We start from the raw sequence: 72,089 nt of genomic DNA on the forward strand, positions 1-72,089 counted from the left end.
AGATAAATACATACACAAGTATAAAAACCAGAATTATCACAATTTTGGTACATAACTCAACTTTTTATTCTTTCACAAGATATAAAAGACCAAAGTACAAACACGATTAAAAATCTAAGTTAATGGATACACAATATATAAGGATGTACTTTGTCACATTAATAACATAATGTTATTATGTGGGGGCTGGAGCTCTAAAGTAAGGAGTGGAGCTTTTGTCTTGACTGAAGTTTAGTTGTTATCAGTTTAAAATCACAAAGAAAATATCTGTAAAATATACACAAAAGGAAATGTCAAGGAATCAAAAAAGTGTTATTATGAAAATGAAACAAACACAAAGATAAGCTTTAAGTGAGGAAATGAGGGGCCCAAAAGTTATAAGACATACAGAAAACAAATAACAAAATGGTAATAGGAAATCCTTCCCATGAATTATTATTTTAAATGTAAATGTTTTAAAACCCCCAGTCAAAATGAAGAGTGGTAGAATGAATAAAAACAACAGGATTTAGACTTCAGTTTTCCAGGCTGGCATATGAGAAGCTGGAAGTTCACACTCTACCCTAACAGCAAGTAAAAGGCTGAACCAATTGAGAAGTCAGCAACTCTTCTTAGATTCATAAGAGAAGTAAGATCACAGGGCAAACTTCTGCCCCCTGAACTGGAGAAACCAGTAAGTGGAGACAGAAAAATTATAATTTGCCTGAGCAGAAATCTCCATGAGAAGGAATGCCAGGATAAGACAATACAAACTATAATCTATGAGTTGCTGGAGAGGGAAATGTATAGCCACAAACCATTACATTAAAAAAGAAAAACCAAAATTTACACTTTTATACAGACAAATCATGCTTAAGGGTAAACAGTGAAAGTTCTTCTAAGATCAGGACCACAATCCCTGATTTCACCACTTCATTCAACACTGGAAGTTCTAGCCAGATCAGTTAGAAATGGAAAAGAAATAAAAGGCATCCAAGTTAGAAAGGAAAATGTAAAAGCATCTCTGTTCTCAGATGACATAATCTTATATGTAGAAAACCTTGAATATTCTGCCAAAAAAAGTTTAGAAATAATAAACGCATTTGATAAAAATTCAATATACAAAATCAATAAGTAAACATTAGTTGCATTTTTGTACATTAAAACAAACATTCCAAAAGGAAAATTAAGGAAATAATGCAATTTACAATAAAATATAATACCCAAGTAGTGCGGTAAAATAAATGGTGGTAACAGTTTGGAGATGGGATCAAAAAGTATAAAATATTTAGGAATGAACTTAACCAAGGAAGTGGAAGATCTGCACACTGAAATCTGTAAAACTTTGCTAAGAGAAATTAAAGAAGATACCAATAAACAGGAGGACATCCCAAGTCATGGATTGGAAGAGTTGATATTGTTAAGGTATCTATATGACCCCTCTCTGAGGAAGATCTACAAATGGCCAATTAACACACAAAAAGGTGCTCAACTTCTCTAATCAAAACCATAGTGGGAGAACTTCACACCCATTACAATGGCTATTGTTTTTTTTAAAAGGGGGGAGAGAATGGGGGAAGGAAAGAGAGGAGAGGGGAAGAACAAGTAGAGTCCAGCAATTAGGGAAACACAAGGAATATCATTCACACAAACACGACGTTTATGTATGAAACAACAAGGAGATATAAGAAATTTAAGACTTATGGTAAAGTGGATGGTGATCATAATTTGGAGATAGGATGCTCTGTGAATGTCATGTAACAGAAACTATTTTAAACCATCTAAAACCCTTGGATGTGTAGATAGAAGCACCAAAAATAAGAAAAGATAACTGCTTAAGAACAATAATGACAATTTAATAACTAGGGAAATCTAGAACTTTCTTTTTCTACACAAAGATAAACATGTGTGAAGGGGAAGCATATGCATCAGAAATATCTTGTCCTGACTTTAGAGAAGAGTGATGTCTAAAAAGACCATATGCAAATTTGCAATCACTTGAATGTATTATTTCTTTGTAGTTTTTTTTTAGTTTATTTATTTTGAAGAGCGTGGGAGGGGCAGAGAGAGAGAGAGAGAGAGAGAGAGAGAGAGAGAGAGAGGGAGAGAATCTCAAGCAGGCTCTGTGCTAACAGAGAATTGTGATCATCTGATCCCAGGAATTGTGTCATCATGACCTGAGCTGAAACCAAAAGTCAGACACTTAACCGACTGAGCCACCCAAGTTCCCTGAATGTACTATTTCTTGTGTTTATATTTTGTGTGTATGCATATGCATATATATTTTGATGATAAGGTATACCTGTGAATTTTTGCGTGTTTCTCTTATGTCTGCTTCTTTTATACTCCCTCCTGCCTGCAGCACGGTATCAGTCCATTCCAAGGAGACTTTGAGATCACAGTCCATGGCCAGAGAGGGATTATGATTTGTTTATTTGCAGAGCTGTCCCTCAGGAGATGAAGGGCCAGAAATATCAAACTCCATTCTCTAAGGTGGCCTCAATAGGGAATCTAGTTCCCATTCCTGCTGGAGATAGGTTATATTTGACCCCCAAAACGAAGAAAGTCTAATCAGAATCTCTTTGCTCATAGGTAAGGGGGAAAGGCTTTGATTAATTTTTGTGAGGGAATATTGTGCATCCACCAGGACTCTGCTCCATAGGCTACAGGCCAAGAGTGAGGTCTTACATGACAATTTCTAGTACATTCTTTACTCAGTACTGAGTAATAGGAAATGTGGAGATTGTTTTAAGTATTTAGTACTCCCTATTCTTGCTAATAATTGCAGGATAGTGAAGACAATAGCCTTTCATGGCAGTAGAAAAATTCAAATTAGGATAGGACCATAGCTGAAAGTAAGCTCAAAAAACAAACACCAAAAGGAGGCAGCAAGGAATTAAGAGTCCTGGAAGAAGGACTTAGTAACCCAAGTTACTTCCTACTGTCAGAAGACCTCAATTAGCCAATTTGTCAGTATTACCCTAAATTTAGAGAGGGACTGAACTTTTTCATCATTCTTTCCTGCATTCCCTCTTTCCTACTTTCCATCAAGCTTCCCGTGTTTCTTTCCTCTTTCTTCTTTTCCCTCATGCCTTATTGATTGCTTCCTTCAAGTTTTTACCTCTTTCCTTGTTTTGTTTGATTTTCTCTGTTCAAAATGAATTATCAGAGGATGGGGTAAAATGCCCTGAATATTTCTCAGAGTAAGGTTAAAACTTTATTAATTATTCCTGACTTGGGCGAGCTATGTCCATGATCAGCTTTTCCCTCAAACACCTTTATTTCAATTTATCTGACCAGTATTTCTCTTGGATGTCCCCCTTGTACACAACAGTACAAAACCTTTGTTGCCTTATGCTTCACTATGACCTAAGCAACAAAGGGATTCACATTGTTCTAGTAAGAAATGTAGACCCCAAGGTCTAAAGATTCTCTGCTTGTTGAATGACTGTGCCTGTCTCTGTTGAAGTTTGTTTAATGATGTTTATCCATAAGTATTTATTGCATACTTTAGTGAGTGAAGAATACCTGTTGGCTCAGAAGCTGACTTTTTGAATTTGAATTCATGTGAAAATTTGTGTCAAATAAAACATACTGAAGGCATTTGGCATATAAGGTATCATTTTATCTGTATAGCTTTTATATCTGTGTTTCTATATTTCAGTGTGGCCATATGTATGTATCTGCATATTTTTGTCTTTGCCTTAATTTCTTATGTTTGTCTTCAACATCTTCAATCTTGGAAGTCATTACATTATGTATTAATCCATAAACCATTTTTACTCTTGAAAAAAAGTACCAGAATATAGAGTGTTTGGGTTCAGAACTTCATAAGATGTTATATTATCTCTAAGCATTGACTATGCTCATCATAATCATAAGTGATCTTTCCCTTGACTTCAACTGTGTCCAGTACCTGGAATCTTCCTTTTGGTTAATCCAGTATGTACAGACAGGTAAGAAACAATACCACTGCCTTCCCTTGCACTGTAATAAAACAAAAAAATAATTTGAAATAATTTAAAACCATTCTTGTGCTTTTTTTCTTCTAGGAATGGGCCATACATATCTCCTACTCCAGCTAAATCCAGAATGCCACATCAAAATATAACCATGTTCCATCCATCCACATTTTTTCTTTTAGGCATCCCAGGGCTTGAGACTGCGCATGCCTGGATTTCATTGCCCTTCTGTTGCATTTACCTCATGGCTCTTATTGGCAATGTCACAATCTTGATAGTCCTATGGACAGAAAAAACCCTGCGAGATCCAATGTTCTTCTTCCTTGCCATTCTATCTGCCATAGACCTGGCCCTCTCCACAACCTCAGTACCACGTATGTTGGGTATCTTTTGATTTAACACTCATGAAATTGGCTTTGGAACTTGAGTGGCCCAGATGTTTCTCATACATACCTTCACAGGAATGGAGTCTGCTGTTCTGCTGGCAATGGCCTTTGACCGCTATGTAGCCATCTGTGACCCACTCCACTATATGACCATTCTGACAGTCTGGGTGCTGTCAGGAATGGACTTGGTGTTGCAATGAGTGCAGTCGTGCTCACACTGCCCATGATCTACCTAATCCACCGCCTACCTTTTTGCAATGCCCGCATTATTGCTCATACCTACTGTGAGCATATGGGCATTGCCAAGTTGGCTTGTGCCAACATTCAGATCAATGCTATCTATGGTCTCTTTGTGGCTTCCTTCCTTGTTCTTGTTTTGGTAATGGTTGGAATCTCCTATGGCTACATCCTCCATGCTGTATTCCGCCTGAAGTCACGAGAAGCCCGTCACAAGACCCTGAGCACTTGTAGTTCCCATGCTGCAGTCATGTTTGTTTTCTACACACCCTCTCTCTTTTCCTTCCTCACTCACCGATTTGGCCAAAAAATACCCCCTTATGTCCACATTCTTGTTGCCAATATCTATGTGGTCCTTCCACCTGCCCTCAACCCTATCATCTATGGGGTAAGGACGAAGCACATCAGAGACTGTGTGATCCAAGTATTTACTAGCAAGTAAGGAATACTATACTCATTAATCTTTAGGGATAAAGAGCTGCATACAATGAACATATTAACCCCACCTCCATATTAATACTTGACAAACAGTTGCCAGTTTGTTTGTCTATGTGAGGAAATGCTAACTGATGCCTCAAAATGATATGACATAATCAGATAATCCAAGCTTTGGTAACTAATTTCTAATTTAAGTCTGTCATTAAGTTCTCATTGGTTCTGCTGAAGGGTTGCAGCCTCTGGCTTTGGTAGTTCAGTATTCTGAGGAAAAGAGAGATCAGGAGACTTGCAGATGGTTCCTTATAATTTAATGCCTGAAGTTTCTTTGATTAAACCTGGTGTTCATTTGACATAAAAGAATTCTGTGTGAAATGTTTACTGGTAAGTTTAAGCCTATTCCAGGTAAATTCATTTTTAATTTACAAGTAAATTTAGTACAAGTAAATTTACAAGTAAATAAGAATTAAATAAATAGCCTTGAGGGTACAATTTTTATTCCTAATAAAGAAAAACATGTTGTAAATTCAAATCTGCCTTCATCAGTTGGAGTCATTTTAACTTTTGGCAGTCATCTGAGCAGGGATCTCAGGAGCCTTCACTCTTTACCAACACCATTGTGTGGTGAGCATGATGGGTTTCTAATAGAAGTGAATGTCAAACCGTGGTAGATAAAAAACCTGAAATAAATTTTTAGAGTCATCTTTGATTAGTGTCTTGCTGGAATTTTTGGCAGAGTTTAGGGTAAACCTACCCTTTCTCTTCCATTGAAGACTGGTAAGCAGGAATCAGTTTGTTTTCCTTTTTGCTACTGTGGTACTAATCTAAGTAGATGATATAAGGTATCTTGAAATAATTACCAAGGAACTAGCTATCTCAACGATCTGTTTGAACTCCTATTTTAGAGAACACTACATTTTCAGTCTCCAAGTGAATAAAAATTATAGATACAATGTGATTTACATGACTGCAGGTTCCATGTAGTTTATCCATTATTAAAATTCAAAAGTGGGAATCCGTTATCTAATAGCTGATTAATGGGGAATCTTTAACTACCCATTTTCTTAAATATTTTAAAAGTTTCATTGTCCCCAGTTCTTCCCAAATACTTTGACAAAAGCATTTAATATATTTTTCAATGTGTTTCCAAGAGTAATTAATATTCATGTTTTTGTTATGTGGATTTTGCTTTAAGTAAAATGAATTTATAATAATTTAAGAAAAATGAGTTTATAATAATATGTGAAGGTAAAATACACATAATATGGGGTAATTATTTACATTATTAGGTGATTTATTTCAATTTTTAAACTTTATAATTCAGTATAGTACAGTCTCCAAAATATTCTCTTAGAAGCATTTACACCTCCTTTCTGGTACTTTTGCAAGTTTCATCTCTACCCAAATATAAAGCCTTTTGAAAATTAACACATCAAGCAAATTGAAGCTCTTATTATAAAGATTTGTATTGGTCTGACTATGGAATATATTTCTCATCTCCAGCTCCCAATTTATTTTTATTTGCATTCAAAGCAGACAAAAATGGCTCAGTAAAAAATACTGAGAACATAGTACAATGCTTTCTTATGCTTAATAAATTCAGCTATGCAGACTCTATAAAGCCCTACCAGAGTTCATTTAGGAGGAGGAATGAAAGATCCCAGCATCTTCTAAGAGCAGACATTTAGAAGACAACACCAACACGTGACAGACTTAAGCTTTTGATAACACAGAAAACAGTGTAAGAGTAAAATATACAGAGAGCATAAGTAAAATTGGTTTTCAAGAATGTTGTTGTCAGGTAAAAACTATAAACACACAAAAAACCCCCCAATATATAGCACAAATGAATAAAATAATAATTTAAAAGTGTGTCTTTAAAAGTAGAGTGGTTTCAGTTAATTTTTTAAATTAAGTCAAAAAAGAAGTAGAAATTGTATCTGATATTGTTTTTTGTCTCAACTATTTCCTTAGACATATATTTATTAAGAAAAATACATGATAGACATTATGTGAATCTAATCACATAATACAGTTATTTAAAAAACCTTGGGTATGCAGCCAAAGAATTAGATTTTTCCTTCCTGACCCATTGAAGGACATTCATAATATTTTTAAAAATTTTCTTTTTACATTTTATTTATTTTTGAGAGACAGAGACAGATACAGAACATGAACAGGGGAGGGGCAGAGAGAGAGAAAGAGACACAGAATCTGAAACAGGCTCCAGGCTCTAAACTGTCAGCACAAAGACCTGACATGGGGCTGGAACCCACAGACTATGGACTGTGAGATCATGACCTGAGCTGAAGTCAGATACTTAACCGACTGAGCCACCCACATGCCCCTGGACATTTGTAATTGAAATGATGGCATGTTGTGCCTTTTCATTTTCTCAAGACTTCATGAAAGAGTTGTTAAGAACACAAGGTTCTTGGGTGCTTGGGTGGCTCAGTTAGTTAAGTGTCTGACTCTTTTTTTTAAGTATTATTTTTATTATTTTTTAATGTTTATTTATTTTTGAGAGAGACACACACAGAGTGTGAGTAGGGGAGGGTCAGAGAGAGAGAGAGAGACACACACACACAGAATCAGAAGTAGGCTCCAGGCTCCCAGCTGTCAGCACAGAGCCTGATGCGGGGCTCGAAACCACGAACTGTGAGATCATGACCAGAACCGAAGTCGGACACCCAACCAACTGAGCCACCCAGGTGCCCCATGTGTCTGACTCTTGATCTCAGGTCAGGTCTTGATCTCATGGTAGCAAGTTCAAGCTCAGCATTAGAAGCCCAGTGTGGAGCCTTTTGGTTTTAAACAAAACAAACCAAACAAACAAACAAACAAAAACAAACACAACCATAAAGAGTCCACACAATTACATGCAAGGTTCTTGACACGCATCCAGCTGAGAAAGTGTTTTATGAGGTTATAAATGTCCAGCTAGCTGAAGAGGATCAAAGTTTTGAAGAGAACATCTGAACTCAGCAGTGTTAAACTTCAGGGCTCTCGATGACAGACAGCCAGAGTCTCATAGTGCTGAGAAGTGAAGCTATCCATCTCTTTTTAGAAAAGAAAAACAACATTCCATCAGCATGTTCAGATACATGATTACTCTCACTTTTTTATTGGCTAGAAGAATGGATCTAATTAATGAGTACATAAGCACTGAAAAATATATGGGAAATTCTAAATTTAGAATGCTATATGTCCATATATGACCTACTAATGGCATACTTGTTTTAAGTGTTAAAAACACTTAAAATAATGTAAGTGTATGGGAGATCACATTTCTACCATTAACTTTTATATTTATTTGGGCAAATGACATTACCTCTGCAAGTCATACAAATTTCATAGCCCTACTTTATTCAATCCTTTTATAATGCTGTTGAAGATTCTTTTGTTCAGGTTTGCATCATGAGTTAACTATAGGAATACCTAATACATAGCAAACAAGGCATTCAAAATTTCTGAATAAAGAATGTTTCATACATGGACTGAGTCACTATTTTTTTCCACATAAAATAATGCTCTTTGGAATTTATGAATGTGGATAAATATGTTTATCAGTGAAGTTATCATTTAAAACAGTGTATTTGACATATAAAATCACAAGAAAAAATGCATTATTTCATAGAATGTGTCTTTCCATGCATGATGATTTTGCTATCTGGTAAAGATATGTACACTTTGTAGGTCCCATCATAAAGCCTCACATATAGGAAAGAGTTTTCTGCTTTTCCCATGTATATTTGGCTTGATTCATTTGTAACTCCTTAACTTTAATTCCTCTCATGCTTACGAGTTGTATCAGGTCTTGACTCCAAATCTTGCATATGTAGAGAAGCTACTACAACTACAATGAATAATTATAGCACCACCATCCACCATTAAGGCTTGATGACAAATTATAAAATTTTAATAAATATGCCACCGAGAAGAGGAATAGTGAATAACTTTGTTGTTGGATTATTTCCTTTTTCCCCAATCACTTTGCGAAAAGTGCATAGGTCCTTTGGGGGAAAGCTGGAAGAAAGATTAACACAATGTTTTTGGCAGTGCTTTTGGTCTCCTCAAGGAGACTTTACCACCCCTTCTTCCAAGGGGTCCCGAGTCTTTTAACAGTCTTAGATCTGTGGGCGCCTGCATGGCTCAGTTGGTTAAGCGTCCAACTCTTGATTTTGGCTTAGATCATGGTCTCATGGTCATGAGATGGAGTCTGTGTTAGGCTCCCTGATAAGGGTTGAGCCTACTTGGGATTCTCTCTCTCCCTCTTTCTCTGCCCCCCCTCACCAACTGCTCATGCACATTTGCTCTCTCTCTGTCTCTAAATGGATAAAGAAATAAATAAACAGTTTTAAAAAACAGTTTTAGGTCTGAGAACTGAATGAAACATTCTCTGTGTTCATGACTCAAATTAGGCTTTTATTCATGTGACCTAGTTATTTCTTTCAAGGCAGATTTACAAACTAGCAGGTCATGTATGCAGCACTTGAGCTAGGAATTAAAACCTCCAAGATCATACTTCCCATTTTACTTCCAGTACAATTAATAGCAACCAGTCAAACTCATTAACAAAATCATACATGGATTTTGTCAGGTTAAGAAAAATAGTATCAATTATATGCTTCACCCAGAAAATTGCTTCTTATATATATATATTTGATTAAGAGAATCCAACGGTGATATTTTGTGTATTTCTTTTTTTAAATTTTTCTTTAATGTTTTTTGTTTATTTTTGAGAGACAGAGAGAGACAGTATGAGCAGGAGAGAGTCAGAGAGAGTGGGGGATACAGAATCCAAAACAGGCTCCAGGCTCTGAGCTAGCTGTCAGCACAGAGCTCAACATGGGGCTCGAACTCATGAACCGTGACATCATAACCTGAGCCAAAGCCGGACGCTTAGCTGACTGAACCACCCAGGTGCCCCTATTTTGTGTATTTCTACTGCCACATCATGCTGTGGACTTCTCTTCTCTATTGGATAGAGTCACTAAGGCCTTTAAATCTAATCATATAAAAAACCAATTCAAGAAACCTTGGGACCAATTTAAAAGTGTCATCCTTAAGATTATTTTCCTCAAGACCCACTCTCAGTATCACAATCTATATTAGGATTCTCCAAAGAAACAGAATAGAAAATATATGTGAATATAATAGGACTATCTATCTATCTATCTATCTATCTATCTATCTATCTATCATCTATCTATCTATTTATCTATCTCTCTACCTATCATTTATTACCATCTATCCTGAGAGAAACTGGCTTATGTGATTGTGGAGACTGGCAAGACTGAGATATACATGCAGGCTAGCAGGCTGGAGACCAAGGGAAGAGTTGAAGTTGCAGTGTCAAGTCCAAGGCAGCCTGGATATAGAATCCCTTCTTCTTGGAGGAACCTCAGTTTTTATCTCTGAAGGCCTTCCATTGATTGGGCGAGGCCTTCCCACATTATAAAGGATAATCTGCTTTACCAAACATCTACTGATTTGCTAATACATCTAAAAAATGTTTTCACAGCATCATCCTCTGGTCTGATGACCAAATATCTGGGTACACAGTCTAGCCAAGTTGATACATAATAATAACCACCACAAAGAGTAAACATGGCAAACGTGGCTCTTATCTTCATGGAGCATAATAATAGCAGAAGGGATGAGAGTGAAGGGACCTAAGTCTATATACACAGATGAGAAAAATGAATTAAATTAAATGAATGAATTAAAGGAATACAGAGTTGTCCTCCAAACAATAACTTAGGGAAACCCTTAAGTAGGGGAAATATAAAAGAACAGAACACATTGATTTCTCAGAAGACAGAAAGTAAAATGTTAATTAGTGGGGGAGACTGATCCCCCACTAGATCACTAGAAAATATGAAGCCTAATACAATCAATATTTCATTAAATACTATAAACATAGACTGAAAGTTTGAAGGATTTTTTTACCTTGTACTTCTATGAAGAACGTTAGTTTTTAAGTTTTTAGATATAATTTACATACAATTTATCATTACACAACATTTAACTGTTTGTTATTTTTACTACAGTTTTTACTATATTTACAGAGTTTTGCAGCCATCTCCCAAATTTAAATTCATCATTACGAATGGAAACCATTTGCCTTTTGGCATGCATTGCTCATTTTCCATGGTTACCATACTTCCAAACATTCAGCATATGGACTAACTTCCTACAATTTGAGGAAAATAAAAGCCATCTGCTTGGAGTCTCAACCGACCACCAAATTCATACATGGATTTTATCTTTAGCCATCATTACCTAATTCTTCCCTCCTTCTTGTTATAATGTGCTGGAGTGCTGCTCCAGCAGGTACAAGGTTCCCCTGAAGGATGGACATTGTTGGCGAGAGAGAGTGAGAGAGCCTTGAGTTTCTGTCTGATCACCAGGCAGGCATCTCTGCTCTATTTGATTCTCTAGCTTTATTTATGGTGAAAGGTACAAGGACCAGAAAGAGCAGTAAATGATTTCTCATAGATAATTTTCAGAATCTTCTAGGACATGGGTTTTTACAGAAGTTACAATTCTAGTATTAGTGACTGTCATAAAAAACTTAGCTACAGGCACTCATGTTGTTATATGGGAAGGACAGGTATTTTTTACAAAACCTCAGGTCTAGCCTTAAGGAAGCGACCTTTAACCAAGAGGCAAACAGCATTGTTTAGTAAAGGTCAGGTTTTTTTTTTTATTAATAAGGGTCATTAGGCTGTTTATAACTCTAAGAGAAAGCTCAGAAAAACAGGATTCTCAAAAGACATAATGCCTGCTCTCACATTCCCAAAGATGCTTGATACATTTTATTGTGGTAGTGACTTTTACAAAGGGGTCCAGGCCCCACACTGAGAGACAGAAGCTGAAAGACCTGGACAGGAGGTAGAATGGTAAGGAAGATAAACAAAGACATCAGAGAAAACAAAAAACTAACATCAAACACCTAACAGGAGATTGAAACCCAACAGGGTGTCAGTTTACTGGGCTATAGAGTGGTGAACTGATCTGGCTCTGTGGGAGACCTGGAGGGGCCTTACCAGACAAAGAAGATGGGATCTCAGAGACTGTTCACTTATAAGTTCAGGGTTCATGCCCAGGTTGGGTTCTGGGCTGACAGCTCAGAGCCTGGAGCATCCTTCAAATTCTGTGTCTCCCCCTCTCTCTCTCTGCCTCTCCCCTGTCTGGTCTCTCTATATCTCTCAAAAATAAATAAACATTTAAAAGATAAATAAATAAACCAAAAATGGGCAAAGGACCTGAAGAGTCATTTTTCCAAACAAGACATACAAATGGCCAACAGAAACATCACCCATCACCAGTGAAATACAAACCAGAATTATGATGACATATTACCATTACACCTGTTAGCATGGCTAGTATCAAAAAGGTGTGAGATAACAAATATTGGCAAGGATGTAGAAAAAAGGAAACTATTTTGCTCTGTTGGTGGAAATGTAAATCAGTATAGCCACTGTTGAAAACAATACAGAGTTTGCAGTACATTAAAAATAGAACTACCTTTTGATCCAGCAATCCCACTCATAGGTATATGTTCAAAGGAACCAAAAGTAGTATCTCCAAGGAATCTTGATTCCTAGTGAAACTGACAGGAAAAAAGAAAAGAACGGAGACTGCTAGAAGTATTTTCTTCTCCAGTCAAATAGATTATTGTACATTCACTGAGGTTGGACAGCGGGCTAACAGCTTAACAGTACTGAACATAAATCAGCTAGCGGTGTTCTCACGTGAAACTGCACTGTCTCAGCCCGTTGAGCCACATACAGAGAAAAAAAAATGTCTATGTGCAAATTATGCTGAGATTTTGGTCACTTTGATCTAAAATGCTGTTCTCTGGGAGTCTGTGAGAGGAGAGCTGTTTGTCAGCCTCATATTACAACCAGTGAAAATTACTGACTTTCTATGGCAAAGGAATGCACTACTAAAACTCTAAAGTTAGAAGAACAGCCTACATTTTAAAAAATGTTCAGCCAGCTGGAAGGGAAAACAGATTATGGATAATATTCCTTGAAACTTAGTATCTGGGAGTTTTGAGTAGATCACTAATGACACTGCATAAACACTGTCATCTCAGTGAATCTGAAAGGCTATCTATCAGGAGATAGAGGCGAAAATTGTAAATTATCTGATATGTCAAATAACAGAGAACACTTGGAAAATTTTGTTCCTGAAAAAGAATGTATTTAAATTTCATTAAAATTTGAAAGTTAGTATAAAATTTGGGGATTTAGAAGACTGACAGTAATAATAGTAGCGGTGGTCATGGTATAACTATATTTATAAGCACAATACAATTGTATTGTATAACTCCTAATAAACTCAGAATCAACGTGCTCTAAATGTGATCCAAGAACAGATATTCTTCAATTCTCACTCCTTGAGATTCCTTTCTCTAGAAACCATGGCACTTTCTGACTCTGTTTTCCAGGTTGGAAACCAATTGGCCAACTGGGAATGAAAAGATTGATCATACTCTAGGGACATCAAAATGATAATGATGCTCTGTGATCAACCCACACACAGGACTATCCAGTTACTCTCCATTAATATGTGCTGGAAATTCTAATGGAAACAAATTGATGCAACCAGTCCATTCACATGCCAGGTCAACATTTAACTCATTTCAGGTAAGTTTTTAACCTACACACTAGGAACTGGCAGCTGATAAGGGGTGATGATGATGGCAATTTCTTTTAGTAAAAAATGATAGAAAAAGGGTTTTTTAAATCTGGCTTTATTCAATAATTTCTCTGTCCACATTTCCCCCGTGGTTAAAATAATGTATTAAAAAGGATGATAGGCTAGACTAACATAATTTATAGTTAAAAGATTTTCATAGGTTAGTAAGTGATATTTTGTATGTATGAATCCCAGGCAATCAAAGACATAAGCAAGGTTATTCCCAAGCTTTCTGGGCCTAATTGGCTAGCTCCTTATTAATTCTAATGTGTCCTGGTTTATTGAAAATGAAAAAGGATATTTTAGAAGTAACCTGCCATATGGTGGGTATATAAGTAATGTAGAAAGTGGAGGAAAGATAGGAGAATTATATGTCTTGAAAATATTTAGTATCTTATCCCAGCAGCTCAGGCTTCTCTGCAGGTCAAAGGACATCCTAACTTCCTTTTTACCCTCGTGCCTCTTGGAGATCACCTATTATCACCTTTTCTTCTTCTTCTGTTCAGTAAGTAGGAATGAGACAACTCCTTATGAGAGCAGAATTACTTTTTAATAGCTAAGTGTAATCAAGCTCATGCTGTGATGTCTTTCATAGAAATTGGATTTAATGAAATTCTAGAAGCATTTGTTTTCCCACTTCTGTTCCATTACTCAAATCCAGTGAAGGAGGAGTAATTATTACAAATATTCTTTCCCTTAGATCGTATGACTTTTTTTTGAGAGACAGAGACAGGCAGCGTGAGCAGGGGTGGGGGGCAGAGAGAGAGGGAGACACAGAATCCGAAGCAGGCTCCAGGCTCTGAGCCAGCTGTCAGCACAGAGCCTGATGCAGTGCTGAAATCCACAAACCAGGAGATCATGACCTGAGCCGAAGCCGGATGCTTAACCGATTGAGCCACCCAGGAATCCCATTATATGACTTTTTTAAACTGCAAAAACAAGTCTATAAACTATTAGGATATCATTTTATTATTTCAACTGTGCCTATTTGATGACTACTTGAAGGAATGGGCAATCTTATATAGGAGGTGATCAGGAAAGTAATCAGGCTCCAGAAATTTCCTCTTTTCATGGAGTTTTCTTCATTTCTATCATGAAAACAATTTTACTCCTCTGTGTTTTATCTCTCTTCAACATCCCACAGCCTGTCTCCTGCCTTGACAAATACACTAGGCATTTTATAAACCACCATGTGTTGAGTATTTGAGTTCTTCCAGACACTGGCATGTTCTCTATATGAGCTCATTTAACACAGAGTCAAGCAAGGATAATGCCCTTAATTTACAGATGAGCAAACTGTGAGTCCTACGTATGGCTCTTCAGCAAAAGGCCACTAAGGGTGAGGGATTGAGAATCAGTAGAGAAGTCATCTTTCTGATTTCCAGGTCCTTGATTTTAACTACTTGCTGAATACTAGGTGTAAGGTAAAACATACACATTGTTTTTCTCCCTACATTCACACCAGCACTTCTCACACTAGATATGCATGGATGTGATGGTGGTGGTAGGGGGTTCCACATAAGCATTTCCCAATTTTTTGCAAACACCAACTGTGTGTCCTAATATTCATTTCAATTTTGACACTATCTACCTGAAATTCTCATTGGATCTCTCAGGTTAAGGACTCCATCCCATAAGACTGTAACCCACCTCAGAGTCTAGCTAACTGCCAGTAGTGGGTCCTCAAGTTACCTGAAAGTAGTGGAGTCTCAGCTTATACTTATGTCCAGTGTGGCTACAAAATAAGGGGTTCCCACAACTTCCTTCTTGAGTTGGAAGTTTGTTAGAATGGCTTGCATAACTCAGAAAAACGGTTTGCTTAATAGCCAGATGGGAGAGAAGCACAGGACAAGGTATGGGAAGGAGTATAAAGCTGGCATAACTTGTCCAGGCAGCTATGCTCTCATCAATTCTACATGTTCAGCAAATGGGAAACTCCCAACCCTCATACTTTAGGGATTTTTATGGAAGCCTCAAACATGTGCAATTGATTAAATCTAGGTCACTGGTGTTTAAGTCCATCTCCAGCCCTTCTCTTTCTGTAGAAGTTGGGGATAGGACTGAAAGTTCCAACCCTCTAATCACAAGATCCTATCACCTGGCAACCAGGGGTTTTATAAAAGCCTCCTCATTAACATAAACTCAGGTGTGGTTAAAAGGTGCTTATAAGGAATAATAAAAGACATACTTCTTATTCTTGATCTGGAGCTATTTCAAGAACTGAGGACAATTATTATAACAAAAGATGTTGTAAGATGTTATAATATGCTCTTATTGCTTAGAAAATTACAAGAGTTTTGGGAGCCCTATGCCAGGAAAGAGGATGGCAACAAAATATATATTTATTATAAATCACAAGATCATGCTAGGCAAGTAATATGGTAAAGTAATATGATAAAGTAATATGATAAGTATGTGGGGTTCAGTACAATATTTATATTTGCCTTCTATCAGTTGCTGGATGCTTTTTTTTTTTTTAATGTTTATTTATTTATTTGTGAGAGAGCCTGCAAGTGGAGGAGGGGCAGAGATGAAGGAGACAGACAATCCTAAGCAGGCTCCAGGCTCCAAGCTGCCAACACAGAGCCCAAGTAGAAGTTGACCTTAAGCTGAAATCAGATTCTTAACTGACTGAGCCACCCAGGTGACCCAGTTACTGAATGTTTTTTAAGGAAATACTGGTATTTCTAACTTAGGAATTCCTTTTCTCTTTCAGCTTCTATCATTTCTGCATTTCTGGCAACTTATACACATAAGTTATTAGCAACAAGGTATACAGATTTCACTATTTCCCCTTCCACATACCCCCAGATACCACATAGAGCTATCAAAGGAAATTATTTTCTACAATGCTTATTGCCTTAATCTGTATTTATGACTATTGTGACTACAGTCCAGTCATTTGTATTGTTGCAGAATCACAGCAAAGAGATGTCAGCATCCTTCCATCATTTTTTAAAAGGATTATTACACCAAAAACTCCTTTTTACACCCCCACATAAGTATTCAATGTGGCCATGACACAGTACTTACATGACATTTTTCAAGGAATTGGCTTTCAGAGAACAACAGAAATAGAGACTTCTGCTTCGTAAAAGATTCCCTTTTCCTCCCTGTATGGTGGTTTGGATTTGAGAAAATCTCTTCATGAGAACAACTGAGATCAGTGTTTAGGCAAGGACAGATTGGGCAAGTGTGAAATGGTTAAAATACTAGAGACAGATTAATGAAACCAAGACTAAAGAGAGAAAAATGATTTAATTAAATTGATTTGAATTCCCCTGAAAGGAAAATGAGTCAAAATCTGGAAAGACTGTAGAACTAAAGAGGAATTAAGAGCTGGGCATCATAGTTAAAGGTGCTTCAGGATTCAAACCACAGCTAATCACTCACACTATAGTGTAAAGGTATTAAAAAGCAAAAGTAGGAAGTCTACCACAGGAAATAGGATATGCAAGCTTACCCAGAGCTCAAGAAGTTTAGTGATCCAGTGATTTTTAACAGGGAAGAAAACATAATTACATTAACTTAGCTTCAGAGTATGTTTCAAGTAGTCAGATTCAGCTTTTTTTTTTAATTAATGTTTACTAATTTTGAGAGAGAGTACGTGGAGTAAGTGCAGAGAGAGGGGGGCACAGAGGATATGAAATGGGCTATGTGCTGACAGCAGAGTCCTTGATACAGGATTTGAGCTCATGAACCATGTGTCTGTGACCTGAGCCAAAGTCAGAAACTTAACTGACTGAGCCACTCAGGCACGCCTGCTTTTTTTTTTTTTTTTTAATACACTATCCTATTTTAAATTGTCCATTCTTCTTGAATTTGGTACCTCTGAATTATTTTTCATTTATTTCCTTCTCTTTCTTCTTCCTCTTCCTTTTCCTAAGCCCCCATAAAACCAGCCTATTTCACACTCCCTAGTCCACAAATCTATCCTAAACAAGTGAGCCTTAATTATTTTAGAGAACTAATTTCATCTGGCTGTATCTGAAAGATGAATACCCTCTTCAAATTTTTTCTAAGGACCATATTTAAAGCCTAGAAAAACAGTAGTTTGTCCAATTTTGATAAATGAATGAATTAATATAACAAAGATAAACTCTTCTTCTAACAAACCCCTTTGAGAACCAATGCTAATGATTCTGATATAAATAACTCCCTCTCTGGCACCAGGAGCAATATGGTTAATATTGAAAGTTCTCAAAGGATTATCTATTAACATACACACAGTGACAGAAACAAGATTTCTTCTAGGACATCAAGACTGCCAAGAGAATTTCCAACTGCAGTGAAACTGGGTTGGCATCTAGGTAGATAGAGAAGGAACACCTAATGGTGGCTTTTCAGGCAAACTAGGCTAGAGCTCATGACAAATGGCAAAAATCAGTATTTTCCATCTCATGGTTTCTATTCCACAAAAATTAAGGTAGGGCTACTGAAATGTTCCCATTGTTTAGTTCAAGTTAAGGTTTGCAGGATTGTTTGCTTCTACCACTTTGACATGTATTATTATAGAACTTCATCAGAACATTCTGGCCACACTGCCACCCACAGATCTGAACTTAACTTGTTCAATGCTCAATCTGGTTGAACAATAATGGTTGAATATAGTGAGAGATGAAGCCTTTTCATTTCTCATCTAAGTTTCCTTCTGCAGGTGTCAGAATCAGCAGCAAGAAGACAAATACCAACATCTATGGCATCCATCAATACATCATATTTGAACCCCTCAACTGTAATCTTGATTGGAATTCCCGGACTAGAACATGTGCAGTTTTGGATTGGGTTTCCCTTCTTTGTTGTGTGCCTAGTGGCTCTTCTGGGAAATATTATTTTACTGATCATCATTCCTACAGAACGCAGCTTGCATCAGCCCATGTATATCTTCCTGGCGGTGCTGGCAGCCACTGACCTAGGACTCTGTGCAGCCATTGTTCCCAAGATGTTGGCCATCTTCTGGTTCAGATCTTGCTCCATGGCCTTTGACACCTGCCTGATTCAGCTGTTCTTCATTCATGCCTTGCAGTGCATGGAGTCTGGCATCCTGTTAGCCATGGCCTTTGACCGCTACATTGCCATCTGTGATCCACTAAGACATACATCCATCCTCACACCTTCCATCCTGAGTCGGATGATAGTAATAGTGGCAATCCGGGCTACAGTGCTGGTTGGTCTGTTACCCATTCTAATCAAAAGATTGCATATTTTTCATTCCATTCTGATCACCCACTCCTACTGTGAGCACATGGCTGTGGTCAAGCTGGCAGCAGAAGACATCCAGGTCAATAAAGCATGTGGTCTTTTTGTGGGTTTTACCATACTGGGATTTGACATGATTTTTATCCTCATTTCCTATATCCTTATTTTCCAGGCGGTTTTTCGCTTACACCAAAAGGAGGCACGGCTCAAAGCATTTAACACATGCACAGCCCATATTTTTGTTTTCCTGGAGTTTTATATTCTTGCCTTCTTCTCCTTCTTCAGTCACCGTTTTGGACATGTTGCTCCCCCTACCCACATTCTGCTGTCTACCATCTACCTCCTTGTGCCACCTGCACTCAACCCTATTGTCTATGGTGTAAAAAATAAGGTAATTTGTAAGCGTGTGGCACGGATTTTTCTTCTGAGTCATGGATCCCATCAGTGATCTAGCAAATGTTTGTGGTCAGGTAGAGAATATTTTGATTTCTTAGAAATGGAGAGGGTTTGGACTCTGTGTGTTCACTGCTGGGGATTCACATCATTAGGCTCTATCTTAAAGGCTTTTAGTTCCAAAACCACAGCTAGGTTGACATAGAAAGTATCCAGATTAACAATGGTTCTTTCTACCTGTAATGCATTTGGCTTCTAATCTAATCTTTATCATGTCCTTCCTTTCACTTTGTTTGGGTTTATTTTGCAGTTCTGTTTACTTCTTCGTAAGGAAGTTTTGATTATTGGTTTTCAAACTTTCTTTTTTGGAATTTATGCATTTTCAAGTAGGGATTTATTTTAACCATTGCTTTTTTGCATACCACACATTTTGATATTCTGTGTTTTCATTTATTCAATTACAAATAAAATTAATATTTATTGTGACTTATGTTATCCTTTGAAATATGCAATATACTCATACATGTAAGGTCATTTGTTTTTTGAAGATGTCTAAGTTATGTAATATGGATTAGACAGTCTTCCTGAAATGCAGAGCTGAAGCAAAGTAAATAATTGTATCAGAAAATAAACTTTGACATCTACCTCATTTCACCTAGCAAATTGAACTTAAGGTGAATCATTGACTTAAGCATTGAGGAAAAAACTACAAAGCTCTGGTCTATACACCAGACCTCATTAGAGAAGGAACAGCCTTGGATCACTGAGAGACAGAAAAGTGGCTATGATGCTGCTCCAGTGGAACTTGCCACAAATTCACCTTGTAAAATGCCAGGTTTTATGAGGAAACTGCTGGCTGCTGGGTGCTGCCTGCTTCATTTACTGCAGAATTTGGGCCCTGGAAGAGTTGCAAGAGCTGTAAGAGCCTACTGTAGACTAGAAATGGCAAACAAACTGCACTGAATCTCTGGAGTGACCATGTAGGAACCAGGAAGCAAAACCCTCTCCTCCTCAGCTCCTTACCAGTGCCTTCCACTGAGAAAGTGTAGTATTGTACCAGCTTCAAAAGAAGGCCAAGGTATATTTTCACAGAAAAGGCAAAAAGTGAATTTGGAGCTGAGAGGCAGTGGATTGTTAACTGCCACAAACTTCATGGCAAATAATAAAGTTGTTGGCACATGTACTGGGAACACAATATGCAAGCAGGACAAGTCAGCCATTTATCCTCAGTGAGTACAGTGCTCACAGCAGTACTCACCTATATAGCTGGCAATCAAATATTCTCTTCAACATCTACTAAATAAAAAAAAAACAGAGTAAGAAAGCACAGACCAACTGTTAATACTCAGCTCTCTTGAAATCAAAGGTGAAGGTATTTTTAAGAGCTGGACTGGAAGGGTCTATAAGGTCAGCTGTGTTTTCTAGTTGGTTGTCCACTGTGAAAGTTAAATGGGTGGGCTGATGGGAATGATACTCCTATTTTGCTCATGACTGGATATTTATTTTATATTTATTTTTAAAAATATTTATTTATTTTAGGGTGATTGCAAGCAAGGCAGGGACAATAAGAGGGAGGCAGAAGATCCAAAGTAGGCTCTGAACTGATAGGCTGATAGCAGTGAGCTTGATGTGAGACTTCGAACCCAGAGATCATGACTTGAGCTGAAGTCAGATGCTCAACCAACTGAGCTACCCAGGTGCCCCTGGAAAATTATTTGTTAATTTTTTAATTTTTAAATGCTTTTATTTTTAAGAGACAGAGACAGAGCACGAACGTGGACCAATGCGGGACTAGTACTCACGAACGGGGAGATCATGACCTGAGCCAAAGTCTGACGTTTAACTGATTGAGCCACCTATGTTCTGGGTATGTTAATAGGAACCCAACACGTTATAAGTCTAATTACATGAAATAGAAGTTGGGGTTTTTATTTTTTACTTTGCTTTTCTGTTTGGAGTGTAATTGTAACTACTGTAGTGTAAATGATGGAAAATAATTGCATATGTTAAAAAAATTTAAAAAAATAAAAAAATATAGAACATCAAAAAAAAAAAGATGTAACCAGAAACAAAAGTTCATATCAATATATACAGAGAAAGAATCTTTAAAAGTTCTACATGTGATCTTCATTTAAGAAATAAATATCCAGGAGTACTTGGGTGGCTCAGTTGGTTAAGCGTTGCACTTCACCTCAGGTCATGATCTTGTAGTTTGTGAGTTCTAGTCTCAGATTGGGCAATCTGCTGACAGCTTGGAGCCTGCTCTGTGCTGACAGCTAGCTCAGAGCCTGGAGCCTGCTTCAGATTCTGTATCTTCTTCTCTCTCTCTGCCCCTCCCTCTCTCATGCTCTGTCTCTATCTCCAAAATAAATACCCATTAAAAAATAATACAAAGTAAAAAATATATATTCAGAACAAGTATTTCTGGTCACCTCATTTACTAAATAACTACATGGCACAAACCATTAATTTTTTTCTGGACATTGTAGTCACAATGCAGTAAATTATATTCTTAGTTCCTGATATTTACCAAACTTTTTTAATAATGTCACCCATATCATTATTTTTCCATATTAAACACATCAGTATCCACCATGTGACTTCCTTTTGCCAATGAAATATAAACGACGAGACTTATGTCACTTATGAACTAATGATTTAAAATTCATCATTTACTGTGGTGCCTGGGTGGCTCAGTCAATTAAGTGTCCAACTTCAGATCAGCTCATGATCTCACTGTTGGTGGGTTTGAGCCTCATGTCAACCTCTGTACTGACAGCTCTGAGCCTGGAGCCTGTTTCGGATTCTGCGTCTCCCTCTTTCACAGCCTCTACCCTGCTAACACAAGTACGCTCTTTCTCTCAAAAATAAACTTTAAAATTCATCATTTACTTTCACAGTGTCTCTTTCTCCAATGACACAATAGCAGTGGTTAACAAAGGGGCTCAGCCTTCAGCCCAAGCCCTGGATCAAACAGCAAAACTGACACAAAAGTGACCTTTGTTGTTACAAGTTCTTGAGGCTTAGGGAATTTATTTTACTACAGTATTTAGTCTATGTTGATACAAATTTTAAATGGTTCCCTGACTCAACCATTTTCTATTTAGATTAATTACCAAGGAAATAAGCAGGCATCTTACTTAAATATAGTTCAGATCATTAACACTTCTCTACTACAAAACCAAACTTGATTTCTCGCTTTTTTTCTTTCATTTTTTTTTTAAGAAGGAGAGCCTAGGTCTTACAATTATACCACTCATCTCTCAAAATTATATTTTATTTTAGGTTTTTAATGTTTATTTATTTTGAGAGACAAAGAAAGAGCTTGAGTGGGCAGTGGAGGAAGGGCAGAGAGAGATGGAGAAGAGAAATCCCAAGTAGGCTCCATGGTGTCATTGCAGAGCCTGATGTGGGGCTGGATCAGGAACCGTGAGGTCATGATCTGAGCCAAAATCAAGAGTTGAACTCTTAACTGGCCGAGTCACTCTGGCACCCTCAAAATTGTCTTTTGTAAGTGAATCCTCTTTGCTTATTCCTTTCCAGTTCCGCAGACCTCCTTACAGTTAGCTACCAAACATGCATTCTATGTTCAACTTCAATGTCTTTGCATTTTCTGTTTTCCTTGACTGTATCACTGCTCCCGCAGTATTCATGAGGCCCGTACTTACCCTCCACTGGATTACACTATTGCAATTCACCTGCTCTCTAGTCCTTGTGTATACCCTTATACACGTGTGTATATGCCCACACACACATTCAGAAAGAGAGAGATTGAGAAGATTTGTTTTTACAGTTTTAACCCTCATCACCAGGGAAACCTAATATACATTTTAAAAATTAATCCACAAGGGAAGGATAGGGAGAGAATTAAAAATTGAAGCATTTGACAATGTTGGCATAAAATAAATAGAGTAAATAATTTCAAAGGTAGGTGTTAGTCATGTAAGGGGATTATGAACATGGTAATAACTTCCAGGGAGGCAAGGAAGCATTTGCTCAGATTGCTAATTATAAGCATGAGTGGCTTTAACTAAATGAGTCCAAATATTTAATAGAGACAAAGGAAACAAGATAATGTTGTTGTGATGAAAACAAGAGTAACTGGGAAATGAAACCTTTACTTCAGCGAAAAGAGTGAGATAGTTCTGTAGAGGTCCTTTACTTTCAATTTTAAGTCTCCAACATAATTTTGCATGCTATGTGTTGTATTTATAAGGATAAGCATCTTTTCTGTTCCCTTAAGCCACAAGTCTGGTCACAGGCCAGAGCATGAGCTGAATTGTTATCTTGCCTCTTTTCTGTCTACAAATTTTCCATTTCTTAGATGTTTTCCCCCCCTGAACCTTTATAATGATCTCAGATTCACCATGATCTGAACATGATCCATAATTTGAGATTTCTTGATTTTAATTGTTTGAAAATAACTTCTATGAAGTAACAGTGCTTTCTGGCTATCCCTCAGGTAAGGGATACCTTTCTCCTCCAAAATGGAGCTGAGTTTCAGACAGTGATGAGCTCTCTAGGGCAGGTCTGAAAATTGCCCTGGGATCACCTCAAATTCAAAGGCAGAGAAAAGCAACAGATAAAGACAGATGTTAAAAGACACTGGACTATTAGTTCCTTTCCAAATCCAAAGCCTAGCAAAAAAGTAAAAATAAATAAAATTTTTAAAAAGCTGTTTCATCCATTGATCTTACATTCTAGCCAGCTCTCTCTTTCCTGAGGTAAGTTTCTTCTCCATGAGTTGAGATCAGAATATGGTTCAGTGTTTCTAATTGTAGCAAATTTTAAGAGGATATGGAAAGGATAGTAAATTAGATGACCTTTATCCTGCATCTTTCAGTAACATACTTTCCTTTGACATGTTCAATTTTTTTCTGACCCAAGTATATTTGTCAATAACAATATGAGAGATGGACTAGATTCATGTCATTTAGAGATTGAAATGATATAAAGGTAATCTAGTACCATCTTCTTAAACCGATGTGAAGAAAACTATGAACTGTCATCCCAGTTAATTAGTGGAGGGGGGACAAAAAGGTTTCCAAACTCCTTCTCTAATGTTTACTACAAGTAGTTCTAGCATTGCTTCCTTTATCAAAAATACAAAGATAATCTATGGTTTTGAATGGTGTGTGTGTGTGTGTGTGTGTGTGTGTGTGTGTGTGTGTGTGTACAGTTTGAGCAGGAAAGCTTGTTTTACAAACTATTTATTGCCATTAATAGTTTCGCTATCTGGGTTTTTTTTTTTTTTTTTTTTTTTTTGCCACCGTAAGTATGGTTCACAATCCATCCCCTGAAATACAGTTTTCTCTTTATATGGGGCATCCAAATCTAGTATTTTTGTGTCTTATTTCTTATATTTTACCCTGCCTCTATATAAGTCATCTTCTTATTCTTCTCTCCTTTTCTTTTACTCAAGGACTAGAAATGAACATTTTTCTGATACGATTAATACAGAAAGATGGCACAAGATGTGTGCCTTTATGGTCTTAGAAACTACTAGAAACGTTTTCCTATTCATGGGTTTCCCTCTACCTATTAAGACTTTATTTATATGTTTTCTTAAATTTATTTATGGGGTGGGGGGCAGAGAGAGGGATATAGATAGAATCCCAAGCAGGCTCCAACACTGTCAGTACAGAGCCCAATGCAGGACTCAAACTCATGACCCTGAGATCATGACCTGAGCTGAAATCAAGAGTCCAATGCTTAACTGACTAGCCATCCAGGTGGCCCTAACTAGTAAGACTTTAAAGGAGGACATGATTATTTCTTAGGTGAAGTGGTCAAATTAAGTTAAATCTGTGAAGTATATTGACTCCCTCATAATTGGGAAGTCATTTTTTTGTAACAATGACCATTTCATCTGCTTATGAATGTCCAATCCCATAGATCAAATTGAGGGAGTTTATTCCACTCCAGAAAATTCAGCATCTCATGAAGTTTTCATCAACTTTTTTTTCAGGAAGTTTCTCATTTCTGTATTTTTTAACGTTTTTTTCATGTTTTTTATTTATTTTTGAGAGACAGAGAGAGACAGTGCAAGCAGGGGAGGGTTACAGAGAGAGAGGGAGATACAGAATCTGAAGCAGGCTCCAGGTTCTGAGCTAGCTGTCAGCACAGAGCCCGAAGCAGGGCTCGATCCCACAAACTGTGAGATCATGACCTGAGCCGAAGCCAGACGCTTAACCAACTGAGCTATCCAGGGGCCCCTAATGTTTATTTATTTTGAGAGACAGAGCATGTGCACAAGTGGAGGAGGTGTCAGTGGGAGCCCAACGTAGAGCTTAGTCTCACAAACTGTGAGATCATGACCTGACCTGAGCTAAAATCAAGAGTTAGATCCCCAACCTACTGAATAACCCAAGTGCCCTCCTTTCTGTATTTTTGTTTTACCTTTTTTTGTCCTTCTCAAGAAGGCAATGATGTGTCTGTCTTCTAAGAAGTTCTATACAGGTCTGACAAGCACACTTCGTGCTGAGTTCTTCAGACACAAACTAACACAATTCTCCCAATAATTCAATGAGTTAAGTGCTACTATTACTCCCATTGGCAGTTGAGTAAAATTAAGGAACTGGGCAAGATTCCATGTAACATATCGTAAAGCCAGCAATAGTTGATATATTTCTAAATTCTTATCCCATTATTTTCATACTATTTTTTTTATCTTTTTGTCAGATTATCAGTCTGATGCAGCCTCAAGAAAAAAATAGTGGAGAGGCTCAGGTAAAGAGAGGTTATCATTCCACTAGGTCCTAGAGACAGGAGACACAAAGGCCCTCCAAGGCCAAACAGAAAACCACCACGGTGTTCAGGAGGCAGAGGAAAGGAGCAGGAGGTGGGGATGGTGGGAAGGCAGAGCATTTAAGTACTTAAGCTGGGACCTTTGTTGGTATTTCCACAGGAAAGGAAGGAAGGGAAGTATGAACAGTTTAGAATGATTAGTTTGAATAGTTTGGTGGATTTTGGGTTACAGGTGTAGTGTCTAGTTTCCTGTCTTGGCCCCAGGATGATTAAGGCAGAGGAATATTGCTTCTTGGCAGGAAAGGACCAGATGAAGAAGGTATGGACTGGTTAGTTTGCATATCAAAGGTATGATTCTAGCTGGGCCCTTTGTTGTCTCTAAGAATTAACTAACCCAGCCAGAGAGGGGTAGGTCTCCTCCAGCCAGAAAGGTTTTGTAAGATATCAAAACATCATAATATACAAAAGATTACTTATATATATAATATCATATATAAAACATATACAGTATGTATATTTATCATACACAAATTTAATTTTTATTATTGTTTTTATTTAAATTTACATATTCTATATTTTTCTTACATATTTATATAATATAAATTATATATACAAATGTTTCTACAAATATGTATTTATTTGTCTAATATAAATTTATTTTATATAACATATATTTGTATTACTTGTACAATTTATTATTACAATTATTTTATGTGTTATAAATATACAAATAATGCAAACATATATTTGCATTTATATATTTATATATAATATGTATTTGTATGTTTATATATAATATATGCTACACTACTTAGCATTTTATCCTTACATTGTCAGGCAATTATAAGTAAATTTAGGATATATTGCCTTTTACCATTCCTTTAGGTTCTGTCTTTGTCTACTGATGTCACCTTAATAAGATATATTCATGTTTGTCAGCAATCACTTCTAGAGAATCCACCACTTCCTTACCTAACCTAGTTTATTTGAACATCATAGGGAATTTCCTTTAAAAAATTTAATGTTTAGTAATTTTTAAGAGAGAGAGAGAGCATGAGCAGGAGAGGGGCAGATAGAGAGGGGAGCACATAATATGAACCAGGCTCCAGACTGAGCTGTCAGCACAGAGCCCAGTGTGGGGCTCAAACTCATGAACCATGAAATCATAACCTTAGCTGAAGAAGGACGCTTAACCAACTGAGCCATCCAGGCATCCATCATGGGGACTTTCCTTTTACAAAATTTCTAATTATTTTAATATATAGTTCTTTGTGGCCATATGTAGCTACAGAAGGTCATATAATGGTCTCCTACTCTCAATCAACTAGTAAAGCATTTTAGATTTTATTGCACTAGGGACTTCTTAGTTATAACTACATCTGTATTCCTACTGAATGTAAACTGGTCTGTTTTTTTCCTGTTATAGCAATAATCTTTCTAGGTTTCCTTCAAAGAAAAATATATAAAATCTCATTCAGAGTGGTATTCCCTAGTCAATGATTTGGCTATGACAAAATCATAAGGAAAAACAATGAAACTTTTGGATGATTTTAAGCTTGTAGAATGGTTAATGAAAAAGTGAAAAAAAAGTACATAATGCTATTTTAAGGTTTACTGAATAAATCTATAAGGAAAGAGAGCAAATTATAAAAATTCCAGAAGTTTGAGGTGGATGTGAAGTGGGAGAGTAAAATCAAAAGGAGAAATTACTTCTTTGCCAAAATTAACACCAGAAAAATGAATGAAAACACCTTAGATACCTCAAGCTCCATTATGGACAGCAGAGTGGCTCAGAGCCAACCCTGCCTTTTTGCATCTGAAACACAGTAATATCATCAAAATATTTAAGCTACACTGGATTTCCAATAGATCTATGTCTGTACATTACCATCTTATCCTAATTTATGGTGCTTCTTTATTCATTTGACTTCCTATCAATCTTTACAACTTTCTGTCTTCTCTAGGATCTGTGAGCACTTACATCATCATTTACCTCATTATGCTTACATATCCACATTGAAAGCTAACCAAGCAGAACCAGCTCAGTGGTCAAAGACATTCTGCCTCTACTGATAAAAAGAACAACTTCTCCATGTCCTTTCCAAGAGCCTGGATAATGGGTCTGCACATAGTCAGCTGAACCAGTATTTGCAGAAAGAACAAATCTCATTCCTCACTCTGAGAGTCCATTTCTAAGATTTGTGGGAAGGTATTTTATTCCCTAAACCACAAAAAAATGAGAAGACTAGGAAAGGCTGCAACTTTCTGAAGATTCTGAGCTTTGAATAAAATGGACAGAGCTATGGGATTGAGAGTCTATTCTAAAACTTCAGTGCCACAGAGGGATTTCACTTAATCTGAAAGGTGTCTGGAGTTTGGAGATGTATATAGACAAAAGAGCTCATATTGTCCTCGTAGTACCATCTGAGAACTCTTCAGAACCTAGCAAGATCAATGGTCTTAGAATCATAAATTCCATTTCTACAATTTCCTTATGCAGACACCCACACTGGCTTTGGGAAAAGATATTCAAGAATCCTATTCTAATACTGACTTGTTGATTCCCAAAAATTCAAAACTGTGGCCACATTTCCATCCATGTTAATAAAGAAATGATCAGAATTCCCTTCTTTTTCATTCACAATTTTTCTACGAATAGGTATCAGAATCAGTGAAGAGAAAAGGATTTATCAGCCTGATGGGATCTACCAACATGTCATATCTAAACCCAAAGACAGTGACTCTGATTGGGATCCCTGGACTAGAGCATGTGCAGTTTTGGATTGGATTTCCCTTCCTTGGAGTGTGCCTGGTGGCTCTGCTGGGGAACATCTTCTTGTTAATCATCATCCCTACAGAACGCAGTCTTCACCAACCCATGTACATCTTTCTGGCAGTGCTGGCAGCTACTGACCTCGGGCTCTGTGTAGCCATTGCTCCCAAGATGTTGGCCATCTTCTGGTTTGGCTCATGTTCCATGGCTTTTGATGCTTGTCTCACTCAGCTCTTCTTCATCCATGCCTTGCAAGGCATGGAATCTGGTATCCTATTGGCTATGGCCTTTGATCGCTATGTTGCCATCTGTGATCCTTTGAGGCACACGTCCATCCTCACACCTCTCTTTCTAGTTCAAATCATACTGATGGTGGCAATCCGGGCAATGGTGCTTGTTGGAATTTTACCCATTCTGCTTAAACGCCTGCAACTTTTCCAATCTGTGGTCATTGTCCATTCCTACTGTGAGCACATGGCTGTGGTCAAGCTGGCTGCAGAAGATGTCCATATTAATAAATCATATGGGCTCTTTGTGGCCTTTGCAATTCTAGGTTTTGACATGATCTTTGTCATGATCTCCTACATTCTGATATTCCAGGCTGTTTTCCATCTTCCCCAGAAGGAGGCACGACTCAAAGCATTCAATACTTGTACTGCCCATATTGTTGTCTTTTTAGAGTTTTATATCCTTGCCTTTTTTTCCTTCTTCAGCCACCGTTTTGGACATGTATCACCCTATGTTCATATCCTCTTATCTACCATCTATCTGCTTGTGCCCCCTGCCCTTAACCCCATCATTTATGGTGTGAAGACCAAGGAGATACGCATGCAGGTTGCTCAGATTTATATTCTGAAGTCTGACACCCGGAAGTGATTCAAGAATAGTATGACACTGGAAAAATATATATCTACACATTTAAGTTGGAAACTCCTTGTACTATGTCTATGTTGATGAGACTTTTATAAGGATCTCCCAAAATAATTTATACTCCCCAAACAAGAGAAATCAGAATGTGAGATAAATTTTGAGTAACAAGTATATAAGCATCTCATAAATTCTTATCATCTCCCCATCTCTCTATTCCTTTCTTCCTTTATCTTTTCTTTTTGCCTTCCTTCTTTCTTCCTCATTTTTTCCTTCCTGCATCATTTGCATATTTTTTGTGTCTTTCTGCAATACCAAGAGGCAGTTTAACCTCTGATGTGTAACGGTAACAAAGACATATTCCATGATTTCAAAAGCTGAGAGTATAGTTACAATATAAAATACTGCTAAAATATAATATAAAAACATTAAATATTACTTAATGTTATTTAGGCCACAGAAAGAGAATAAGCAAAGATCTACTTTCACATGTGAAAAGAAACTTAACTAGATTTTAGAAGGAATCAGAGAAGACCTAATATAGGAAGTCAAGGCAAATGTGAGCTTTGAATAATGCATTTCACTTAAAGTGATGAAATGTTATTAACCAAGATTTCATGTTTTTAAAACACTATCATCATAGCTCATAGAGAGCTGGAGAAGTGTATGCAAGTGTCTGTGAATCTATCATCCTTGAGGATTTGATCCAGGAAAATGCTGGCTCATCTGTGCCTTCCTCAGTGATCAAAATATACAAAGAATTTTGAAGTAAGGAATTATGTATTAATATATAAAAATCTGACACATGATTTTGTTTAGTTGTAGAAATAGAACCTTTTTATTGGATAGATACACAATTCAACTTTTCAGAGTTGCCATTGACTAGCTTGTGATGGCATTGGAAGAAGTTCATTCTCTGTATAGTGTGGCAACTCATTATGAACTTTTTACCCCAAAATGTTATTAGGAGATACTTTGAAGATTTTTGAGATGTAATCCATCAATTTGAGCAAATTCTCAGATGAGAGATATAAAGCTTCTCAAAAGGGCTTAAAAGCTAGTGAAGAAAATCCACAAAGACTTTGAAGTTTAGCCATATCTCTCTTAGTTCCCTTTTCATGTCAGACCTTTTGTCCAGTGTCTCTGTGGCCTGAGAGCATATACACTACCATTATTATCAACATAAGGCCACCAATAATCTTAGCTCAGTTGGTTTCTCTATTTACCACAGTGGTTTTGTCTCCCTCCTCTTGATAGTTAACCTAATGACTTAAACTATTTCTTACAGTAGGAAAAGAAGATTAAAGTTTACCCTATGATGATCTCAGTACATAAACAGGTGAGTATGGCATAAGAGTGTCTATTAAAGGTTTCACTAAAAGCAAACCAAAGCAATAATTTTAGTGTATGTAGTATATTTGGGACTTGGTTCAAGAAAAAAAATTTGCAAGGGACTGAGCAAGCAAGACAGTGAAGGGAAGTAAGCCATTAATATGTGCATGACTGAGCAGGTTACTGCGATGAATTACCAGAGCTCTTTCCTGTTGTTGAGGGTACTTGGAAAAGTTAAGGATCGCATCTTGAAACTGTCCCAGTTAGGGGCCAGAAACAGCATATTTATCTAGACATCTCCATCTCTTGGAGCGCCTGGGTGGCTCAGTCAGTTAAGCGTCCAGCTTCTACTCAGGTCATGATCTCACAGTTCATGGGTTCGAGCCCCGTGTCAGGCTCTGTGCTGACAGCTAGCTCAGAGCCTGGAGCCTGCTTCAGATTCTGTATCTCCCTCTCTCTATGACCCTTCTCTGCTCACACTGTTTCTCTCTGTCTCTAAAAAAAAAAAAAAAAAAAAAAAAAAAAAAAAAACAAAAAACCCACACACCAAAAACAAACAAAAAACCCATAAAATTAAAGAAAAAAAGAAATCTCCATCTCTTATTAGATGATAACTCCTAAAATATCACCTTCCCAACACTTCTCACATGTACCATTTATGGACAGGGCATGCCCCCCAGGTCAGAAAAAGATCTCAGAGAGAGTCATGGGAATCCGTGGAAATGAAGACACTAACTACAGGCAATATATGAAGCAGGTTGAGGGTAAATGGGAAGTCTTTTAAAGTGGAGCGAAGAAAATGTTTTATTGGGAAAACATGCAAAAAACAAATAAACCACAGAGGACGAGGTTTAAGTTTCTTCATAATTTCCCAGAGGTAGACAAGGTATGGAACAATGCTGGAGACTCCATGGACTACTCTAGAAGGAGGGAGCATCCTTAGTTTCCAAGGCAGACAAGGTAAGGCTCACTGGGTGATTTTTTATTTTTTGTATTATCTTGCCTGTCTTCAAACAAGAAATACTGAGATGTATTGAATTAAATTCTTATCCTAAAATATTTTCTGTAATAAGAAGATTCTTTTATATATTTGTGGGACTAGAGCCTCTTAAAAGAAAGATATACAAAAGGCAGACCAAAAGAGAGAGATTTCCAAATAAGACAAACTAGCTGTCTTCAAACAAAAGTGTGGAATATACTAGTGAAGCAAACTTTCAATCCTCCTGCTGCGATCTGATCAAAATCCAAACCAAGCACGAGAATTATTCTTCTATTTATCCATTTATTAATTAATTCCTTTTGTTTAAACTCAGTATCTATATTGTGTACGTAGTATGAAAGGCTATGAAAGATTTAAATAATGTTCATGCAGTCCTTGTCCTCAAGAAATTCTTTCAAGGAAAACAATATTGTAAAAAGATTAAAAACATAGATATTTTGATCAGACAGATGTAAGTCTGACTTTTGACTCTACTATCAAATAGCTGTGTGTTATAAAATAAAAACTTAAAAATATTTTAATTGTCTAAACCTGGTTTTCCTCATCTTTATAATTGGGATAATAATTCCTTTAAAGGACAAACGTAAGCATGTAACAATTTAAAATGTGTCTTAAGCATTTCACATAATGATAAGGTGTTTAAAAGATAGTTATCATTATTAAAATTGTTAACAATAATAGTGAAGACAGGCATTAAAATTGTTATATAAAATGCAATGAAGTCACTGTTACAATAGCTATCTGAGATAAGGAAAAATAGAAAAAGTACAGAAACACTGGTGGTGTATTCTTTTGTTGCCTCCTCTATAAAATTTTAATATTTTGAAGACAATCTTGCTATAGTAAAATTTATATTCCTTTTCTGGTCCTCTTGATATACAGCTTCTTGCTCTAAATGGAAATAGGAATACCTATTTTTAAAAAGTAATACAAATTTGAAACATTCTAAGGAAATATTTGATACATGGATAGTTTATTACTTCTAATTGAAATTAACTTTAGGGAAAACCTGAAGTTAAATTCTATAAAAATTCCAATAAATGCCCATGCCTTTACAATCATAGGGTATTATGTGTTAACAGATGTTCATGTACCAATGCCCAAGTGAGGTCAGATAGACAGAAAATTCCTATGTATAATCTGACTCGAGCATCTACTTTATAACCACAGCAGAAGTAAATTCTATGTTGTATTTATTTATTTTCCAGCTTTGTGGAGATATAATTGACATAATAACACTGTTGAGGTTTAAGATGTACAATGTGTTGATTCAATACAAATATATAGCAAAATGATACCACCTTAGGTTAGCTAACACCAGCATCATGTCACTTAATTACTATGTATTTTCTGTTGTGAGAACATTTAAGATGTACTCTATCAACAACTTTCAGGTATGTAATACAGTATTGTTAGCTATAATCACTATAATATGCATTAGACCCCCAGACCTTATTCATCTTATAACTGGAAGTTTGTACTCTTTGACCAACATCTCCTCTTTCCACCATCCCCCAGGTCCTGGTAACCACCATTCTACTCTCTGCTTCTATGAGTTTGGTCTTGTTAGATTCCACATATAAGTGATATCATGCAGTATTTGTCTTTGCCTGATTTATTTCACTTAAGTAATGCCCTCAAGGCCCATCCATGTTATGGCAAACAATAGGATGTCCTTCTCATAATTGAATGATCTTCCATTGTGTGTATGTGTTTGTCTACTCATCCACTGATTGACACTAGATTGTCTCCATATCATGGCTATTGTTAATATTTGCTGTAATAAGCATGGGAGTAGAGATATCTCTTTGGTATTCTATTTTCATTTCCCTTGGATATATACGCTGAAGTATGATTACTAAATTGTATGATAGTTCTATTTTTAGTTTTTTGAAGAACCTCCATACTGTTTTCCATAGTGGCTATACCAGTTTACATTTTCACCAGCAGTCCCTGTTTTCATTTTAAAAATAACAAAAATGGTTACATATTTTGGAAAAAAATATTTCTTCTTTCTTGTTGATTTCAAACTTCTTGAGTCAAATTTTATGTGCCCCAAATGTTTAAAGATTAATGCAATATTGTTCTTGGTTGATGACATTAGTCAGATCAAAGAGCTTGAAATGCTAGTTGTATTTGGTACAAGGGAAAGCACAGCTAAATGACAATGGCATGTAGGAAGGTAAGTTGGTGTAACTCAGAGATCAAAGGCTTTGAAGTACTGCATATCTGAGAAACATTCAGAGCTTATTAGAAGTGACCTTGGACAAGTTTTAAGTTTATGCTTTAGTGTCTTTAACTGATGAAAAAATTATAATACAAATATTGCAACTGTGATAAGATTAAATGCCATAATTTTATCTTTTGCCTAATTGGTACTAAAAAGTATCAAAGCACCTGCGTAGCTCAGTTAGTTGAGCATCTGACACTTGTTTTTAGCTCAGGTCATGATCCCAGGGTCATGGGAGCAAGCCCCTCATCAGGCTCCACACTGAGCAGAGAAATATTCTCTCTTTCCCTTTGCCCCTCTCCCCAGCTCACAGTCTCCCTGTCTCTCTTATATATATATATATTTTTTTTTTAAAGGAAAATATTCTTTCTTCCCTATGGGTGAAAAAACGTGTAAGTCATCACAAACTAAACAAACTAAACACACTTGAATTGAAAGGGACTAATGTTGTTAAGGAACTTTGAATTTTTACCATTATGAAAGAAGAATTTGAAGGCTCTGGTAACTGTCAATTCAATTGCAAGAAGAATATGCAAGACAAAATATTTCTTTTGTGGCCACTAGATTTTATATATTTCAGGAGTGGGTGATAAAAAGAATGTAAATTTTAGCTCACTATTGCTAAGAACTCTCGGGGAAGACCCCCCGCTAGTGCAAATTATATAAATTATGCCACATAGTGCAATTGTGTGTGTGGGTGGGGGAAGTTCTCTATCAGAGAGCTTTCAAATAGCAATTGAGCAATCCTCTATGTGGGTGGACATTCTTCATGTGGCAGATGGAATTAGAAGAAAATCACAGCAGCTGTAAGTACCACTGGTTGAGTCAGAGCTGTAAGGAATGATCATTATTTTCAGTAGGTAGGAATATGAACTACTGAACAAATGGTTGCTGGTGTATTTAATCAGTGAGAATATCTGAGTATTTCTTTCTTCCATATGCCTTTACATTCCATAACTGTACTCAATCCAACTTTTTTTTTTCTGGAATAGAAACTAGAGTTGATTGAGAGTCTTTTCACAGTGGAGCAGAGACCAGAAGGGAAGCTAACTTTTTGAGTCATGAGAAGATTGCTATTGTATAACATTGGGCATGTTGTCTTGGAAAGGAAGACATGTGTGCTGGTATGTCCTGGCTATCATGAATATAGATAAATATCTATATCCAAAACACTTTGGCTGCCTTGGAATCTCTAGAAAATAAAACAAATTCACAAAATTGAGAGTAGACTGGTTAGGTATGGGACCTAATGTGGGAAGCACTGGAAAATCATCATTAGTGAGCAATGATAGCAATGTTTAGGAACATAATATAGAACCACTGAGAAGAGGTAGAAACTTAAAAATCATTTATGATGGAAGTGAAAATAAAGGTGGGTGTGGCAAATTTTATTTTCCAAGAATGGTTAATAACTGTCTCTTCCACATCACACACTTTTCTGTTATGTGATCTTGGCACTACCCAGTCAAGAATGGACTCACCCCTATACCTTTTATTTTTTTATTTTTATTTTTAAAAAATTTTAAATGTTTTATTCATTTTTGATACAGAGAGAGACAGAGCATGAGAGGGGGAGGGGCAGAGAGAGAAGGAGACACAACCAGAAGCAGGCTCCAGGCTCTGAGCTAGCTGTCAGTACAGAGCCTGACGCGGGGCTCAAACCCACGAACCTGAGATCTGACCTGAGCCGAAGTCGGAGACTTAACTGATTGAGCCACCCAGGCGCCCCTCACCTACACCTTTTAATATGTTTGAGGCCCTTCCACTTCTATGGATACAGGAGAAGTTAGTCTGTGCCAGGTCTTGGTAGAGACCTTAGCTAATACCACAACCTTTTCTACTTTCATGCCACCATGTAAGAGTCCACCTAACTCTAATGTGATGGAACAGGAGTCAGTGTGGAGGTAGACTGAGATGCCTAACATATGACTGAAGAAGGCTTGAATATCCAGTCTTAGGTTCCTGTTCCAAACATTATCTGCAACTGCTTGAGAGACTCCAAGTGAGAACTATACAGCTGAGTCCAGACAATTAACAGAACCTTGAGGAAAAAAAAAAACAACACCATAAAATATCGTTTAAAACCACTAAGTTTTGGGGTGCTTCAGGGCTTCATGAAGTAAAGAGCCTTTACTACAGTTAACACAACACCAGTTAAAATATAAAGGGGTTCCTGGGTGCCTCAGTCAGTTGAGCATCTGACTCAGGTTCAGATCATGATCTCGCAGTTAATGAGTTCAAGCCCCACATCAGGGTTGCTGCTGTCGGTGTGAAGCCCAATTTATATTCTCTGTTCCCCTTTCTCTGCCTCTTCCACCTCAAAAATAAATAGACACTAAAACATATATATATATATATATATACACACACACACGCACACATTTATATATATAATGTGTGTGTTTTATATGTGTTTATATATATTTTCCATTTATATGTTTAATATATATGTGTGTATATGTATAAACACACACATACATATATTTATATGAAAAAAATGATGTTAACACCTAGATTCTGCAATAACAGAAATCCCTAGAACATGAAGCACTGGCTTTGAGTGGATATGCGGAATCTTGAAGGGTACCAAAGACTGTTAATGAAAGCATTAAATAGAATGAGAAGATTGTTATTGTGTCAGAGAATAAAGGGATCTCTGGATAATGGAACAACTTTTTTGAAGGTAAAAAATAAAAAAGATGCCTAATACACTGGTAGATTAGATGTATGAAATGTCCAGATAATGTTGAAAACACCACTTTAATAAAATATGTATAGAGAAAAATGAGTTAAAGAAGTAAGTGTTTAACTTTCAAACACTACTCATAACAACCACAAAAGTCTCAGATATTTCTGAGTTTGAACGCAAAATTGTTTCTCACTCACTTTTTCTCTAGACATTATATACTCTTAATGTATGAGCTAGCTTCTGGATAGAAGTATGCATTTTCAAGATCCTTTGCTGGTCAGAAGAACTGCCTGGTTAGATTGAAAAGGACAGGAAGCTCAGAATGAAAAGAATGACTGGAATCCCCAAACTATAGGCAAGGAAGATAAAATGAAAACGTGGCCCACTTCTTTCAGAAAATGAATGATGATGCAAAGTATGGGACCTAAGTCTCAGAAAGTAAAGCTGAGAACCACAAAGAAACAGAATTATCCTCATGGAACAGGATAAGAACTTAATTAAGAAGCTGAGAATGTGTGCTTTAGGTTTTATAGCATGCTAGGGACCAGCCCTCCCATGCTCCATCCTTCTTCCTCTTTTGGAATGGGAATGTTTTAACAGTTTTCCTATTGCTGTGTTAACATTATATGTTAGCAGTGTAAGAGGCAGAAGACTTATCTCTTCAATTAATATATATTCAGAAAAAGAGGAAACATACTCAAAGAACTATATCTAAGGAACCAAACCTTGGAAGCCTCACCTACATCTCGATATGATTTAGATGATGAAATTCTGGGTAGATATAATAGAATGAAACCTGGAATTTTAGAGGAGGTGTTAAGTATATGTTGCATATGAGAGAGATGTGAACTGTTGTAGACAGAAAAGAAACTATGCCAGACTGGATCTGTCAAAGATGACTATAACAGTATTTTCTGAACTCCATGTTCTTCTGCAATCTAACCATCAAACCCTTGATTTGGTCAAATCTTTTTACTGATTTGAGCAATAGAACACTGCAAAAATGATGCTGTGTGAGTCTTGCGTATCAACTACATCTGGCCTAGCAGCTTCTGCTCTTTACCTGAAGCCCTGAAACACCAGATTAGAAACCCAGGTTAATTTTATGGAGAGAGAGCCTAGGGGGCAAGCACTATAGCACCAAGCTTGTCAGTGAAGAAGCCATATTGGATGTCCATTCTCATTGAATCTTCATAAGATTCCAGCCCCGTGTAACCCTTTTTGTCATGCAACCATGAGAGAAAACTGAAATGAGAATATTGAGCCCAATGAATCAAAAGCTCTAAATTTGGGAGTTGTTTATAGTCTAGCAAAATATAATTGTAATAATTGAGAAGGGAAATTGCATTTGAGGGAACACCAATGGTACACTGAAGGTGAAAGAACATGCCCTAAACAATATTCAGAAATGGTGTTCAAGAGATTGCACTATAAAAAGATCTTCAGTGTAGAAGAATTCTGGCCAAACAAAATGTTTCTTTCCTTCTTCTCTCCGTCACTCCCCACCCCTTGTCCCCTTTCTCTACATCCTTTTATCTTTCCTTCCTTTATTTTATTTTCAGGGTATGGGCTGAATATACAAGTATGTGCATTCTTTTATGATATTGTTGCTTCCTCAAAGAAGCTATTTGGAATAAGACTTAATTTATTCAGTATATATTTATTAACTCATTCTATAACACAGAAATTCTAGATACTATGAAAACAAGTACAGAAAAAAACATTCATTTTAGTGTAGAAAAAGATGTGAAGTGTCAATTGTCATATTAAGTAATATGTGTTACAATTGAGGAAGGATTAAGTGACATTGGAGACCACTGAAAACGAACCCAGGATAGAGTAGAGAAAAGCAAGAGGGGGGAGGTGAAGGAAGGCTTACATGGGAAGTATTGGATAAAATAAGTCCCAGAAGATGATAAAAAGTATGTGATAGTGGCATTCTGAGAGGAGTCATTAATTTAACTGAGCAAACCTAGGTCTCTGAAAACTTATTCAGGCAAACTACGAGGAGTTCAATAGTGGTTCTGCATATTTATGGATGTAATTAATGTGGACATAAGATATACATGCACATACATGTTAATGTGAATACTTGTATTTCTTAGGTGTGGTGTATGAACATGTATAAATATGAATATGATAGCACATTTCAGAGAGAGACTGAGAGAGATGTTTATAGACACATAAGATTGGAAGCATGTACATTTAAAAAAGCATGTATATTTGTATATATTTGTGTGACATAAATGTCATCTGTGTGATATGTGTTCTAGTTAGACAAAGGGATATCCAAATTGTGAACATTGGAGGTAGGATTTACATGTAAGGTCACCCCTTGGTTTATGAGTTGACATTCAATACCAATTTTGAGAAACTAAGACAAGGAGGATTACAATCTGCTTATGTGCAGTGCAAAATTCAGTTTGTGGGCATGGGCCTTAAAGAAATGTCAGTGTAAGGGTAACGGCAGGCATGCAGAATAGCATCTGAAGTATAGGACAGATCAAGGAAACCTAGTGTCTGGCAATACAGAAAATAACTAGTTGATATCATTTGAAAGCAGGCATTAAGGAAAGTAAATATAAGTGTGAGGTGGGAAGAATTTTGAGTAAGAAAGACCAAGGGGAAATGCCATTACGAAGGAGCTAAAGTAGCAAGGAATGTGTCATTTCTTTGCAAACAAAGAGTCAACTGTAGCTGGACTGATGCCTATACTATGATTTAGTGAAAATAAAGCACCTGGCAAGGCATATTGGAGTCAAGTCTTGCAATAACTTGCATGCTGGGGAGTTAAGACTTTGTCTTGAGGAATAGGCTGCTGAAGATTCAAGTGGACAAAATGAGATATTCGTTTGGGAAAGACAACAGTGTTGCAGTGCTAATAACAACTTTGGATATGAGAGAGATTGGGTATAAGAAAGTTAGGAGAATCTGCAGTACATTGATAAAAGTATGAGGTAGAGAAGAAGAGAAGAGAGCAGAAATGTGCAGGAAAGTTTTGGTCACTGGTTGGATAAAGGAAAAGAAGTAAAAACAACTAAGTAATTTCAGGCTTTTTTATTTAATTTAACTCAAGTTAAAAGAACAAAAATGGGAAATGTAGAGGGACAATCAAGCTGGTAAGTAGACTAAGAGTTTAGTTTTGGAAGATTTAAGTTGAAGGTGTATATGAGAAGTGGTTCAGAAGGCTATTATAATGGGTTTTTTTTTCCTGGATTGCAGACATAATTAATGGTTTAAGATACAGATTTGGGTGTCCATCAGGTAGATGGAAGGGAGAAAAAGCTAGTGAGAAAAATAACTTTGTTAAAGGTATTTTTTATGCCCCTTCCTAAAATACTTACCTACTAAGTCCACTGTTTATTGGTTCCATATTTAGACACTAACAGTTACTCTCTAAAGATGACTCTTCTCTACTAAAACCCTTTGGACCAAAAACGAGCTCATTACCCATAGACATGATCGTAGATATTTTATACATGTTTATTCCCATTAAGATTATTTTTCATAATATATAGTTTTGTGTTGGTAAAATATCTGAAACATAGCTGTGGAAGAAAAATCATGGAATCAACAAACAATTCTAGATAATTATTTTTTCCCATAGGTCTTGAAAATGTATGACTAAATTCACTTTTTACATCATTTAAAAAATGAGCTTACCATTTATGTTCTCTGATAGGATTAAATAATAGAATTAACAACAAAATATCTCCTATGTTATCACTTACTTAAACATTTGGGGAAGGTTCTGGTCATGAGTTTCATAAAAACTATATTCTGACAGAGAGAACATGCCTCAGTTATGTTCCCACACTCACTGAGTCCCTCTCTTGCCTTGGATATTCCTTTTCCCGTGTAGCCTCAAATCAGGCCACCATTATCTCTATCTTCAACCTAACAAGATTTCCAGCTCTGTATCATAGGTCTCCTGTCCACTTCAGATATCATCCTAAGTTTCTATGACAGCGGAGGATCTGCAGTACCCGCTGCCGCATTTGCTTAGTCCGAGCCCCATAAATCAAGGGGTTGGCCATGGGAGGCACTAGGAAATAGAGATTGTCAATGATAATCTGGAGATGGGGAGCCATATGATAGCCTAAAATCTGGGCCAGGACAGAGAAGACAACAGGAGAATAAAAGAGAGCTATGACACAAAGATGGGAGCCACATGTACTGAGAGCTTTGCCCCGTGCCTCCCAAGAGGGGATTCGAAAGACAGCATGAAGGATCAACCCATATGACAGAATGATAAAAAGCAGATCAAATCCCACAGATGTTACAATAACCATGAGGCCATAGACAATGTGGTCGGAGATGTCTCCACAGGCTATCTGCACTACAGCCATGTAGGCACAGTAGGAGTAAGAGATGATGTGTGTTTGGAAGCTTTTCAGTCTTTTTGTCAGGATGGGTGCTGGAGTCAGCACTGCCATGGCCCTTGCCAAGACAGCCAGTGCCATTTTCACAAGTATGTTGTTAGCAAGGATGGTTTTATATTGCAGAGGGTACCAGATAGCCACAAATCTGTCAAAAGCCATGGCTAGGAGGATCCCAGACTCCATGACATAAAAGGAAGGGATGAAAAACATCTGTGTGAGGCAGGCATTAAAGCTGATGTCTTTGGCATTCATCCAGAAGATACCTAACATGCGAGGCACAGTGACACTGACCAGGGATAGGTCAACAACAGATAGCATAGCCAGGAGGAGAAACATGGGCTCATGAAGACTCTTTTCCACCCGGATGATGCATAAGATGGCCACATTCCCAATCATTGTAATGACAAACACCAAGAAAAAAGGCACAGAGAACCAGCCATGGGAAGATTCCAAGCCAGGGATTCCAGCCAGGACAAATATCAAGGGTTGAGGAATGGAGTTGTTGCAAGAGGACATCCCTAATCTGAACTTCTCAAAGTCTGATTCCTAGGGAGAAAGAAACAAGGTCAATTTTTAAATCACTGCCTCATTTGCACGTAAAATGCTGGGTATTCTAGTAGCTTATGGTGATAACTATAAATATATTGCATAAACTAATGATCAAACATTTCAGTTACTTAAGGTGTAGAGGGAGATAATCCTATATTTAATCAAATGTTTAAGAGCCCCAAATAGAGTGGTGTATCTGCTAACATACTACTATAACATTTATATGCCCTAAATTGAGATCTAAGCATTTCAGGTACCAAATGCATTTGGAAAAAAGCATACCATAGCTACAGGATAGGAAAACCTCCTGGAAGGTAACTTGGTATAGTTAAAATAACAAAGTTTTGGAGAAAACACATGTCTGGGATACAATCTCTGACTTGCCACTTAAGTGACTTGATCAAGCTGTTCAAGATAAAACCTCATTTTGTTTTCTCAAAATTGGGATGAGATTTACCTTTCAAAGCTTGCAGTGAGGATTAAATCCATCATTAAATTCCAAGATTATATAAAACATGCAATATTTCTGGCACAATTATTTGAATGTTTTGATATTCTATAAATGCAAATTTTCTTCATTTTCTAGAAGTACAAAATTTAAGTGAGATATGGAAAAATAATGTTCTTTTTGGTTGTTTCTTGGAAAGAACTGTAACTAGGATAAAGAATAGTGTTGAACTGACACCATAAAAAGGAATATTTGATGGTCCTAATTAAAGTTATCCTCAAATACTATGGAGGAAAAAAAATACTGTCACTAGAAATAGATACCTGGCCAAATAAAGGATGCTAAAAAATTTTTAAAGGTACATATTAGTCCAACAGGGAATATGATTCTATGACAAATTCAATAGAAAAGACAGTCCTGTGACACCAGAAGCTCACTATCAGTGGGAGTTTTCAGGTAGAAACTGAATGATGATCCATGAGAAAAATGTAGATAAAAATTCTCCATGTGATGGGACATTAGGACACTAGAGTTTTAACAACATGGTAACATTTTGTCTGAGCAATCAGGAACCATTGCGAGGAATCACTATATCAACATTAATTATAACTAAAGTCACCACCAATTTAGACATAAAATTAGAAACAAACTTATTTTCTAAAGAATGTCAATGGGAATTCTAAAGATTATAGATTCCAACCATGGCCTTACAAGGGTTGGTGATATGTGGATTAAAAAACGTTCTTTTCTTAACTAGATGACCTTGCATCCCAGGATTTTTCTACTCTTTTCCCTCCTTTTCCTCCTTTTTCTTAGAATAATACCTGTAGATGGTTGTAGGTCTGATCACAGTGGGACTGGGAGCAGCAAAGTATTCATTTACTGAAGATATGAGGAAGGGGGCGCATGGGTCGCTCAGTCAGTTAAACATCTAACTTCAGCTCAGGCCATGATCTCACAGTCTGTGGGTTTGAGCCCCACGTCAGGCTCTGTGTTGACAGCTCAGCGCCTGGAGCCTGCTTCGAATTCTGTGTCTCCCTCTCTTTCTGACCCTCCCTTGTTCACCCTTTGTCTCTCTCTCTCAAAAAATAAAGACATAAGAAAATTTTTAAAAAAAGGTATGAGGAAGATCTGCTGATGACCAGAATAAGATGGAGTGTCTAAGCTAGAGGCAGATTTATGCTGTTTGTTCTGGTCCTTCTGGAACCCTAGTGGCCTCTCTCTTGGGCAAAGTGCCATAAGTAGCTTGGATATCCTGGAAAACAAATCCTAGAGTCAATCACAAAGGATACCATATATGGATAAGAAACCCTAGGGAGAAAGAGTAAGGGCTGGAGAATCATTTTTGGATGGAAATTAAATCACACCTGGAGTAATAGAAGGCAGAGCCGCACACAGCTATAAATATATACAAATAACCACAGCTTGCTTCCAAACCAACAGTTTAAATCATTGTCATTTCCAGGGACTTTGGGGCTTCTATAAGCAAAACTTAAACTAAAATTAGGAGTCTTGATTTCCTAGATGCAATTAAAATCCACAAAATGCTGGAAAAGGGCGGGGGGATAAGAGCACACTTATCTTGATGAGCCCTGGGATGTATACAGATGTTTTTAAAGTTTATTTTTGAGAAAGACAGAGAGAAAGAGCCCAAGCAGGGGAGGGGCAGAGACAGAAGAGGACAGAGGATCCAAAGCAAGCTCTCTGCTTATAGCAGAGGGCCTGATTCGGGGCTCAAACCCATAAACTATGAGATAAGGACTTGAGTTGAACTTGCATGCTTAACTTCCTCAGCCACCCAGCATGCTGTCCCCTGAATTTTTGAATCATTATACTGTACACCAGAAACTAATATAACTGTATGTTAAGTGTACTTCAAAAAATGTATCCACTAAAAAATATCTAAGTGACTAAATAAGACCCTTGTTTAGTAAGTAAGATATATAAAATGAAAAATAAAGGAGTGAGATTAAAGTAGGAACAAAAATGGAGACCTATATTAAAATAAACTGTTAAACAACACTGGGTTTAGGAGAGACTGAGTTTCAGAGAGACCTTTGGTGGAAGTCAGAAGATCAATTTGACAGTAAATGGTAAAGAGAGGGAAATCGATTAACTGTTTTGCTGGTGGTCAAATGTAAATATCCTAAGAATAGTGACTGGGTCTTGTTTGTTCACTATTATTTCCCAATGCCTGGTGAGTTGCAAGCCTTCCAATATTTCCATATTAATAAATGCACACACTCTGCCCTTACCCCACAGTTCTCTACTCTAGACTCTAGACCTATAATAAGACCTTAAGGGTAACCAACAGTCCTACAACCTGTAAGTTTTTCAAAGTCTTCATTAAGCCATGTTCTCCTAACCCCAAGTATACTCAGGGTACTCTAATCAATTTAATTCTATCATGATTGCTACCAATTTGGATCAAATTATTACCATATTGTTCAAAAAAACTTTTATAATGTCCTAAAAGGTCTTTTGCATTCATTTCTTCCACTCTTTGTCTCAATACATTTTTCTCATTGCAGTCACAATGGTCTTTTTTTTTAATGTTTACAAAGTTTTGTGGGGGAAGGAAGAGAGAGAGAGAGAGAGAGAGAGAGAGAGAGAGAAAGGGATAGAGAGAGAGAGAACATGAGTATGCAAGCAGGAGAGAAGCAGGCGGGGGTGGGTGGGCAGAGGATCTGAAATGGGCTCTGTGCTGACAGCAGAAATCCCCATGTGGAGCTGGAACACACAAACCACGAGATCATTACCTGAGCTGAAGGAGGACGCTTAATGGACTAAGCACTGACCAGGTGCTCATTATGATCTTTTATAAACACAAACATAATGTCACTCTTGTGCATAAAACGTTCATGGTCTTTCTCTTGTTTGTTTGTTTGTTTGTTTTTGATAAAACTGAGAATCTTCAGCCTCCCACATCCACTCTTCACTTCACTCTCTCCTCCTGCCCACAAAATGGACTCTCTCCAGTTCTTCAAACACATGATGCCACTTCCTCTCTTAAGATCCACCCGCACATATTAACATGTCCCTTTCTCTCTCCCTGTAACATTACTGGTCCCATTTCATGACCTCTCTTTTCTCAGCTGCTTAACTCTCACTTGGCATTCAAATATTATTTTAAAGGAAGATTTCCTTGACTCCCCTAGACTAGGCAAAATCCCATGCTATGTGCACTTACAGAAATCTTTGTTTCTACTTGACAGCCCTTAGTATCCAGTGTAATTATGCATTTGAGCATCATTTGATTATTTCACATTACATTTCACCAGAATGTAAAGTCCTTGAGACATGGACTTGTGTTTTGCCCACCTCTTTTCAGAATTTACCACAATCTGGCCCATTTTAGCCACTCCATAATTTTTTGTTGCATGACTATATGAATAAGTTTTAGATCTTCTTTCTTTAACTAGAATTCAATTCAGAATCTTTGAAGATTTAGTTTTGTGTTTGTTATTCTTGGATATTTCTTCTTTGCCACCCATTGGTATATAATCTGTGAGTACTAATTCTTTAGCTTTTATTTCCAAACCTCACATGTAATTAACTCTGATACTTGTCAGGGAATATATTATAATTCTATGGCTCATGGTACTCCAAATAAAAATACAGAAAAAAGGTCCAGACTTGGCAATTTGTCTTCAGGAAGCATCCAATATATTTTCAATAGTCGGAAAATTTGCATTTCCTTAGGAAGTCTTTTCTCTTTAGAGTGAGAGATGTGTCTCTACTGTCATTGTCATTTTTCTCCATTATTTTACAAAAAGATCATTGAAAGATATCCTTGTGACTTTAATTCAGGTCCCTTAATTATAACTGTAACATGATTTAGAACACGAGTTCTAAAATATATGAAATGTGAATTAAAACATCTTATTGCTTCATTCATTCCTGAACATATAGGTTTACAGGATGCTAGGAGGTGTTATGGATAAAAAGTAAATGGGATTTCAAAAAAATACGAAAACACTAATTCAAAGGGATACACACATCCTTATGTTTATGGCAGCATTATTTACAATAGCTAAATTATGGAAAGAGCCCAAATACTGATCAATTGATTAATAAAGAAGATGTGGTATATATACACATTGGGATATTATTCAGTCATAAAAAAGAATGAATCTTGCCATTTGCAATGACATGGAATGGAGCTAGAGAATATAATGCCAAGCAAAATAAGTCAGAGAAAGGAAAATACTGTATGATTTCACTCATATGTGGAATTTAAGAAACAACAAACAAGGAGAAATGAGAGGGAAACCAAAAATAAAACTCTTAACTATAGACAACAAACTGATGGCTACCAACGGGGAGATGAATGGGGGGATGGGTTAAATAGGTGATGGGGATTAAGGAGGGCATTGTCATGATGATCACTGGGTAATACATGGAATTACTGACTCACTATGTTGTGTGAAACAGATATAACTTTGTATGTTAACTATGCTGGAATTAAAAAAATAAAATAATAATAGTAAATGGAATATTAAAATAGGATCAATAACTCTCATTTTGTTTTAATCCAAACTACACCACTTAGTCAATATGTGACTATGAGCAAATTATTTAGTATCTCTGAGTCTAAATTAGTCATATGTAATATCAAGACTAACAATCTAGTGGTTATGGTGATAATGATATAATTTAAGTTGCATGTGTGTGTGTATTGATGTATATATTTACCCACACATATATAGACATATAATGGATACTTTTGTCTCACAAAATCTGACATATAATAAATATACAAAATTATACTTGTTATCATAATCCACAATAATAATATAATTGTATTATTTAATAATAAACAATATTATAAGTGTCTTATATACTTTTATTCATTTAATCTTTAAAATTCTATGGGCGAGAAATTTATGATCCTCATTTTTATTAATTTTGACAACAAAGCCCAGAAAGTTTTGGCAATTTGCCTGATGCACACAGATTGAAAGTGGTGGAGATGAATAATGAACTCAGGGACTCTGCTTCTAAAGCCGGCACACTTAACCTCAACCGTACCAAGAGTTTAATTGGCAAAAGGCATATTAAGAATTTAACCAAAATGTATCATGACATTTTTTACAATAGAGGTGGGGGCAAGTTTTAGTTAATTGGACCAGAGGAAAGAAACTTAATCTTTCAGATAAGGTAGGGGACTTTAAACAAGAGCTGGATCTTGAAGGATAATTAAGTTATTTCCAGGTGACAAAAAGAATATGTAGGAGAGAAACATTCTAAGAAAAATATGAAGATAAGAAGAGACCTATTGTTTGAATGAAGGTGGGGGTCTTTATGAACAGGACCAGTTCAAATGATATATAAGAAGGAGAAGAGAAGGAACAGAAAAGAATTTTATTAAGCTCTGCTTTGCGATTCTGATGCTTACATAGGTCTGACATATCAATTGTGTTTGCTTTTTAAAAACATTTTTATGAGAATAACTATGATCACAATGTAAAGGATGTATTGAGCATAGTAATTAAAAGGTAATGCCTTGAACATATCAGTGGTAACTGTTGAAATAGCCCAAATGGAAAATGATAAAAGCTTGAAAAATATTTCAGAGTCTAAGGAAAAGGAATGGAGAGAAGCAGCCCAGATATTTACATCTAAGAAGCTCTTATACTAAACAGAAGAAAGAAGGCACAAATAATACTTTATAAATTGTAAACCAGAGAAGGAAAACATCAATTCAATGAAATTCAGCATGTGTTTATTGAGTGACTCTGAGGTAATTTCCATTTTTACAAGCCAGGAAGTGAAGAAATATTTTTTAAAAAAGAAAAGATTCAGATTTTTACCAGTAAAATACTTATATCTTTTTAATAATTTTATTTTTAATTATCACAATAGCATAATCACTAAAAATGTATTAAATTGAGTTATTTGCAATGATAGATTCCTCCTTCAGCAAGCACATGTCATATCTGTACATAGCTCGGTGGGCTTGGGCCTAAACTCTGGGCAAATTCCCAAGTATATACCATCAAACATAAAGTTGTTTCTGGTTTCAGGATAATATGTGATGAAGGTAAAGAGAATATATTTAAGAGACCCAGTCTTAGTTTAGTCAACAAAACAATAAGAGGCACATGTTATTCTTTGTGGAAACAATATTCTATGAGCAATATGTTTAAACTCCTGTGAGCTTGATTATTACAGTGTTGAACTTTTCCAAATTTCTCTGACAGTCTGCCTCGTGGGTGTCCATTCTTGTGACTACAACACACAATTATCATGTCCTGTATTTTTTTTTAAATTTTTATGTCTTTTATTTATTTTTGAGAGACAGAGAGGGACAGCACAAGCAGGGGAGGGTCAGAGAGAGAGGGAGACCCAGAATCTGAAGCAAGCTCCAGGCTCTGAGCCAGCTGTCAGCACAGAGTCCGACGTGGGGCTCGAACCCACAAATTGTGAGATCATGACCTGAGCCAAAGCCGGCCGCTTAACCGACTGAGCCACCCAGGTGCCCCTATCATGTCCTGTATTAAAAGGACATCAATCCTATTATATTGCCTCTTCTGTAGAATATTGATAGTCATTAATTTTTCAATTGCAAATACTTCACATGGAATTTTTTGATGTTCTCATGGGCTTAAGTATTTTTAATCACCCCTTATTTTAAAATTAACTACCACCTCCAGTTACAATACAGATCAGTAGCAGCAAGGAGCAGAAGGGGATCGCTTTCCAGTTCAATAAGTTTTCAGCAAGTTCCATAAAATCCAGGTGTGCATAAAATGTCTCATGCCCTCTAGTTTCATACAATTGTGGAATTTCAATTATGTGTGGTCACTCTTCTCCATTAAAATGTCTGATTTCAGAGGAAGAAAATTCCATGTCATTTACAAAAGTGGGACCAATTATTTCTATACTTCCCTTCTTATTATGATACCATCTCTGCAAACATTTTCAAGATAATCAATTGACTTTTACCTTTAGAGAACTAAGAACATGGTCTCGAATTTTTTTGGTTCTAATACCATAAACAATGGGGTTAAGGAAAGGTGGTACCAGAAGGTACATATTGGCAATAAAGATATGAATTTGGGGGGCCACATTGTGGCCAAAGCGGTGAGTGAGGAAGGTAAAGACAGCTGTGGAGTAGAAAACGAGGATGACACAGACATGGGAGCCACAGGTGCCAAGAGCTTTAAAACTTGCTTCCCGTGATGGAAGGTGAAAGACTGCACGGAGGATTAGGACATAAGAGACAGCGATGAAAAAGCCATCACAGGAACCAATGACAGAGGCCACACTGAGGCTGTAACGTTTGGTAGCTCCTGTGTCCACACATGCCAGCTTCACCACGGCCATGAACTCACAGTAGGTGTGGGCAATGATTCTAGTCCTGCAGTAGGGCAGCTGCCTGAGCAGGATGGGATGTGGGGAAAAGAAGGCCACTCCTCGGAGTACCACAGAAGTTCCCATTTTGGCAATGCGAGCATGGGTGAGAATTGTGGTATGGTGCAGTGGATGACAAATGGCCACATAACGGTCAATGGCCATGGCCAGGAAAAAGCCTGATTCCATAGCAGTAAAGCTATGAATAAAGAACATTTGAGCCAGACAAGCATCAAAGGAAATGTCATGGGCTCCGAGCCAGAAGAGACAGAGCATGCGAGGCAGTGTAGATGTGGAGAGGACCAGGTCAGTGATGGAGAGCATGCACAGAAAGAGGAACATCGGCTCATGGAGACTTCGCTCTGCCCTCACCACGGCCAGGATGGTCACATTCCCCACCACAGCCACCATGTACATGGAGCAGAAGGGAATCCCAATCCAGACATGCAGGTGCTCTAGTCCTGGGATGCCCATCAGCAAGAAGGTGTCTGGAGATGTTTGAGATTTATTGGCTGGTCCCATAGTGCTGCTGCTCTCTGTCTTTTGTGGAAGCAATCCTCCTTTTTAGGGCAAAAATTTTCTGCCAAGATCATCACAATGAAATCTGGCAACAAATGAAAAACAAATCTGGAAGATCCCCAAAACATCATATTAGAAAACATTCAGGCTGTAATTTAGAGTGAAAAACAACTTAGTATCACTAAGCAAAAACTATGCAACCTGACAGAAAGCACTTATTCTCAATCAAGTCATGATTTTCACAAATTTGTTCAAAACAAAACAGAAAAACCCAATTTTATAAATCCATGTACCATAAAACTCAATGCCACGCCTTGAATTCACCATTTGATTCAATCATAAGGCCAGATTAGTGTATGCTAAAATGTCCAGTGTCATAGGCAAAATGGATCTTAGAATTCATCTAGCCCAATGTCCTTAATAGTGTCATCCTGAAATGTATGTAATACTCTGGTCGATGTCTGACTTTCTCAAGTATTATTACTCATTACTCAGACAGTCCATTATATGTTTTTGTAGTGCTGTCACAGAACCAAGCCCTGGGAGCTGTGAGGCATCACAGGCCTTTCTGATGGTGCACTACAGACTTCTGCATAGTCTTCACAAAGTCATTTCATATTCATACCTCCACTAAGTTCTCTCTGTTCTGTACATTCTGTGTCTGGTTCTGAACTTTTATTACTGGTATTTGAACACACTATTCACTACAGAGATATACACACTTGGTATCTCTTTTGATTTCTACACTTTTAGTGTGATTTCAGTGCAACTCATTTTTTAATGTGAAGTAAGGAAGAAAAGTAATAGTTGATCCTAACATAAAAAAGAAATTCCAGGTGTCCTTCTATCTGTTCATTTTAACTAAAAAATCAACGCAAATGAAATAGTGTTCTTCCAATTCTACCATTTAGGAAATAGAGCCCCAAAGTGTCACAGATAATGCAGTGGCAGCACAGAAAGAGTGGCGAGAGACCAGAACTCTAACACAAAACTCTGCATGACTGCCAAGTTCAAGATATTTTCATTATGCTATACTCCGTATTTCTTGTCACAGTTGTCAGTCTTAGTTAACTATAACTTACTAATATTTTTTCACAATTGTTAAGTCAGATTTCTCCAGATTATTTTATTTCAAAAGTTGTTTTAAGTTTATTTATTTAGTTTGAGAGAGAAAGAGTGAACAGGGAAGGGGCAGAGAGAGAGAGATGGAGAGAGGGAGAGAGAGAATCCCAAACAGGCTCCATGCTGTTAGTGCCTGGTGCAGGGCTTGAACTCACAAATGGTGAGATCATGACCTGAACCAAAATCAAGAGTCACTCACTTAACCAACTAAACCACCCAGGTGCCCCAAGCAAAACTCTTAAGATGACATTAAATATATGATTAAAAAATTAGCCTTTTCATTTAAGCTTGATAATCTGTAACATTTTAAATAATCATTATCATGTGTTTCTCTTGTTATTATCAAGCATTTATCTATACACATACGTCTACATAGAAACAACTACAGAAATATAATTTTGATGCCAGGAGATTCCAATAGCAGGATTCTTTTTATGATCCTAGAAATTTATATTGATCCCTCTAACATAGTATTTATGCTGTTCATTAGTTAGAAAGAGACCTATTACATATAATAATAGTGAGATTAGAAATACCAAACCCTGTTTATTACATTATAATTTAAATTTAAAAATAATTTAACATTTATTTTTGAGATAGAGAGACAGAATGTGAGTAGGGCAGGGACAGAGAGAGGGGGACGCACAGAATCTGAAGCAGGGTCCAGGCTCTGAGCTGTCAGCACAGAGCCTGAGGCGGGGCTCGAGCTCACGAGCCCCAACTAAGCCACCCCATCGCCCCTACATTATAATTTACAAACACTGGTCAAATGGCTTATTAACCTGGAATAGAACTTACATTATCCAGTATTTGGTGAAGAATGCAGAGCACAACCGACTGATGATATATTTGATTAGAAATATCTCAGTGTTACTGGGAATTTTTCTCAGTTTGACTTGGGCCTTATAAAATGATCATTTATATAATACTTTCAATCATTACAATATTTGACTCAGAAGAAATAAAGTTCAATAAACCTTGGAATTTTTCAAGTATCACTAGTGATGTTATCATTTTCCCCCCTTCCATCTGATTATTTTCATTCTCATCATTGACTCTTCTTATGTCCTTTATTAAATACTTTTATTTCCATAGTAAGATTTAGGTTGTCTTATACATACTGATTATATCTTTTCCCCCAGTATTCTCTTCTGGAAAAGCAGGTTAAACAAAAAATTGCTGGGAGGATTAAGTTAATTAATACATTGACAAATTAGAACACTATCTTACGCAGAGCAGGGATTTAAGAAATTAATCATTCTAATAAAATTGGTAATCATTTCACAGGTACTCTTTCTATACCTTCCACTGGGTAATATCAACCTTCTAAGCATTCCCCAATATGCCATGCTTCTTTGTAAAATTGTGCTTTTGTTTACATACTTTTCTAATTGCAAGTTTCCTTCCTCTCCCTTTTATTCATTTCCCTTTGCAAACTACTGCTCTTCTTACACTGCCTAGTTCAATAGTAATCTCCTCTCTGACTTTTTATTGAATTATCTCTGACAGAAATTTGCAGACTATTTCTCTCTGCTCTTATTGCACCTGTACATGTCTTTTACACTTATTTTTGACCAGTCTTATCAAACTGTGGAATATTAGATTCATAAAAATATTATTATTATCAATTTCATAGGATTAAATTCTAAGTATAGAAATATAGCTTAGCTAGAAATTATCATGACCCAGCCCCAAGACTGGCTTTGGATGACACCTATTAAAACAATTATAAGTAGCTGCACAGTCTGTGTGACTCCACATCCCTATTCTCACTGAAGATCTTTGGTGCTTCCCAACACTTTCATAAATGCAAAGCCATGTCTGATATTTATCAAGATGTCCACAAGATACCTAGATATCAGGGTTAAGATAACTATCCCTGCCACCTCTGCCCTTAGTGAAATGGAAGTGTTTTGCCTTTGGTAGATCTTTATTACTGCTTTGCTCTTCCATGATTCTGAGACAGGTCTCCAGGTACACAGATAAAGCAACTAATTGAAAGAGGATTTCAATATAATTACTGCTTCATCTGAGGGCTTCAAGACCCTGATTACTTAAATCTCCACTTTCAGAGAAATACAAAACTAGTCACATTTCTTTGTTGGCCCCCAACACTTTTTAAATTAACAAATTCAGGAGCACTTGGGTGGCTCAGTCAGTTGAACACCCAACTTCAGTTCTGGTCATGATCTCATGGTTCATGAGTTCGATTTCCCCATCGGGCTCTCTGCGTCAGCGCAGAGCCTGCTTCAGATCCTCTGTCTCCCTCTCCCTCTGCCCCTCCCTGCTCATGCTCTCAATCTTCGTCTCTCAAAAAATAAATAAACAGGGGCTCCTGGGTGGCTTAGTTGACTAAGCGTCTGACTTTGGTTCAAGTCATGATCTCATGGTTTGTGAGTTTGTGAGCCCCACATTGGGCTGTGTGCTGACAGCTAAGAGCCTGGAGCCTGGTTTTGGATGCTGTGTCTTCCTCTCTCTCTCCTCTCTCTATCTCTCTGGCTCTCACTTCCTCTCTCTCAAAAATAAATAAACCTTAAAAAATTTTAAAACTAAACATTAAAATAATTTTTTAATTAACAAGTCCATTCAGAAAAGACCTAGATACCTGTCCTCACATATGCCTAGCAAGGCAAACAAGCAGATTGTTGTATATTTGAAGTTTTATTTTGTGTTGTCATAAATTAGGGTATACTGCATCCAGAGATCCAAGCCCACAGAGAGACTCTTCAATTTTTTGAATACAAAATAAAGCCTCCTTCAAGAACACTACGTTAGTGCTCAAATAAGTGCGTTAAATATGCATGGATATATTAATAAGGTTATATTTTAAAGCCCAAGCAAAGCACTCTGTTATACCTACTTAAACAGACCCTGCATTATTAATCTTTCTACACTTCAGGCTGGAAATCAACATGTGGGTGTGGAGGTGGTACACATAGATGTCAGCTCTCTTCTTTTAGAAAATCCATTTAGGAGAAATTTTTTATGTCCCACAAAGGTTTACAGTGGAAGTCTTTCTATACTTTGTACTCTCCTTTATCTTTGCAGATTAACTAGTGTGAAGATGAACTACACCAAATATGATAGTTAATGTGACTAAAAGGATATAGCAGTCTGGAGTGTTTCAAAAATAAAGAAGAGAAAAGGTTGGCTATGGCTTGTTCTTGTCCAACTGATCACCTCAATAGACAGACACATTTTTTCACCTTACTCCAAATATTTTTCCTCCCATAAGAGTTGCCATGACTGATCAACATCTAAAGTTCAGAGGGAAGAAACTGGCTGTTCTTTGCTCAGAGTTGTCTCTGACCTCAAAGCCTGACCTGGTCAAGCGGCTTTAAATCTATATTAATTCTAATTTGGGGTATCTATGACTTTGTGCTCCCAATACTTCAGAGCTAATCAGCAGGTAGCTATATTTTTACCAATTATGAAAAAAAAGGTCCATTCTACCTTCTAAGTATATTACATGTCTATGATCTTTATTCTCAGCTTTAATAAGTGTATTTGAAGAAGTGAATACATTACCTTTTGGATGATCTCATAATTCTATAAATGCAGATGTTTAAATGTAGCCCTCTCCTCTCCTTCTCTGTCCTGTATCTCTATCTTAACTCACCCAGATCAAAAGCTTGGAGTCATCCAGAAAGTCAGTTTCTATAGAGAGTAGATGCTAAGAAGTGTGCTCAGTGAACATGAGCTGAAATTGCATCCAACTCAAATCCCACTGGATTAAAGAGTGTAGATGACAGAGAAATCAGTAGTCCTCTGGGATACGGGGCTTTTCCCCCAACTACAAGACCTAAATTACTTATAGGTATAGCAATTATTATTTACCATCCCTTAAGGTGGTAATAAAAAAATTCCCAAAAGCCTGCTAAATGCTCTGACATGGAATATATTCTCAGAATTTATCAGGAAAAACATTATAAAACCACAGAACCAAGGGAAAGGATTATGTTTATGCACTGAGAGATCATCATTTTCTAGACCCTAGGTTTAGTGCTTAAAGTCTTTCTCCCAATGAACTTCTAAAACTTCTGGAAATAGAACGTGATCACTAACAATATGAGGAAACAGAGAGACTGACGGATTAAATAATTTCTGTAAATATTTACAGCTAATACGGAGTAACATCAGGATCTGAAACCAGATATCTCTGGCTCCACATTTTATTTACTTAACTACTGTATCACCAAGGTTTGAAAATGAAGTATGCCTGAATTAAGATCTATAGTCTTTCCTATGCAAAGTAGTAAATGGTCTGGATTACAGCTGATAATATCCAAAATAATTACCCAATGTCTTTATAATCTAGTCCCTACTAGCCGTTTGGCATTACCTTCTGCTAAAGGGCTCACCTATGAGTCTTCTTGAGTCTCAGCAATCAGGACTTTTAAAAAATGTTTCCTTTAAGATTCTGTTTCATGTTTGTGCTTCTGCCTCTAACATTTTCTCCATTTCTTACATCATGTCTTCTCATTTCCTTCTCGTTACAGATGGGGTAACATTGGCCTTATTTTTCAAACCAAGTTATGTATGTTACATTTCTATTACACCTTGTATTCTCACAGTCCCTCATTTATCACATTAGTAAATATTTATTAAATCACTATGATGACAGTCTAGGTGTTTTAGTAGGCAGTGATGCAGGTCATACTCTGTGTAACCGTGGGGACATTGACCTCATAAAATGATGCCTCTGGACTTAGGGAAAGGAAATTATGTCTTGTTGTGTACCATAGATATGTTAAATGTTGTTGAATGAATGAATGAATGAATGAATGAATGAAAGGAGAAAACAAATCATTTAAAATGCCTTAGGAAAATTCCAGGTTAACACCCTTCCAGGAAAATAGTTGCAACATCATCATTGTGATTATAATCATCACAATCACAACATTCATCAAGTGCTTATTATATGCCAGGAATTTTGCTAATTCTTCATAAGTGTGATGATCTTTCTATACAGGCACACACACTCACACACACACAAACACATTCACAACCTTATAAAGAAGGTGCCATTATTTTCAGCATTTTATGCTTGACAATCTGTCTCCCATATCTGAATTATTGAACTTCACATCTTCCTTGGGGATTGTAGTTGCAGGCTCATTTTATCCTCTCTGAAACTGTTCTTATCTCAATTCTTCATGATGTCAATAGCCCGGTTTTTCAACCTCTTGATCTCTTCTCTTCTAAAGGTCTTATTCTCTATCCTTTTGAAAATAATATCCATATCCCATAGTTTAGGTTTTATTACTAATAAACCTGAATCTTTCCATAATCTCAAATTCAAGTCATCCATTCATCACTTATAATCTTACAACTTTCCAGCTGGTTCTCTCCAGTACTGCATGTTCAACAATCCATTGATATTGCTCATCTTCCTCAAACCATCACTTTCTGATTTACTCAGTGCAAAATCCAAGATCAGACTCTTACATGTCGTCTAAATTCCCTTTTCTTTCTTGTGATCTTACCCTGTGAAATATGATCATCTTCATCAATTTTACCTTGAATAGGTGTTCTGTAGCAGAGACAAATTTAGGATAGATTTCTTACCATAAAACCTCATAGTAAATAATAATAATAAGTTCATCAACCTTCTGTCCTCTCTTTACCCTAGTTTAGTCTAGGAAAATATGGTTAAGACTTAGGTCAGTTGTCCTACAGAAACTACTGGACAAACCCTAGACAAGGGATCAAGGGATGTGGGGAAAACTTTTCTTTGTTTACAAAGGGAAAAAAGGCAGTCACACATACTCCTCCCTCTCCTGCCAGTACATACATACATACATACATGCATACATACATGCAGGATTTCAACTGGTTGACATTTTGAATACATGACACAGTATATGGTTAATTTCTGTAAATATCCTGTGCACATGAAAAGATAATATATATAGTCTTTGTTATGATATATAATGATCTATATAATATCCATTAAGTCTAGCTGTTAATCATGTTGTTTAAATCTTTATCTGTATTTTTCCTATCACTTCATAATTTAATGAGATTATTTAAAATATCAAACTATGTTTAAATTTACCTATTTCTTAAAATTCTTTCCCAATAAGAGACTGAATAAATGGAAATTGGCCAGAACCTATGTGGCAATGAATTCTGACTTATGTGGGAAGTCCAGAAAGCTCATCTACAACCTTTACAGTCATTCATCCAAAATGGTCAGGACTTGGTCAACAACTGACAACTACTTATTTTTTGTCTCCACTTCCAACAGAAGACCAACTAGGAAAAAACCAAACGTGTTTGGTTCCACATGCTGACAACTGCCACTCAGAACATACCTGAAGCCTTCAGTGTTATTACTTCCCCACTCTCTCACAGTCTTTGAATCTCTGCAAAAGGCGAACAGTGATGACCAGTACTATTGCTAAAGCAAGCTCTGAATAAATAATATCTGCTTGTTCTCATTTGTTTCCAAAACTGTATTAGTGCTTTAATGTTCTTTGAATGTTTTAATGTTTTGTTGTATTAGTTGCATATAAGTTTTAAATATTCATGAATTTCAGTTGCTTATTTATCTTTCATTATAAAATAGCCACTGTTATATCTAGTAATGTGATCAACCCAAATACTGTTTTGTCTGTTACTAATGAAAATATACAAGCAATTATTGTTATTTTTGATAAAAGTCTTCAGAGATTCATACAGCAATTTCATGTGTTAAGTACTAAGAAAAACTGTACTGTATGATTCTGGGACAACTGTGAAGTGTGCTCACCAACTTATTGGCAAGCCATGTTGACTGATATCAACTGATATATCAAACAGTAATGAGAGTGTCATCTGTTAGAAAAACAATGCTTCACTCAGAAATTTGACTGTAATCTAAAAAGGTGCAACATTTCTCTTCTGAAAGATTGATGTATATAAGAGTTGTAGGTTCCTCCTTAGAACAGGAATGCTACAATATTAACATTTTTACTCATTTGCACTGAAAAGAAGGAAATCCACTTACAGTGGGTATTAAGGGAGCTTTTCATGAGAACAAACAGGCAGGTTCCAGAAAGACAAATACTGTATGATCTCACTTACAAGTGGAATCTAAGAAAAGAAAAGGCTGACTTCATAAAAAAAAAAAAGAGAATAGAATGATGACTTCCAGAAGTGGGGTGGGGAGGGCAATGGGGTGCTGTAGTTCAAAGGGCATTTTTCTTTTTAGCTAAGAAAAATAAGTTCTGAGGATCTAATCTACTGCAGGTGACTGTAGTTAATAATATGGCATTGTAGACTTGAAAGTTATTGAGAGTAGATCTTAAGATTTACTCAAGGGGTGCCTGGGTGGCTCAGTAGCTTAAGCAACTGACTTCGGCTCAGGTCATGATCTCATGGTTTGTGGGTTTGAGCCCCACATCAGGCTCTGCTGCCAACAGCTCAGAGCCTGGAGTCTGCTTCAGATTCTGTGTCTCACTCTTTCTCTGTCCCTCCCCCACTCATGCTCTTTTTCTGTCTCAATAATAAATAAACATAAAAAAACTAAAAAAAAGATCTACTCAAGATCACCACACAAACACACACATGCACATATTAGTTATGTGAGATGTTGGATGTGTTATCTTGATTTAATTATTATTACACAATGTATATGTATACCAAATCACTATGTTACACACTTGAAATATATACAACTATATTTGTCAGTAATTTCTAAATAAAGTTATAAAATAAAATGGAAGCAGAGAACAGTAGTTACCAGGGGCTGAGGGGAAAGGAAAATGGAGATATGTTAGCCAAGGGGTATAAAATCTCAGTTATGGAAACTAGATATGTTCTGAGTCTAATGTAGAGCATAATGACTACGGATAGCAATGCTGTACTGTAAACTTGCAATCTGCTAAAAGGATAGATCTCAAGTATTCTTACCACATACAAAAGAGAGGCAACTATCTGAAGTGATGGATATGTTAATAAGCTTGACTGTAGCAATTATTTCACAATATACACATATATCAAATCGCCAAGTTGCATATGTTAAGTATATAGAATAAAAAAGAGTACATTATTTAAAACATGGTCTAAATAATAAATGTATATTATTAAACTGTGAGATCATGACCTGTACCAAAATCAAGAGTCAGATGCTTAACTTACTGAGTCACCCAGGCACCTCTGTTGTTTAATTTTTTAAATATAAAATAATTTAATTATGTAATCACCAAAATATAATGATTGTCATTGTGAAAACATTAAAATAATCTATATCATGAAAGGTCAATATAATACCACATGCAACATTTTCCTCTAATGTTAAGACCCTATTTTTAAGTGATTAGTTTGAAAAGACTATTCCAATAAAATGGACAATTTGTTTATAGATTTTTAGCTGATCACCATAATTTTCTTTTTTTTATTTCATTTTGTAAGTTTCCTCTAAACTAAGAATATCCAAAGGATACCCTATCCCTGAGGCAAAACATTTCCTAAGTTCTGTGGCACAAAGTGACATAAAAAGCCTGTATATTAATTACACAAATTGGTTCTCTTCAAAATTAATAACACCAAAGGCTGTGTAATAAGTAAAGCCTGAATCATGTCCCCAGTTCACTTATAAAGGAAGGTCACCATGGAATGTTCTTTCTCCTCCCCTCTCTGAATTCACTGCATGCTGTTCACAAATGTCTCTTTTTCTGTTATCCTTTTCTCCTGTTAATTCCATGATGAAATTTAGATATGGTGAAATCTCATATGCATGGTGGCTAAATTGATCAAAAACACATTAATTATTAGAAATGTTTCCTGAATAGGAAACCACTGTGTTATCTGGAAAGCAATTTGTTGACACATATTATAAATGTAAAACTTAGGAATCGAAAAATATCTCCTAAATTTACTTGGAATGTGATCATGTGATCTGTAAAATTGTGATCAACTTTAAAGGAAATGGATGTAGGACTTTTTGGTATACCATTATACCAAATGTATAATCAATTCAGTGGGCACCTGGGTGGTTGGTTAAGCCTCTGACTCTTGATTTTGGCTCAGGTCATGATCTCAGTTTGTGAGATCAAGCCCCACGTCAGGCTTCATGCTGAGCATGGAGCCTGATTAGGATTCTCAATCTCCCCTCAACAGTACAGTTTCAAGATAAAAAAGAAGGAGTACTTTTAGGGGGTGATGAAAATGTCTTCGACTATGATTGTGGGTGGGTTACCTGGGTCATACATTTGTTCAAACATATCTAATTGTCCACTTAAGGTTTGCCAACTTCACTGTATTTTTTACACCTCAAAATGCATTCATACGTTAAAAATGCAATAGTCTAAAATTTGTTAGAAATGTAACAAGTCATCAGTGCCTTTGTTTTTATTTTTTTATGGTTTATTTATTTATTTTTATTTTTAATTTTTTTGTTTTATTTATTTTTGATACAGAGAGAGACAGAGCATGAGAGGGGGAGGGGCAGAGAGAGAAGGAGACACAGAATCAGAAGCAGGCTCCAGGCTCTGAGCTGTCAGCACAGAGCCTGATGCAGGGCTTGAACCCATGAATGTGAGATCTGACCTGAACTGAAGTTGGACGCTTAACCGACTGAGCCACCCAGGCACCCCTATTTATTTTTTTAAATTTTTTGATGTTTTATTTGTTTTTGAGAGAAAGAGAGACAGTGTGAGCAGGGGAGGGTCAGAGAGAGGGAGATACAGAATCTGAAGGCAGGCTCCAGGCTTTGAGCTGTCAGCACACAGCCTGACGCAGGGCTCAAACCCACTAACCGTGAGATCATGACCTGAGATGAAGTCAGACGGACGCTCAACCAACTGAGCCACCCAGGCACCCTTATAGTTTATTTATTTTTGAGACAAAGAGTGACAGAGCATGAGCAGGGGAGGGGCAGAGAGAGAGAGAGACACAGAATCTGAAATAGTTTCCAGGTTCTGAGCTGTCAGCACAGAACCCAGTGCAAGCCTCGAACCAATGAACCAAAGTCAGTTGCTTAACCAACTGAGCCACCCAGGCACTCTGTCATCAGTGTCTTAATGAGAGAGTGAACACACATTATCTGAGAAGAAGGAGCAAAGACTGAAAAGGGGCACACTTGATAATTAACCTGGGACAACAGCTGTAAACTAAGAACGTCTTAGTAGGTGTAGACGAATGGGCATGGAAGCGAGAATTTCAGCATGTTTCCAGATTGCCTACTTTCTTCACCATGCAACTGCTGCTTGGGTGAATCTACTCATAATTGGCCAGACCACCACACTTATATGTTCAAAATATGTGAACATTTACCTTAGCTAAGACCATCCCCCTTAGGACATATAAAATCCAATATTCTACATGAATCACAAACCTGCCACGTCCAAATTAAATTCATTACTCTAACTTTAAATTGGTCCTAGTCCTGAATCCCTTGTCAAAGGAATAATGCCAAATGTATGTAGTTTTCCAAAACAGGAAAATTTACATTCTACTTAGAGTTAAATTACATACAGTGTTAATGAATGCAGAGATGTTAGTCTTTGTGCTTAGCCATGGATTTAAGTTCGCAGGATAAAGAAGCAAGGAGTGAGGAAAAGTTTCACAGCACAAATATCAGACTCCCTTTTTCAGATGGCTTCCAGGAAAAGAAATGTTCTATAGTTCTCAAATAATATTCTTAAAAGATAGGAAACACAAAGTGGAGAATCTAATGAAGGCTGAGGAAAATGAACAAAAAAGAAAGATAATCTTAGATATTAGGTAATAAAAATGGGAAATATTTAAATTTGTTAAAAACAGATTTCACATTTTGTTTCTTGATATTTAGTTCAAAGTCAACTAACCAATAAGGAAAACTGAATGCACATGGTGGCCTGGTGCTTGATTTTAACTACTACCCATCAAATTTGAAATATATGGAACTATACTTTAGCAGTCAGTGAATCCAGAGTAGAGAGTACTGCTTGCCTCTATCAAAATTGCTCTAGAAGCCATAGAAGCTCTAATACCAATGTTGGCACTTCCATACAAATACATGTTTATGAATCTAATTTTAATTTTAATTTTTTTATTTTTTTTAAATTTTTTTAATGCTTTTTTATTTATTTTTGAGAGACAGAGAGAGACAGCTGGAGCAGGGGAGGGTCAGAGAGAGAGGGAGACACAGAATCTGAAACAGGCTCCAGGCTCTGAGCTAGCTGTCAGCACAGAGCCTGACGCGGGGCTCGAACCCACAAACCGTGAGATCTGACCTGAGCTGAAGCCAGATGCCCAACTGACTGAGCCACCCAGGCTCCCCTAATTTTAATTTTTATATTTTTGGTTTTCTTGACTGGGTGGTCATTTCTTCTTACATGCATTTTTAAGTCTTTGTGCATTATTAGTCTATTCATGTACCTTGAGACTTTAATGATATGATTAGACTAGAGTTACAACATTTCTCACCTGTTTTTAAAAATAAGAGCTATATATATTCCTCAATGTTATTTCAAACTGACTACTCTGTAAAATTCAGTATAAAGAGATCTCACAGAACTTTTCCTTTTTTTCTAAGTATCTTCATAGGTTTGTTTCTCCTTCTACCTACTGTACATTCCATATTATAACTCCCTCAAAGACACATATTCAGAATGAGATGAACAAATTCATCACCAATATTTATTAAATTAAAAAAAGTAAAATAATCTGCTGAGTTAATATTCTTAGAAATTCTAGACATATGGTAATAACAACTTTCAGGTGGTAAATGCAATTCAGCTTGTGAGAGTAAGAACAGTTAATTATTTTCCCTACATCATCTCTTGTATTTCTATATATTTTGAACCATCTCTTCTATAGATCCAATCAGGAAACTCTGACCCTTAGTGCTCTAAGAACATGCTCCCGTATTTTCTTGGTCCTTACTCCATATACAATGGGGTTGAGAAATGGGGGCACCAAAAGGTACATATTTGCAATAAAAATATGGACATGCGCAGGCACATTCTTCCCAAAACGGTGAGTGAAAATGGAAAAACCAGCTGTGGAATAGAAGACAAGAATAACACAGACATGTGATCCACATGTGCCCAGAGCCTTAAAGCTAGCTTCTCGGGATGGCAGGCGGAATACAGAGCGGAGGATGAAAGCATAGGATACAGCAGTGAGAACTGCATCACATGAGCCAATAATAGAAGCCACACTGAGGCTATAACGTGTCGTGGCTCCTGTGTCCACACATGCCAGCTTCACCACGGCCATGAACTCACAGTAGGTGTGGGCAATGATTCTGGTTCTACAGTAGGGAAGCTGTTTGAGCAGGATGGGATGTGGGGAAAAGAAGGCTACACCCCGAATCACCACAACAATACCCATTACGGTGATGCGAGCATGGGTGAGAATAGTAGTGTGGTGCAGTGGATGACAAATGGCCACATAACGGTCAATAGCCATGGCCAGGAAAAAGCCTGATTCCATGGTAGTAAAGCTATGGATGAAGAACATTTGTGTCAGGCAAGCATCAAAGGCAATGTCACGGGCTCCGAACCAGAAGAGACAGAGCATGCGAGGCAGTGTAGATGTGGAGAGGACCAGGTCAGTGATGGAGAGCATGCATAGAAAGAGGAACATTGGCTCATGGAGACTTCGTTCTGCCCTCACCACAGCCAGGATGGTTATGTTCCCCACCACAGCCACCATGTACATGGAGCAGAAGGGAATCCCAATCCAGACATGCAGGTGCTCTAGTCCTGGGATGCCCATCAGCAAGAAGGTGACCGGAGAGGGACGAGAGGTGTTGAGAGGAGGCATGACACTTTCCCCTTTGCTTTCTATCACTAGTCCTGAAGATGAAGCTGCTGTGACAGATGATCGTAACCAGATGCTGAAAGCATGGAGATTCAGTTCAAGAAGACCCTTATGTTAAAAATAGTTCAAATTCATAATCAGGTGTATTTCAATTCACTGGGACCAGCTTAACCAAGTTTGTAACATCACATAAAATACTGTTAGAAAATGCAGAAAGGTAATTCATGTATCATTTCATATTATCACAGGGGAAAATAAGGCTCCTTAACCATTCATTTCCATAGAAAGATTCCCTGTCTATTCAATTGTATGTAATTCAACAACTGTTCAGTTAAGTAAGCAGTTACTGGGTGACAGGCAAACCATGCTCCAGGCACTGGAAATAAAGTAATTCTCAGATCAGATTTCCTCTCATGGAGGTTACACTCTACAAGGAAAACCTATAATATGATAAACAATGACTGGTATGTGTGGGTGACAAGAATAGGGGTGCCTGGGTGGCTCAGTTAGTTATGCATCTGACTTAGGCTCAGGTCATGATCTCACAGTTCGTGGGTTTGAATCCTGTGTTGGGCTCTGTGCTGACAACTCAGAACCTGGAGCCTGCTTCAGATTCTGAGTCTCCCTCTCTATCTGTCCTTTCCCAAACCATGCTCTGTCTCTCTCTGCCTCTCAAAAAGAAATAAAAAACATTAAAAAATTAAAAAAGGAATGCCATATATAAGTTGATGGTCTGAATGACTGAGTTCAAGCCTTCAGAGCCTGAGATATTACAGCAAGAAAAACAAGTAAAAACAGGCATGAACAAAAATGTCAGTGTTTTGGGAACTTATAAGCCAAAGAAGAAAATGGGAGGAGGTGAGGGACAACTTCTCTACTTTAGTAGCTTGTGTCTTTACTTTTCCTCTGTCTGTTTTAGAAAAACATCAATTGCATAAGCAGTTATCTTGAAGATATTCTAAAATTCTCTGCTTCATTTTCTTCTTTCAGAACTTTCTGCAAGAGATCTAATTTTGCATCAATTATATGGTGTAGATAACCTGTCTTGGTATATATTTTTTAATATTTATTTATTTTTGGGAAAGTACAAGCAGAAGAGGGGCAGAGAAAGGGGGACAGAGACTCTGAAGCAGGATCTACACTGATAGGCTGACAGCAGTGAGCCTGATGTGGGGCTAGAACTCATGAAGGCCAGATCAGGACCTGAGCTGAAGTCAGATGCTCAACCAACTAAGCCACCCAGCTGTCCCCTGTCTTGGTATGTTTTTATCTATTGCTCACTGTAGTTCTCCATATCACTTATAACATAGTATTCTATTTTTCTTTCTATTTCTTCTTATTAGTACCCCTCTTAAAATTACATCTCAAACATAGTTATTCTTTTCCTAGTGTCAAATTCATTGTCAAATATTGTAAGTACAGTTTATATTTAAACTGTGAATTTATGACTACTGTTAAGTTGGAATCTAAGAAAGAGTATTCTTCAGATTCCCCAAGGTGAATAATGCAGTATATTGCTTCTCAGGATGCAGAAGTGTCCTCCAAAGCCATTTCAAGCTTCCATAACAGTAATAATCAGAAACTATATTGGTCAAGAGTTTGAAATTTTCCACTTGAATTTCTCAGTCTGTATTTCTCTCCAGTGAGTGGACTTTCCATGACTGTAAGTAAGCAAGAAGAAATATTGTGAAACTTTCAGGGAGTTATCGTAGGGATTCTTGCTTTAGGCAGGAGATTGCACAACCCACACTTTAAAGTGATTTAGGGGATAAAAGTAAATGATCTCTTCTCTCCTGTTTTAAGAGGAAGAAAGTCATAATACAGGTAATCAAGCTTTCAGAGTTACATGTTAAATTTGGACAACTTGAAACTTGTAAGACTGCCTGTGGTAAGAGTGTGACATCATTTGGAATATTTCTTAATGGTAGCATGATATGTCCATCTTTGGGATAGCTTCTTTCATGAGAATAATATATTTCATGCCTTTGAGATCTCATTTACCACAATCCAAATGTGACCAATGAGAAGCATAGTATGTTATGATGTAACTGTTTTCCTATTGTTTTTTTCCTATCATGTACCCTTTAAATACAGACATATATTCTTCTGAAAAAAATATGAATCTATAAGGATCTCTCTCTCTCTCTCTCTCTCTCTCTCTCACTCTCTCTCTCTCTCTTTCTCTCTCTCTCTCTCTCTCACACACACACACATACACACACACACACACACGACATATTTCTTAACCTTTAATGTCATCCACTACCTTCCCATACTCAATGTTTCAAATTCATATCAGTTCACTGTAGAGACGGAACCTACTTGTAGGTGTCATTTATTAATCCAGAAAACCACGTTATGATACTTGCAGGCAGTCATTTACTAGATTGGCAAATTGGCCTACTGGTGTCCAAAATATCAATTACTGTACATAGCATATTCCTTTATACTTTTCACAGTTGCAGGGGAGAAATGAGCCTCCATGACAAAGAAGCCATGGGGATATTCCCAGATAAATGGATGAGTGAGTAGGCAGGGGTTGAGAAAGTTAAAGAAGAGACTCTTAAATTGCTACAAATTATTTGCTTTTAGAGGAAGCTCTGATACTAGTTTTCTGTTCTTCCCCGTGTCCTACTGTGGCGCTGACACTGAGTCATACTGCCATCAGCTCTTGAAAAGGAATCTGCTTGTCCCAGGTATCAAAAAAATCCTCATAAATATTATTTGCACTCATAAAAACCACACACAGTTATCCCTTCATATGCTTGTTAGAATCAGGAAAACACATTTAAACTCTCCAAATATCACTAACTGAAGGATTGTTTTCTAGGCTTCTGCATTTACTAACCCATTTACTCCTGAAAAGTATAGATATGGCTTTTTCAGTGATTCTTGTAATAAATACACTGTAAAGAAGTAATTTATAAGGCAATGGATTATCATGAATGGGTCATGAATTCTATAAATGATAGCAGTAAAACAAATTAAGTTTTGTGACTCATAGAAAGTGTCATTTGAACTGGAATCTAAACAATATATAACATCTGGTCGTGGATATATATATATATATGTGTGTGTGTGTGTGTGTGTGTGTGTGTGTGTATATATGTGTGTGTGTGTGTGTGTGTGTGTGTGTGTATATATATATATATATATATATATATATATATATATATACACCACTCTTCCAGTAGGAAGAATTTAAATCTTATGTAGTCTGGACTCAAAGAGTACAAAGGTACAAAGTAGAAAAGAGTTTATGGGTAAAAAATGCATACATACATATACACATTGTATAACTTACAGGGAATTTTAGAACCCAATGTTTAGACTGGATTTGACTTAATAGTTGTTCAATTATACAGGTAGGATGCATAAATAAAATACAGAACATTGGAAAAGAAAAAAACTGCACATACACATACTTGTTCCAAAAAAAATATTTTTCCTAGAAGTATACAAGATATGATCATTATGATGGCATTCTCTTGAAAATACCAACCTGTACATGAGTGCTGATATCACAAGGCATCCATATTTTTGTTACCCATGTTGTATTCCTTCAAGTGAGTCATGCAAGATAAAAATAATTTCAAAATAAGAGATAATCCTCACTTTTATGATATCCTTAAAAAAGATATTTGTCTCCTAAAATCTGGCTCTTTCATCATTTCATCCATTGAATATTTTAAAAAATACTTATTTCCTCTGCTTAAAAATGTATTTCTCTTCCATTGAATCTATGATATTCAGAAAATAAAGGGTGGTGTTTGGAGGAGTCCTGGTGTCCTAAAATAGTTGACATAAATCACTCTGGCTAGCCCCTTTTCTCCACCCTTCTCTACTTGGATAACAAAACTATTTAGCTCATACAAGAAACTGATTGAGAGCCAACAGGCAACTCAAAGAGACAGCTTCTATATGGAGCAGCTTCAACATGATATTCTCAGAGGATAAACAAGAGTAACATTTGACACAAACAGGTCCCAACAGAATCATTGCCAGAGGGAGAATAATTTGTACACTTGGTAATGACTGATAATCTACGTTATCAATCCTAGTAATTTGCCTGTACATACCCTCAGGTTTTAGATCCAGATGCAGTCTTCCTTCCATAATATGATACCATTAAATTTATTAACCACTTAATGGGACTGGAAATCCTAAAGGGGACTGAAAATGCCAATAACATATTCATTATTCCTTTGATAAACCCGTTTTAATTCCAACCTATAACAAGTGACAGTGATTTCATTTTCTTTGGATGTATAATCAAAAGTGGGATTGCTGGATCATATTATAGCTTTGTGTTTTTAATTTTTGAGGACTCCATACTGTTTGTCATCATGGCTGCACTAATTCACATTCACACCAATAGTGTACAAGGGTTCACTTTTCTCCACAGTCTCTCCAACCCTCATCTTTCTTGCCTTTCTGATACCAGTCATCCTAAAAGTGCGAAGTAATATCTTTAATGCTTTTGATTTGCATTTTCCTGATGTTTTGTGAAGTTGAACACCTTTTCATACACATGATGGACATTCGCATGCCTTCTTTTGAAAAATGTCTTTTCAGGTCCTTTGCTCATTTTTTAATAGTATTTGTTATTGTTGTTGTTTGATTTGTTTTGTTTTGTTGTTGAGTAGTATTAATTCCTCAAGTGTTTTGGATATTAACCCCCTAATGAACTACATGGTTTACAAAAATTTTAGATTCCATAGATTGTCTTTTCACTTTACTGAGATTTTTTTTTGCTTTATAGAAGCTTTTTAGTTCAAAATTTCATTTGTCTACTTTTTTTTTTGCCTTGCTATGGTGTCATATCTAAAAATATCATTGCTCAGAACAATGGCAAAAAGCATTTTCCTACGGTTTCTTCAAGTACTTTTATGTTGTCAAGTCTTACTTCAATCCATTTAGAGGTCATTTTTGTGAATGATGATAAGGGTCTGATTTCATTCTTCTGCATGTGGATATCCAGTTTTGCCAACACCATTTATCAGAGACATTATTGTTTTCCCATTGTTTTAGCACCCCTGTAGACCAGTTAATTATACATGTATGGGTTTATTTCTGGGTTGTGTATTCTATTCTATGGATCTATTTTTCTGCTTTTATTTCAGGATCATACCATTTTGATTACTGTAGTTTTGTAACATGTTTTGAAACTAGGAAGTGTGATGCCTTCAGCTTTGTTCTTCTTGATCAAGATTGCTTTTCACTGTTAGGGATCTTTTGTGAATACATATGAATTTTAGTGGATTGCTTTTCTATTTCTGTAATAATTCTGGATTATTACAACTTTTATTGATTATTACTCCATATTACTCATGGAGATCACATTGAATCTTTGATCACTGTGGATAGTATATAAATTTTAACAATATTAATTCTTCCAATCAATGAACATGATATCTTTCCAATTATCAGTCTTTTTTAATTTCCTTCATCAGTGTTTTATAATTTTCAGGGTACAAGTCTTTTACCACTTTGGTTAAGCTTAGTCTTAAGTAGGGGCACCTGGGTGGCTCAGTCAGTTAAGCTTATGACTCTTGGCTTTGGTTCAGGTCATGATCCCATAGTTCATGTGATCAAGCCCCACACTGGGCTCCATGCTGACAACGTAATGCCTGCTTGGGATTCTCTACCTTTCTCCCTTTCTCTCTGTCCCTCCCCTGCTCACTCTCTATCCCTCTTTCTCTCTCAAAATAAATAAAAAATTTTTGAAAATTTTATTCTTAAGTATTTTATTCTTTTTGTTGTCATTTTGAATGGGATTGTTATTTTCTCTTTCAGACAGCTCATTGTTTATATACTAAAACACAACGTGTTTTAACTTTATCTTGTGCAACTATACTGAATTTATTAGTTCTAACAGTTACTATAATAAATTAGAAAACCTAAACAAACTATTCACTAGTAATGGAAGTACCCATGGATTCTGGAATTTGTTCTTTTCATGTTAGTCTTCAATTAGCAATCCATCAGAGATGTTAAATTCATTGATGTGCATTGTACTGGAAGACTCCATCCCACATTGCCCCTTACTATTGTAGCTAATTTCCCTCAATGCCTATTTTTTTATATATATAGTTTATTATCAAGTTGTTCTCCATTTAACACCCAGTGCTCTTCCCCACAAGTGCCCCTCTCTATGACTATCACTCCACTTCCTGGTCCCCTCTCCCTCTTCAGGCCTCAGTTTGTGCTCAGCATTCAAAAGTCTCTTATGATTTGCCTCCCTCCCTCTCCCCAACTCTTTCTCCCCCCTTTCCCAGTCCCGTGGTCTCCTATTAGGTTTCTCCTGTTAGACCTATGAGTGACAACATATGGAATCAGTCATTCTCTGCCTATTTCACTTAGCATGACTTCCTCTAGGTCCATCCATTTTGCTACAAATGGCCATATTTCATTTTTTCTATGCCTATTTGTTTTAGTTGGGACTCATTTCACATCCTCTGAAAACAGAGATAACTGGTTAATATTACACCATGCACTGAAGTTGAAGTATTCAGATAACAGGTACATGCAGATGTTCATATAGCATATGGATAGAGATACATCCACTCAGTATTTAATTCAATATACATGCTTCCCAACCTGAAAACAAAGGTTTTGTAACCAAGTTTGGAATAAGTCATTTTCCAACTATGTAGAGAAAGTGATATATTTACAGAAGCCTCAAGTATCTGGCCTACAACTAAGAGCTTGCTGTCCCCAGTAGGATGCTTCATTAAAAGATCTTATCAGAACTGTAGGTTTGACAACAGAGATCATGTCTTGCAACACCATGAAACATCTAGTTGTGCCCCCAGAGCATGATTGAGCATGGTGCCTCCTTCCTCACTACAGCTCCCTGCAGGAAGTAAAGGAGACTTCTGTTTAAAGTAACAACACTGCAGACACAGGTAATAGTTATGACCAAATAATGTTCACATTCATCAGGGGACTCAAAAGTTTGGGGGGCATTACATGGGCTATCTGGGGGAGATAAGCAATAAGAAGGGAAAAGACCCACAGAGACATAAGACAATAAAAGGAGGATTCAACTCTATCTTACTGGTCCAAGCAAATATTACATTATTTCTTGCTTAAGTTATTTCAAACACTTTAAGAAAATTTTTAATATTTGTTTATTTTTGAGATAGAAACAGAGTATGAGAGGGGGAGGAGTAAGGAGAGGGGGATACACAGAACCTAAAGCAGTTTCCAGGCTCTGAGCCATCAGCACAGAGTCCAACACAGGGCTTGAACCCATGGGCCATGAGATCCTGAACTGACCCAAAGTCAGTCACTTAAAAGACTTAGCCAACTCAGGTACCCCTGATTTCAAACACTTCAACTCCCAATTCCTTCCTAAAACATTTTCCTCATCAAATACATACATGTATTTAAATAATTCACTGTTCATAACATGATGTGGATTACTGTGGTAGATATAGCAGGTTTATAAATGTATATATGCATATATTTACATATGAATGTGTATATGTGAACATCCATTTTTATATATGTATATGTGTGCATACACACAAAAAATTATTTTCTACAATTTTCCATATGATGTTCTGTTTTTAAATAGTTTATTGCCAAATTGGTTTCCATATAACACCCAGTGCTTCTCCCCACAAGTGCCCCCCCACCATGACCATGTTCAGAAATGTAATAATATTTAATATTTACAGATACCCACAACCTGTTTCAAGATGCTTCTTTTGCCAAATCCATTTCTCTGCTTGAAACTCTTAAATTACATTTTTTATAAAATTAGTTTAAATTTATATCACTCAAATAAAATTTAAGAACTTTAACAGGAAAATGGATATAAAATATTATTTCCAGAACTCAGCTATAAAGTAAAATGAGAAAAGTCTCTAAGATGTTTCTGGGCTAAAGAGGATTGTATTCTTTTGATGAGAATTTCACACTGATACATGCATATTGAAGAAAGGAAAGGGAAAAATTAAATACTCCAAAAAGAACAGACAACTGATAGAGACCTATTGAGAAAACTCATAAAAAGAGAGAGAAAAGAAA

General features: G+C 36.7%; 5 protein-coding genes and 1 pseudogene across 5 annotated transcripts; 3 read left to right on the forward strand and 3 right to left on the reverse strand.

Moving 5' to 3' along the window:
- Positions 1–4,071: 4,071 nt before the first annotated feature.
- On the forward strand, positions 4,072–5,006 carry LOC115271830 (annotated as a pseudogene).
- A 13,401-nt stretch (positions 5,007–18,407) lies between these two features.
- Positions 18,408–19,358, forward strand: LOC115272212 (olfactory receptor 52A1-like). Its single transcript, XM_029915285.1, has one exon. The coding sequence runs from the start codon at positions 18,408–18,410 to the stop codon at positions 19,356–19,358; it is 951 nt and encodes a 316-aa protein (XP_029771145.1).
- Positions 19,359–28,748: 9,390 nt separating this feature from the next.
- On the forward strand, positions 28,749–29,699 carry LOC115272557 (olfactory receptor 52A1-like). Its single transcript, XM_029915597.1, has one exon. The coding sequence runs from the start codon at positions 28,749–28,751 to the stop codon at positions 29,697–29,699; it is 951 nt and encodes a 316-aa protein (XP_029771457.1).
- Positions 29,700–40,888: 11,189 nt separating this feature from the next.
- LOC115272558 (olfactory receptor 52Z1-like) lies at positions 40,889–41,839 on the reverse strand. The gene has a single exon (XM_029915598.1). The coding sequence runs from the start codon at positions 41,837–41,839 to the stop codon at positions 40,889–40,891; it is 951 nt and encodes a 316-aa protein (XP_029771458.1).
- Positions 41,840–49,253: 7,414 nt separating this feature from the next.
- LOC115272337 (olfactory receptor 52D1-like) lies at positions 49,254–50,198 on the reverse strand. Its single transcript, XM_029915422.1, has one exon. The coding sequence runs from the start codon at positions 50,196–50,198 to the stop codon at positions 49,254–49,256; it is 945 nt and encodes a 314-aa protein (XP_029771282.1).
- A 12,912-nt stretch (positions 50,199–63,110) lies between these two features.
- LOC115272794 (olfactory receptor 52M1-like) lies at positions 63,111–64,055 on the reverse strand. Its single transcript, XM_029915803.1, has one exon. It carries the CDS (start codon positions 64,053–64,055, stop codon positions 63,111–63,113), a length of 945 nt encoding a protein of 314 aa, XP_029771663.1.
- Positions 64,056–72,089: the final 8,034 nt, after the last annotated feature.

The sequence above is a fragment of the Suricata suricatta genome, chromosome 11 (genome assembly GCF_006229205.1).
Source record: "Suricata suricatta isolate VVHF042 chromosome 11, meerkat_22Aug2017_6uvM2_HiC, whole genome shotgun sequence".
NCBI classification, from domain to species: domain Eukaryota; kingdom Metazoa; phylum Chordata; class Mammalia; order Carnivora; family Herpestidae; genus Suricata; species Suricata suricatta.

Excerpts from the sequence above, each read along its gene's own strand:
- LOC115272212 (XM_029915285.1), top strand. The coding sequence starts at position 18,408 with ATGGCATCCATCAATACATCATATTTGAACCCCTCAACTGTAATCTTG.
- LOC115272557 (XM_029915597.1), top strand. The coding sequence starts at position 28,749 with ATGGGATCTACCAACATGTCATATCTAAACCCAAAGACAGTGACTCTG.
- LOC115272558 (XM_029915598.1), bottom strand. The coding sequence starts at position 41,839 with ATGTCCTCTTGCAACAACTCCATTCCTCAACCCTTGATATTTGTCCTG.
- LOC115272337 (XM_029915422.1), bottom strand. The coding sequence starts at position 50,198 with ATGGGACCAGCCAATAAATCTCAAACATCTCCAGACACCTTCTTGCTG.
- LOC115272794 (XM_029915803.1), bottom strand. The coding sequence starts at position 64,055 with ATGCCTCCTCTCAACACCTCTCGTCCCTCTCCGGTCACCTTCTTGCTG.